At 38.1% G+C, this 72,089-nt stretch overlaps 2 protein-coding genes across 3 annotated transcripts; one reads left to right on the forward strand and one right to left on the reverse strand.

Annotated features, from left to right (window-relative positions):
• Positions 1–20,141: 20,141 nt before the first annotated feature.
• EAF2 (ELL associated factor 2) lies at positions 20,142–34,649 on the reverse strand. Of its 2 annotated transcripts, XM_058195413.1 has the most exons (6): positions 34,446–34,649; positions 31,877–31,971; positions 29,904–30,040; positions 29,003–29,151; positions 23,378–23,641; positions 20,142–20,294 (listed from the first exon to the last, which is right to left on the reverse strand). In XM_058195413.1, the coding sequence occupies exons 1-6, from the start codon at positions 34,546–34,548 to the stop codon at positions 20,248–20,250; spliced, it is 795 nt and encodes a 264-aa protein (XP_058051396.1). In that variant the 5' UTR covers positions 34,549–34,649; the 3' UTR covers positions 20,142–20,247. The 2 variants fall into 2 exon arrangements, with proteins under 2 accessions (XP_058051396.1, XP_058051405.1); XM_058195422.1 differs by lacking the exon at positions 29,904–30,040 and having other exon boundaries at positions 34,446–34,490.
• A 292-nt stretch (positions 34,650–34,941) lies between these two features.
• On the forward strand, positions 34,942–55,560 carry IQCB1 (IQ motif containing B1). Its single transcript, XM_058195401.1, has 14 exons — positions 34,942–35,094; positions 36,984–37,098; positions 39,339–39,501; positions 39,614–39,743; positions 44,549–44,642; positions 44,810–44,909; positions 46,444–46,616; positions 47,215–47,324; positions 47,709–47,818; positions 49,676–49,818; positions 50,526–50,674; positions 51,928–52,053; positions 52,881–53,037; positions 54,965–55,560. The coding sequence occupies exons 2-14, from the start codon at positions 36,987–36,989 to the stop codon at positions 55,189–55,191; spliced, it is 1,794 nt and encodes a 597-aa protein (XP_058051384.1). The 5' UTR covers positions 34,942–35,094; positions 36,984–36,986; the 3' UTR covers positions 55,192–55,560.
• The last annotated feature ends 16,529 nt before the right edge of the window (positions 55,561–72,089 follow it).

Below are 72,089 nucleotides of genomic sequence, written 5' to 3' on the forward strand. Positions count from 1 at the left end.
TATAACACAAATGATTGATATATTGACCATCATTTCAGTTTCTGCCCGTACAATAAGATCAGGAAGGTTGCTTTTCTCCAAATTCCTTCTGTTTAGGAATGTCATCTCCTGGGACAGTGGAGATGGCCTTTCCAACCGCAGTTTTCATCTTCTCTGGAACAGCATTTCTACTGAGATCAAAGCCAGCCTATACTTCTTTCTTTTTTTAAAGCCATTAAAATCTGGCTATTCCAGAGAGTCTTGTAGGTAGACTTCTTTTGCTGTTTATTGCAGGGGGGGAAAAAGATAAGTTCTTGTATTTGTATTTATAACTTTTTTCATTGACTGAAGGAAACTCATGCAATACTGTAAAACCTGATGGTCCAAAGGTTCAGTTAAGCAGTTAATAAGCAATTCTGAAACGTGATTAGAAAAGAAAGCATGCAAATCCTAGTTCCATAAAAGCCCTGATTGCTCTTTGGGCTCAGATGGCATTTCCTCATCTCTCACAGCTCTAAACCTACCAAAGATCACTGTCTTGCAGTCCCCCCACCTCCACTTGTCACAAGAAGCAACTGTCTGGAGCACTTGTGGGTGATCACAAGTCCTCTCCTTGTCCAGAGGGGAATCCTGAAGCACTGATCCATCTACTGGCACTTCGGTGCGGTTGTCGGCTCGCTTCAATTCCCCATTTCTTCCCCAGACGTTAGCTTGTATTTCGCCTCATAATAACTGCAACTTGACAACAAGCTGTGCTTTATATGGGGAGTTGAAACACCCAGGAGTAAAAGTAGATAAGTGAGCATGACAAGATATACTTTGGGTCTGTAGAAGCGAGGCATTTCACTGCAGTCATTGAGATTTTACGTAGCTAACATTCTAACATATCCTTAAGGCAATTCTGCCATCACAAATAAAACACTGTGCCTTTTGTTGCTCAACCAAATCTCTTTATTTTCTCCTCTTTCTCTCTCTCAAGTTAGATAAGAGGGGGAAAAGAGCTGAAGGCTGAGAGAAGAACAAGATTGCAATGATCTAAGCATAGAGAAACAACACGTTCTTTTGATTTATAAAACATAATGTGGTTTGTTTTGTTCTAAATTAATACTTTGGATTAATCTGGCCATGTTCACCATGGTTTTCCATGTGGTACAGAGCCAGGCTATTTTGCTTTATTCAATAAAACATGGTGAATCAAACCACAGTTTAGTATGTGTGATCCCAGTCAAATGTATTGCTTGAATATTAACAAACACACACATTCAACAACGAACTTCTCAGTCACATTCTTTCTCTTCACCCTAAATTGAGTACAGATGTTTTCCTCTCTTAAAAATCATGAGAAATGTGGGCTTAGTAGTTACATGACCCACTTTGATCCAGGGAACTTGTAATTAGTCAGCTAGGCCATGCTGTTTTTTCAGCCTGTGGTGAGTTTTCTGTGTACATGTTGCTATAGAAGAAAATTTCAACCTACATCAGGTTCTGATACAACCTAGCCCTTTTTGAGTATGTGGAGTGTGCCAGAAAGTGGCAACTAACATGGTTGTTAAAGTCAACACTGCCAGCAGTCATTAAAGAGAGCTTTAATTTAATTCTTGAACGACCACATTTGCAGGAACTCTAGATTTTCCATTTACAGACTGTTTCTATTTTTACAACCACTGCAAAAACTGAAGCCAATAATCATTTGTATAGCATCATCATCCAAGCAGACTATAGCCTTCTTCATAAAACTTGACCTCTCTGGCTGGCTATCCCCTTAGAATGAAAAAAAGAAAAACATTGGATACACATACTTCTTCCATACACCAGCCTGGTTGGCCAAGTATCAGATTCAGCTCCTGCCACATCACAAGGCTGGGCAGTGAAGTCCAGCACAAACCCTTCCACAATTTTCAGATGTTTTGGATGGCATCTTCAAGAATTATTAAATTTCCCATCCCAGTGCATTTTTCAACAGAAATAGGAGACTCAGACTTGAAAGACTTCATAGAATAGAGTCAAAAATTTGGACAGGAATATTTCAGCCATCAGATTCAACACCTGAATCCAAATTCCTGAGGTTGATGGCTACCTGATGTTACTTGAATATGTTGGTTAAGGGGACCCCATAATCTTTCTGGGAAATTCTAAGATAGTTCCCGCTTCTAGGATGCTTTTTCCTAACATTCAATTGTTATCTTTCTGTCATTTAAATTCCTTAGTTGTCTCAAACATGCTTTTTTCAAAAGGAGGAAGAAGAAAACATTTTGCTTCTCATCCTAGGAACTTCATCAGTTGTGATGGTGGGGAAAAGGAAGGGTAGGTTTTTGACATGATGGGGTGGTGGTGGTGGAAGGATTGTATTTCTTTGCAGTCGTCTGGTTGTTAGCACTCTTTCTGAAAGCTATTGAGGCCACTTGTGGGTTTATCTGTGCCCTCAGGGCAGGGGTGAAATCCAGCAAGTTCTGAGAAGTTCTGGAGAACCAGTAGTGGAAATTTTGAGTAGTTTGGAGAACCGGCAAATATCACCTCTCGCTGGCCCAAGTGGGGTGGGAATGGAGAATTTGCAGTATCTTTCCCCTGGAGTGGGGTGGGAATAGAGAATTTGCAGTATCCTTCCCCTGCCACGCCCACCAAGCCACACCCACAGAACAGGTAGTAAAAAAAATTGGATTTCACCACTGCCTCAGGGTCACTTGAATCAGGGTGCAATTGGTTGTGGAATCTTCTTAGAACTGCTGCAAAGGCTACATTCAGTGATGAAATCCTCCACAGTTTGCCACTGGTTCGCTGCCCACACATACGCAGTGTGCGCCAAATGTGCGCTGTGCGCGCTCATGCACAGTGCATGCCAAACGCACACTGAACGCACATGCACCAAACGCGCACTTTGTGCAGAAAAAGGAGGCTTAAGAAGGTAATTAGAACAGCGAGGGAGGGGGAACAGCTGTGCCATGTGATTTAGATTCGCTAGAAAGCAGTATTTCCTGCTTTCTAGCAAATATAAATCGCGCGGCACAGCTGATCATTGGAAATACTGATTTGGACGAACCGGTAGCATTTTTTTATTACCAGTTCATCTGAACCGGTAGCTTTTATTACTACAGGTTCACTCGAATCTGTGTGAACCGTTAGCATTTCACCCCTGGCTATATTGTAGACTGGAGATAGATGGTGCCTTATTCCTCCCCCTCTGTTGAGGGATGGCTGTTCAATTCTAACATATATGGATCCTTTTACCCCTCTTTCAAGCCAATGGTCCTCTCTATCCTGGTCCTGGTGACTGAGAACCTCCACAGACATTTAAATCCATTAGCTCAGTAGTTCTCAACCTGTGGGGGGCATAATGTATGTCGCAGGAGGGTCCTCAAAGGCTTGAAGAAATGTTATGATTTAAATCTTGAGTTAAGTCTTGGGAGGTCCATCGCCATGGTCCATGGCTACAAAAGATATTTGAAGGGGGTCCATGGTGAAGAAAAGATCGGGAACCACTGCCTTAGCCTCCCCTTTCTTTAAAAGCAATTCCCATATGTCAAGTAATGGATATCCAAAATAGATTCCGGGCTTCCAAAACTTGATAATTATGGTTTAAATCTTCAAATCCTTCCAAAGATGACCAAGGATACATTTTTCCATTGTTTGTTTCAAAGGAAACTTTGACTGTCTTAGTGTAAGTGGAGTGATTATTGGATCCTTATTGACTGGGAATTCCAGAGCATGCTAAGATGGTGAAGGCAGGGCTTAAGTGGCAACATAACCAGTTCAGCATCATAACCTTTTGCTCTGGTGAGACCAAAAAAGCTTCCTTTTTTGGAAGCTTTTTCTCTAACGTGAGAAGACTTACCACTTGACCTTCTGTAATCTATTCTTATTTAAGCGGACTGCCTTTGGTCCTTTTGCTAAAGTTCAGGGGTAGAATAGAGGCTGAAGTCTTGCTTCATAATTTCTGGATCAGGAGCAACTAATTACTGACAGCAAGTGGTGAAATATATTTATTTCAGTTACTCGCAAAAAGCATGGGCATGAATACTAATGGGAACTCTTATGAACCCACCATGTATATACTTTTGTCTTGAGGGGATGCTTTTCAGATACTGTAGAAGCCTAGGGAACTCTGAAGCTACTGCAGTCAAGATGAAAGGTTCTGATGCAGTCTAACCATTGTTTTTGTCTTCTTGCTTACCTTCACCACTCTATAAATAGATGGAGTGTCTTATTAAAATGTTAACAAGCTTCAGAATACAATTACTTACCCAGGAGGAGCCAGTGTTTCATCATCACCAGCAAGGGAATCAAAGAAAAATACAAGCATTCAGGAGAAACAAAAACCCAAAGCATTTGATAATGTGTTCAACAAAGCTACTGCAGAAAAACAAATATTTAAATGAATAAACGTTTGGTTTTGGGGTTATGTTTTGTTTTTGCTTAAATCCCAGAACAATGGTGACATCCTGTCCAGATGGCCTTTTCTAAACTGAGATTGTTTCGGGTCTAAAAATGCTGTAAACATCTCATTTTCAGAAACGAGAAAGCACACCCTCAGGGCACCCTCACATCATCAAGGCATTCGCCTTTCAAGGTGTCGTTCCTATTTTGCTTGCACAACTGGAACAGAAAGCAAGCAAAATGCTTCATAGGCCTGACAGTTTGGGAAGGAAGATTTGCTTGGTGCATGGGGATCTTATTTTCCTGTAGGGTGTAACAGTGGTGAAATCCAAATTGTTTTACTGCCAGTTCTATGGACATGGCTTGGTGGGCATGGCTTGGTGGGCGTGGCAGGGGAAGGGTACTGCAAAATCTCCATTCCCACCCCACTCCAGGGGAAGGATACTGCAAAATCCCCATTCCCTCCCCACTCCTGGGGGAAGGATATTGCAAAATCTCCATTCCCACCCCACTCTGGGGCCATCCAGAGGTGGTATTTGCCGGTTCTCCAAACTACCCAAAATTTCCGCTACCGGTTCTCCAGAACCTGTCAGAACCTGCTGGATTTCACCCCTGAGATGTACCCTATTTAGAGAATCATGATTGGAGGGGGCCTTTTTCCCCCTAGTAAAACTAGTTCTGAATTAGAACAAACTCCATAGGTGGCTATCCAAACTCTGCCCATGGACTTCCAATGAAGGAAAGCCATCAACACAAAGTGTTTAGTCCCCACCACTGAAAAATATTTACAGTCAAGAAGATTCCTCTAATATTCATCATTTTTCCCTTTATATAGCCTTCTAACCTAACCTTTCGAATAGGATCTGTTTTCCGTATACCTGATATTTCAAGTACTCTCTGAACACTTCTAAAAAATACAATATGCATTTTGGCAGTAGGTTCTGACCAGAGAATTGAATGGAACAATCCTTGACCAGGATACAATTGTTCTATCAATGGAGTAGCCGCTGTCAATGCGCCAATAATGGCTGAGTCATGCAAAACTGAAATTCCTCAGTTTTATTTAAATTTGGTGGTGGTTTATAGTGGAAGGGCTATTTTCATAGTTTTTTTTACATTTTGCCCGTTTCCAAATAGAGGGGAACTTTTATCCCGTTTCCCAATAGTTCTATATCTGAATCAGGGGTGAAATCCAGCAGGTTCTGACAGGTTCTGGAGAACCGGTAGCGGAAATTTTGAGTAGTTCGGAGAATCGGCAAATACCACCTCTGGCTGGCCCCAGAGTGGGGTGGGAATGGAGACCTTGCAGTATCCTTCCCCTTCCATGCCCACCAAGCCACACCCAACAAGCTACACCACACTCACCAAGGCACGCCCACAGAACCCGTAGTAAAACAAATTTGAATTCCACCACTGGATGAAAGATGTGATAAATTTGGATTTTACCACTTATCTGAATGCAGCAATAAAATTAGAAAGGTCTCCAGAGCAGCACAAATAAATTTTCCCCATATTGCTGCAATACCCACCCACCCCATGTGCTTGGATCTCTTTACTATCTTGCAAAACTCATCATCATGCTACTAATGCCACCATAAAGATACCCTTGTTCTGAGAATGCTGAGGAATTTAGTGGCAAATCTATGAGCGGGCCTTCTGCAACTGACTCTAGGATTCATACAGGTTCATGTCAGTCCTGCGACATGTCTCCATTGCTTTTCTGCTGATCAGAATCAGTGATGCGCCAGGGCAGATCCTAGGAGGAATGGAGCCTTGTTTTTTTCTTTTTCCTCCCAGGAGTCTTGTTCAAGAGCACCAGAGGGGAGTGCCCAAGATTTCTTTTGCAGCAGCTTGGACTGGAAACAGCTAATCCTAAAAAACAAGTCTCTCAAAACTCTGGTTAGTAATATTTATTAGGAAGACAGCTCAAGTAGCAGCAGCAGAATTCCAGAAAGCACTATACTTTCAATTGAGAAGCCTACATGTAAGCATTTTAGGTTGGGAAGTTTTTTTTTTCTTTTAACATAAAGAAGAAGATATTTGTCTACTAGGCTTCTTATCAGTGTGAGAACCAGCTTTTGCAGGATGGGAGCAGGTGTGCATGCGTGAGTGTACATCTAGATTCTAGATGTATATGAAAAGACATGTATCCAACAATCAATTTAGCAGCAGAGATTAATTTTTAAATATGACCACAGCATTCTAAAGAGAATTAAGAAAGCCAATCGACACAGTTGTTGCTGGTAAAGAATAAATTTGACATGCTCTGATCCTTTGGTCCGCACCCCCACCCCCCCCAAAGTTGGAGCTTTAAAGATAATAGAAGCTTCCAAACAATAGTTAAAAGCAGGGCCATGAGGAGCAAGTTACAGAAGTGCAATCGAGATGTAAGCAACCTGAATATCTTCTAGGGTGTGCAGCACATTGCAGTAGGCAAGCTCAAGCATGAAGGGCATTTATGAGGTTTCCAGCTCTGTTGTTGATGGGCCAGCAGCCTAAGAGAGCATTTAGCGCCACATTAGCAGACAAACAAACAGGCAATCCTGGACTCCTTGCCTAGGAGACAGTGAGTCCAACCAGGAGAAAAAAGGAAGAAGAAGGCATTCATTGCAAGCCTCATTTGAAAACCACAGGCAGGGCAGCAACAACAGTGTGCGTACAGCTTTTGCCCTAAGATGGCATTGACTAAGACTGCTCTCAGACAACACAAGCATATTCATATCCAAGTCAATTGTTTGTATTAGTCTTTTTCTAACTTCCCCACCAAGCCCGAGCCATGATGTACAGGAAGTGTTTTCACCGCAGCTAGGAGTTCTGTGAAGGTGTCCGCTTGGGAAAGACTGCTTCACATAGTTTCTTGGCAAACTAACAGTTGCTCGGAAGAAAGATGGGATGCCAACACAACAAACACATTTCGAACAGACTGCAGTTAAATATCAGGTTTTATTGATGCACTTGAGAGAATTGGGTTTTAATCCCTGTTCAGTCTTGGACTCAATGTGATAAATCACCGTACAATTCAATGGCTCAAATGTAAAAGGGGGCAATGACCATCTGTAATGCAGGGCGTGGGGTGTCAAGTGCCGGAGAAATCAGGAGATTCAGGCAGCTCAAATGAGTATAAAGATTTATTGCAAGCTTAAGCTCTCTACAAGAATCTGACAATTAGCAGTCAAGGGAAATGAGTGGGAGATAAGAAGGCATTCAAGGTGCGCTGGACTTAGATCTGTTGTGGGCACTCAGTGACTTGTGACTTATCACATCTTTCACCCAATGGTGGAATTCAAATTTTTTTTACTACCGGTTCTGTGGGCATGGCTTGGTGGGAGTGCTGTGGCTTGGTGGCCATGGCTTGGTGGACGTGGCAGGGGAAGGATACTGCAAAATCTCCATTCCCATCCCACTCTGGCGCCAGCCAGCAGTGGTATTTGCTGGTTCTCCGAACTACTCAAAATTTCTGCTACCGGTTCTCCGGAACCTGTCAGAACCTGCTGAATATCACTCCTGCTTTCACCCCTCCCTCAGGCTCATCCCGTGCATCTTCTATGAGGGGGGGTTAACCCCAAAGAATATATGTCATCCATCATTTTGGGCTTCTGGAGGGGAAAAGTGATAATCAATCAATCAATTACAGAAATAAAATTCTGGAACTAAAATTGATATGCTTCTATATTGCATTTGCCACTCATTGGAAATTTGTAGGAGCACAGTGGCTCGCATGGCTAGGACCCTAGATTGGAGGTTAGCAAGACTGTGTTTGGGGCATGAGTGCTGCCATGGAGCAGGGTTGAGCTCCCGTTCTTCACTCCAACTCCTGCCAGGGACATGAAAGGAGCCCCCTATTGGGTATCTTTTGGGCAATGGTGATGTCACTGGCTAATCCTTTCTACCAGAAGCACCTCTGTGCTTCTGACAAAAGTGTGATGGGATTGGATATTCGTCAGTTTGCAAACTCTGAAAATATTTTTTAAACATATTGAAAATACATCAAGACAAAAATAGAACAGGGCAGAACACCAAGAACCTCACAGTTCAACCCTGAACTACAAATATTCTCTTCTATCAGTATGAAAATTTAAAAGGAAAATAAAGAACAATAAGTAGGGATGTCTTCAACAAAATATGCATAATATATGCATAATATATACATGTCAGAGGTGGGTTTCAGCAGGTTCTGACCAGTTCTGGAGAACCAGTAGTGGAAATTTTGAGTAGTTCAGAGAACCAGTAAATACCACCTCTGACTGGCCCCGCCCCCATCTATTCTCTGCCTCCCGAGTCCCAGCTGATCGGGAGGAAATGGGGATTTTGCAGTAACCTTCCCCTGGAGTAGGGAGGGAATGGAGATTTTACAGTATCCTTCCCCTGCCATGCCCACCAAGTTATGCCCACCAAGCCACACCCACAGAACTGGTAGTAAAAAAATTTGAAACCCACCACTGATACATAGGTATATATGCATAATATATAATGCACAAGAAGACATACAATATATGATCCTAAGGAAAAATATAAATATTTTAAACATGCACGTTCAATATTTTTACCCAGAACAACATTTTTAAAGAAGAAGGTGGTCTATAAGGAATAACTTTATTCCTATAGCTAATGATGATCATTCTTCAAAGCTTTTGCTGCTGCATTCATTTTTCAGCCAAAGTCATTTTCCACATTTAAAAATACCACTGATCCAAAGCTGTACATATTTAAAAACAATGGAAAAATAAATTGCTTCAGAATTTCCTTTAATGAGGAACAGCTCAGAAATGCTATAAATAAATAACAACAGGAATTTGAATCAATTTAGAAGCCAGAAGAAAAATAGCATGCCAACAGTAAGAGTTATTTTGAAGACCTTGTGTTGATTACCCAATTTCTGCAAAATCTTTTGACCAAAAAGAATAATCATTTAAAGGCTCTCATCAAAGATGTCAAATTTACTTATTTGCTTACAATGCCCCCAGTAAAACCTAGAAAGGTTACGGTTTATAATATAATATTAAGCTGGGCTACCTACCTATCTTACTGACATGATAAAATAGATTTTAAAAGAATTTTGCTCCATAAAAGTCTAGATAAATAATAACACTTAGCTGATCCGGAGAAGTTAAGGAAGATGGAGTTGGTTGGTAATTGGATGGAGACATCAAAAAATATCAGGATTACATATGGTCACACATGGGGAGAATAAACATTGTGAAGTCTGGCTAATAAGGCAGACTACAAATACATGAGGCCTGAGGTCTTCCTCAAGCTGATGCCCTCCAAGCGGTTAGACAAGATTCTCATCACATCCATCACATGGACCACTGACATGCTAGAAGTTGTAGTCTAAAATAGCTGATGAATAAAATCAGACCCAAAAAGAGTAATGTATTCTCTATGATCCAGGTTGTTAAAAGATAAAGAATAAAGTATTCAGCCAATGGTAGCACTGACTGTTCTTGCTGTTGCATATCAATGTTACCAGTTTGGAGATGGTTATCTGAGTTACCAGTACTACTGGGCAATGTACAAAATTAATGAAACAAAAAATCTTAGCATTATATTTGCTGGGCAATACAATCCTATAAAATAGCATATGAGCTGACTTTAGCTGATTCAAGTAAGCTAAGTAAATTTAAACCTGCTTAACGTTTGGATAGGAGACCCTCAGAAAATCTCCAGCTGTAGACTAAACTGGAAGTGAAAAATAAGATCCCAGAAGGAAAAAAATGAACTAATTCTGTTTTCTTACCTCTAAGAAAACTACACGGAGATGCAAATCACCAAGAACTGAGCTCAGTTAGAAGGAGACACGAGGGGACAAGGACTTTAAATAACATTGATTGCACTTAAATTTCACCTCACCTTCCTATCCTACCAAGTGTTCAAATGCAATAAACACAAAGATTGTTTCAATGTTTGTTCTAGCACTATCACAAATTGAAACCTAAAGATAGTCCAGGATACTTTGAACATTTTTTTTTCTTTTGGTAGCTGCAAGAACACCAAAGTAACTTCTTTCATCTGGCATGCATACCATTATATAGACTGAAAGTGGAGCTGAATTACCTTTTCACGTTCCATCAGATCCTGTAATTGTGCAACTATAAAAGGAAGACTACAACCCAGTTGGAGACGGTTATCTGGATGGGTCAGTCTAACCGTAACTGAGGTCTTTTAAGAAAAAAAGTAAGGGGCGCGCATAAGAGCACCAGCGTGCCTGCCTACCGTTCCCGTCCTAATGTTCCCTTTGATTGTATCCAATTTGTATGGTTATTTCATGCTTATACTTATATATACTGTTGTGTTTGACAAATAAAAATTAAAAAATAAAATAAAAATAAATGTGTGGGGCATTTGTATGAGTTGTACTTCACTTCCACCAGCTGTGTACAAGTAGCTCTATTTGTAGACGCCCCCTTCTTCTTCTCCTCAACCCTTCCCATCCCAAATCCATTTGACTGTTGCTCATCTAGTGGTCTGTGGCCCTGAAAGAAGGACACAGCTGGAAGTGGATTAAATCCAGGCTGAAACTTGCTCAGAAACAGCTTGACTGAAATCAGACAGACACACTGTCTCTGATCTCAGTCTCACCAGGTTCAGTTAGTCCACAATGAGATAAAGTAAGTTCGGATCCACTTCTCTATAATGAAAGCATTTTCAAATTCATGCATTCTGGATGAAGAGCAAAAACAGATTGTGATATGCGGCTTTTAAGAAAAAGAAAAAGAAAAAGAAGGGATCCTATAGCACTAATAAATAAATAAATATTTGCGTCAGTTTTTCTGTAGATATGGTGAACTGTATTATCCCTCATTTTTGGCCAGTGACTCTCTGAAAGTTGAAGAAAGAGATGGAGGGGCTAATTCTGGCTAAAAGAAGATCAAGCCTTAAGAACAGATGCATACCAAGGCAGAATTGAGAAGATAGCAGCAGACAGTAAATGTCACATTTGCAGAGGAGCTGAAGAAACAGTAGACCATCTAAGAAGATCACACAGATTGATTACAAACAACTGGATAACAAAGGAGCAACAAGGGTGCATTGGAATATTACATTCTTAATTAAGAACATCTGCAAGAAATATTACTTACCTGACAGTTAGAACTGGTAGGATCATAAAATAGATAAAGTAGTGGAAAATGAAGAAGCTGAAGTGCTCTGGGACTTTAGAATTCAAATGGACAGACACCTGCTACATAACACCCCAGACCTAATAACTGTTGAAAAGAAAGACAAAAAAGTTTGGATAGTGGATGTGGCAGTACCTGGAGACAGAAGAATAGAAGAGAAACAAGTGGAGAAGAATTCAAAGATCTGCAAATGGAAGTAGAATGAATGCAGCAAAAGAAAGCAAAGATAGTACCAATAATGATAGACGCCTTGGTTAAAATCCCAAAATGTCTGGAGCACCACTTGAACACCCTTAGCATTGACTAAATCACTATCAGTCAATTGCAAAAGTCAGCTTTACTTGGAACAGCTCACCTCCTGCGACAATACCTTGAATACTATTAAACCACAACATCTGCCTATCCCAGATTCTTGACAAGGGCTCGATGGGTGGACAAAAATGCCAAACCCAGTCTAAACATCTGACTATGTGACCAATGATAATAATATTACTATTTATTTATTTATTTTATTTTATTTTGTCAAACATGTACAAGATAGCAGGTATAGTTATAAACATAAACACAAACAAAGGAATTAAGTACAGATAAATGGGGACAATAAAACAGGGATGGTAGGCACGCTAGTGCACTTATGCACACCCCCTTTACAGATCTCTTAGGAGTGGGGTGAGGTCCATGGTAGACAGTTTGAGGTTGAAGCTGTGAGGGTTTGAGGCTGTAACAATGGAGTCAGGTAGAACATTACAGGCATTGACCACTTTGTTGCTAAAGTCGTATTTTCTGCAATTGAGTTTGGAGCAGTTTACCTTGAGTTTGCATCTGTTGTTTGCCTGTGCATTATTCTGGTTGAAGCTGAAGAAGTTGTTAACAGGTAAGACATTGTAGCAGACAATTTTGTCTACTATGCTTAGATCAGAACGTAGGCAGCACAGTTCCAGATTGTCCAAGCCCAGAATTTCAAGCCTGCTGGCATAAGGGATTCTATTGTGAGTAGAGGAGTATGCACTATGGAATATTTTTTTCACCATGGCCTCCATGCAGTGGTGGAATTCAAATGATTTAACAACCGGTTCTCTGCCCTAATGATTTCTTCCAACAACCAGTTCACCAAACTGCTCAGAAAGTTAACAACCAGTTCTCCCGAAGTGTTGCGAACTGGCTGAATCCCACCACTGCCTCCATGTATTTACCCATGGAGTTAAGAAAAGGCATTGTTCCCCAGCCTCACCTAAGACACTTTTAGGAAGGTCATCCAGGCCTTTTTCTGACAAAGTCAGAAAAATGCAGTGCTTGTTGCCAGAAGCTTGTGCAACTGCTTCTAGAAAATTCTGGGAACTGGTAGAACAAGATGCTTGGCAAAGAAAAGTGAAATTGGAGCCTCCAAGAGTAAGCGACATTATTCACGGAATGACCTCTGTGGGGAAGAAGGAGCAGCAGAAAGACAACGCAGCTGGGATGAGAACAAAAGAAAGATGCTAAAATCTTTTCCAAATCCCAAACAAGAGGTTTGAAATCTGGAGCAGGTACAAGTTGGAACATGAAACAGACATTCAAATTAAAGCAAACAAAAAAGGTGGCACACAAATGCATTCATCAGACCTGCCCTACAGATCCCAGTGAGTCAGCTCTGAACTCTCTTAAGACACTTAATTTGTCTGTTGAAAGGAAGGCTTCCCTTAGATTAAACGTCTAGTCCAAGCTTGGTTGGACAGCCTCCCAGTTGTGTATACAATTGGCAGGCTGGATGTAATTATTTCTTCTTAATGAAAGACTTTTTTCTGGGATATGTAACCACGTAAAAGTCAATTGCCACTCCTTGTTAATATTCATTGCGCTACCAAGCTTTTGACTAAGAACTGAAACTCAATTTGTACTTAGTTTGTACTTTCAAGCTGCAGCTGGCGTCCAAAAGCACAAATTTTACAACTAGGAGTGTATCTTTTCCACTAGGCCCCAGTAGACTCCTTTTAGGGCAGTCCTATATTTACCGAGATAACACTTTCAATGCTCCTGTCAGATTGTTATGGGAAAGTGCCCTAAAAGTGCTCTATTAAAACTTATTTGAATAGAGGGACTCCCTTTACACAGTTCCCAGATGGCTCCCTGTGCTAACATTATTGTGTAACTATTCCATTTTCCTCCTTTTTTTTAAGTGGGGGAGAAGCAATGAGAGAACACAGATGGACCATCATAATATTGGATCCTATTATTTACATTTACGAGTGACACCCCCATTCATTATTTCAATGAAGCATGAGAGCTGCAAGGTAAAAGCTTGAGAAAGCCCGTTTTCCTGCAGTCCACATAATAAAAAGAGAAAGCAATACAAGGCAAGGGGGAAACTAAACTAGACCATCCAATGGCTTCAATTCAGATCTGACAATCTGCTCTGACAATCACAGTGGGGATCCTCACTTTCTTTCTGTCAGTGTGTAAGAAATTATGAGCTGGGTTAGCCATAACAAGTCAGCCAATGGGAACTGAGAGCCATGTCAGACAGCTGAGAGCCTGGGCATGGCTTAGCTTCACTAGTCTGCATATATATAATGTTTTTATTGCTTCTGTGATTATATAGATTCTGTGCTTCTGTGATTTCTGGTTCTGGCTTCTTCTGCATGGGTATTGTATACACGCATCATGCTTTATATTATTGTATATAAACAAGTTTCTTCTATAAATTAATCCTGCTGAATTATTTACTTGCGTGCTGGTTGGATGGCTACAAACTCTAACATTTTCTTTGTACTTCCTTTATAACAGGGGACCAGGTTTCAAGGAGCTGAGGGAAAAACCTACTAGCATTGCCAAAAGGGGAAAAAAATCTTTTCCTGTCCCCATCCAAACAGCATCTACGATGGGTCAACATCTTGCAGCAAGCACACACTTCTGTTAAGAACAATTCAAGTCTACTTTTCAGAAGAAGCACATTGTTGGGGTACACCACTAACCCCCCAACCTTTTGGGCCCCAGGGGCCGGTTCTCTGGAGAGATATTTTTCCGTGGACCAGAGGGGAGTGGTTTTGTGTGCTGCCTGCATCCCATGGATGGGCTTGTTTGCGCAGCCCAGTTACTGGCATGCTGCAGACCTGTGCTGGTCCATGGACTAGGAGTTGGGGACCCCTGGGGTATACAATGTAACATTTACCAAGTGCAAGGTTTAGGTTTAACTATTTGGTCTGAATTTGACTAGATTATATGGAAATCATGCATATGTATGGAGACACTGAGAGCAGAGTTGTGGTTAGTTCCATGAAATGGAACTGACAAACAAGTGAACCTTATGTCCCAAAGGTGCTTTTTCAGGAGGCAACTGGACTTCCTTATTTTTTCTTTTGAAGACATTTCACTTCTCATCCAAGAAGCTTCTTCAGCTCTGACAGAACAGGGGGGAATAGAAGAATTTATTTTTCTTTTGAACATATCTTTTCTTTTATGTACACTGAGAGCATATGCACCAAGACAAATTCTTTGGGTGTCCAATCACACTTGGCCAATAAAAAATTCTATTCTATTCTATTTATACTGTCCTGTCAGAGCTGAAGAAGTTTCTTAGATGAGAAGCGAAACGTCAAAAGAAAAAAACAAAAAAGTCCAGTTGAAAAAACACCTTTGGGACAACCATGACCTGGATGACTGAAAATCTCTAGAGACTTTAAGTGAACCTCATATTGCTACATGAAGATCAAATATATTTTATGCAAATTAAAGTCAGGGACCATCCACAAGAGGATTAGTGCAATTGATCTGTTTCTTTGGACACATTGCCAGCGTAATAAACTAAAAGATTTTATTAGCCCTAGCTTCCTTTGTGAAGGTTAACTTTACTTGATTTGTGTGCTTTTGAGCTTTCCATGGAAATGTCAGAGCTTCTAGTGTTGGCAGTTTATAGCTTTTGAAGATCTGCTTTATATTTTTCCTCCTGGGAATTACTGTGTATTTCTGCCTTGATTATAGCAGCTGATTCTAACTCATAAACACCCCTCAATTAAATCTGTAGCATATGTGGTTTCTGCACCCACTAAAATCTATTCCCAGTAGAGTATTTTACCCTTTAGTTCAGGAGATTTGCTCTCAAGCTGGAATCTTTAACCCACCTCTATATTTTAGCTTTCATTATCTATTAGTGAGTTTTCTTTTCTTATTCATAATAACCAAGGAGTAATATATAAAATAAACATCTTCAGTAGGATTGGTATCTCTTTATTGGCACAGCTTTACATGGGAAACGCAACTTTTCAAGCATTGCTGAGCTCATCAGAAACTAAAAAATGGGGACTAGAGCTCAATTTCAAAACTAATTAAAACAATGCAAGACTTCAGTCACTGTGGGCAGGATGCTGATTAACTTAATGCTTAATCTTGCTGAAGTCAATAGAGTGTAAAAGCCAATCGTTGAGCATATTTTCAGAGGAGGAAACCATGAGAATATGTTCAGAAGAAGCAGATGGAAAAGGATAGAATGAAAATTCTGCCTTCATCATCATCATGTTACAGATTCACCGTTTTTCTTTTCAAAACATGTCGATATAAGTAGTCCTCAACGTACAGCCACAATTGAGCCAAACATTTCTGTTGCTAAGCACGACAGTTTTGCCCCATTTTATATGGTCTTTCTTGCCATAAGCGAATCACCGCCATTATTAAGTTAGTATCACAGTTGTTAGATGAATCTGGCTTCCCCATTGACTTTGATGCTCAGAAGGTCACAAAAGGTGATCACATGACCCTGGGACATGGCAACTGTCATAAATATCAACCAGTTACCAAGCATCTGAATTTTGATTATGTGACCATGGGGATGCAGCAATGGTTATAAGTATGAAAAATAATCATTAGTCACTTTTTGCAGTGCCATTGTAACTTCAAACTAAACAAATGGTTGTAAGTCAAGGACTATCTCGACTTACCAGCTGCCGGCGGTTTGCCAGCTGCCAGCAGTTTGGCAGTTCGATTCTCACCAGCTCAAGGTTGACACAGCCTTCCCTCCTTCGAGGTGAGTAAAATGGGGACCCAGATTGTTGGGGGCAATATGCTGACTCTGTAAACCGCTTAGAGAGGGCTGTAAAAGCACTGTGAAGTAGTATATAAGTCTAAGTGCTATTGCTATCTATATTTTTCTTCTGTTAACAACCAAGCTAAACCTTCTTTTCCATGCTATGACTAAATCTATATATTATAAACAAGGCTATCCCTTAAGTTTTTTTTTTATTAAATGAGGCTGGATTTGAAAACACTGTACAAGATATTTAGAAGAAGGAGCAAGCATTACATTTACTACTTCAGACAGTATCTCTTGTCACAACCAATTTAGGATCAGAAATGAGAATGAGACTATGATCTGGACATCATTTCAGTTCAATTTCATAAGGCTGCAGGCAGGCAAAACATTTAGAATTGTAGATTGAGTCACGGCAACTGGACTAATTTTACTAACTTTACCTGGGTGACTGAGAATTTTTTATCAACATTCAAACTGTACATTTTTAGACTCTTGTGCTATTGATACAAAGCAGTACATTCAAAAAAACAAAACTCTCCCTTTGGAAAAGAAGGCAGGAAGGTAGAAAGGAAGACAGAAATATGTTGTTTTAAAATAAACTAATCCTACAATCTATAAAAATAATGTAGGTTTATTATTTTTCTTGATGCACTAACAGCAAGAGCATTTTTTAAAGGCAAAGTACATCAAACTTCCAGCAGCCAACGTTTCCTATATTTTGATTTAATAAAACTCAATATTTGCAACTTGTTGTACATTTAAATTCCAGTTTTGGAAAATCTAATTTTAACAGCATATTTAGGCCTCGAACTCTAATTCAAAAGCCAGGTACAGTTGGTTGGTGTTATCAATGTACAGGCATTAATGAACTGGCCTTTTTATTTATTTATTTATAAGATTTATATGGCTGCCCATTCGCTCCCAGTGACTCTGGATGGCTTACAAACAATAAAAAACCCAACATAAAAGACTAAACAACAGTAACCTCCTGGCAGGTATAGCTTGTGGTGCATGCAAACAGTTAAAAACTAAGCAGACTTCCTGTTAACTCAATTGCTCTGAAGATAGCGCTGGAGTAAAATCCTAGCAATCTTTGGCCATTTCATAGCGGGAGAGCCACATAACCCTGAAGACCAGAAGTTCATCCCCCGATTTAAAACAACCAATTCTGACTTCTTTTAAAACAAACATATACTGTGAAGTACTCTGTTATTCAAAAACATGACGGAGTGAATTACAGAACAAGATTATCTACTAACAAGAAGGTTACCTTGAGTTGGCCTAGGGCAGGAGTCAAAATATTAAGCATGTTATTAGCATGCATCAAAGCAAAAGTTAATGTTTTTCTAATGGGTAACAATTATTATCTTGTAGCTTTCAGGAACCTGGCTGAGCTATTCTGGTCTTTAAACAACTACCTTTCCTATAAAAATAGTACATCCAATAGCTTTGTGTTATGCCTCCTACTAGACAAAGCTGCATTTAGCTTATTATAAGGACGGCATGCTCCCATTTTTATCAGCTTGATATAGTTAAGCAATCCTGCGTAGTTCAAGTAACCTATGTTAATCCTGTTAAATGCAAAAAAATCTAAAAAGCAAAAAAGGACTGAAATTAACAAGTTTTTTCATTTTCCTTTATGCATAAGGAAATTTGTTTCCACAATTTATGCTTCATCCACTTTTGACACTCCTAATAGTTAATTGGATTCAAAGATGGGTTACAACAGGAGACCTCAACCAACTCTTGTATTCATGACATCCACTGCTGTATTCAGTATAACTTCAGGGTTACGTCCATATCCATGGACTATGGTGTGCTTAAATGTATCTAACAGTCTCCTTTAGAAACAATACTAAGAGAGAACAAGTACAAAATCCTTGTTCTTTTTGGTTGCAGAATCTACTTCAAATTTCCTTCAAGGACTAGCAAAATTTAACTGCCATGCCTGCAGCCGGTCCATGGAGGATGAATAGGAAGGTTCTTTACATATTTCATGCAATCGTGCAACATTACATGTTGCCTCCATCTGTTGTCTCAATCTGCATTGACAGAGGTATGTGGTATGCTGATAAATGGCCTGTATTTTCTGCCCCTGCACCTGGCTTCAGGTTACAGGACCAATTGTTAACCAATTCAAATCCTTCTTGTCAGTAAAAAGATGGTGAACAGGACACCAATATCCAACTAAGACAATGTCAGCTCAAGACTGAGAAATCTAGGGTTTTTCATTAAGTGAGAACAAATATGTAAATGGGCACTCTATGGAGGGACTGATAGAATGCAATATTTAAGACTCATATAATTTCCTAAAATAAAAATATAGCTACTGTGTGTTGTGTTATGTATATTATATTTATTGCATAGTATAGTGTTGTTGTGTTACATTATCTTATAATATTATGTTATATTATATTATATATTGTATTATACAGGTAGTCCTTGGCTTACAACAGTTCATTTAGTGACTATTCAAAGTTACAATGGCACTGAAAAAAGTGACTTAGGATTTAGTTTTTCATATTTATGACTGTTGCAGCATCCCCATGGTCAGTGGTGGTTGTTACTGATTCGCCCCAGTTCGGGCGAACCGGTAGAGGCAGTGACGGGAGGCTCCACTTAGCCACCTGGTGTCATCAAAAACGCTCTGCGCATGAGCAGAAGCACCGTGCACTCACAAAGCGAGCAAGCACATCCGCACGCTCCCAATAACAAACCGGTAGTGAAGATAATTGAAACCCATTACTGTTCACGGTCATGTGATTTACATTCGGATGCTGGTCAACTTTCTCACATTTATGACTGTTGCATGTCCTGGGGTCATGTGATCCCCTTTTGCAACATTCTGACAATCAAAGTCAATGGGAAAGCCAGATTTACTTAACAACCATATTACTAACTTAAGAATTGCAGTGCTTCACTTAACAAACATGGTGAGAAAAGTCATAAAATGAAGCAAAACTCACTTAACAAATTTTTCACTTAACAGCGTAAATTTTGGGCTCAATTGTGGTCATAAGTTGAGGACTACCTATATATTAGATTATATATTTTATTGTAATATTATATCTAATATTACATTACATTATATTAACTACATCTATAAAGCAACTGATAATTTATCAAGCTATTTTTGCTAGACTTGTCAAATAGGGAAAAATTTCCTTAGGGAAATTTTTATTTTATTTTTTGCTTCCAAGGATTTTTTTTATTTGGTCTCTCCCTATCCCTTTGAAAAGTCATTTGTGTGATTATGATCTCACATGGCTGCAAATTGCATATGAATGAAATAGACACATGGCTAGAGAAGATCAAATCACCTGGGGAATTCTCATGTGAAATGACACCTGGTGCCACCTCCCTCCTCAAACTATGCAAACTATACCCAGAAGTGCTCACCTAACAACAACAAAAAAGTAGCTTCTATGCAGCTGAAGGGAAATAAAAATTCAACAGATCAACATTACAGAAGCTATTTTAGTTCTGAACAAGGGGTAGAACTGAGAACTTCCTCAAATTTCCAGTTCTTTCTTTTGTGGTGCCAAACAACTCCCAACATGCTGTGCCTTGGCACTAAGAAAGTATTTTGAATCTAAGAATATATTTATATTCCCACAGCCAGTCCTTGACCACACTTGTCACATCATGTCATAAAAATTAAGTCAACTTCATTATCAAAGTTCACAACATGGTTCTAATTTTATTATTTAGTGCAAAATAAATGTCTTTTCATCTTCAGCAAGGAAAATAACGCATTTTCAAAACTTCAAAGCATCTTCAATCATCGCTGTCACTTCCAGAATCACTTAACTGGAGATCATTCCCTAAAACCAAAACAGCAAGTTACACCATAGTAAAGAAGCGTTAGCAATCAAACCCAACATCACAAGCTGAATCTGGACTATGCTTTTCACTCTATATGTTGCTTTTCTTTTTACAAATAAAGGCACAGGGCTTCTAATCACTAATTGTGATCTCTAATTGTGTCTTTTAATCCTAACACATAGGATCCACCAGGCTTTCAATAGCTTTCAACATTACTCCACCTTGTTAACTTGTCAATTAAAATAAAGGCCAGCTTTTAGAATAGAATAGAATAAAATAGGATTTTTATTGGCCAAGTGTGATTGGACACACAAGGAATTTGTTTTGGTGCATATGCTCTCAGTGTACATAAAAGGAAAGATACCTTTTTGAGAGGGAAAGTATCTAATTACAACTGATAGCAATTTAGCCTTCACAAAAAGTATGAGGAATGGAACTACAGTATCACATGTAATAGAATGGACAATTGCATTAATAATTTATAAATAACTGTCCTTGTCATAGCGCTGTTTGGTGGGTGGCAATATTAGTAAAATACTAATTAGGAGAAGCAATTTAGAGGTTCTTTTCTTATATGTGGGTCAGTTGAGAAAGAAAGGGTAGCTGGCCAGAAATATAGGTGTACTTAATAATGAGCAAGATTACAAACTAAAAGAGAAAACTTATGAAAATATATAGTAATATTTGAGGAGAAAGGTTCAGAAAATCATATATATTCCAGATAATTTACAGCTTTTATGCAACTTTATAAATTTAGATCAGATTCAGATATCCACCTTCTGACACTGTACAATTCTGTCCTAACAAGGTAACCAGAAGCAGAATTAATTGTATTCAGTGTGGTTTAATGTTTAAACTTTAAAATAGTAACATTTTAGATATCTTTAAAGACACTACCATTTTTATCATAAGTGTAGACATGAGAAGTATAATTTGCAAATAATATGTTCCACCCAAGGACATAAATGAAATTTCATGCAATTCTATTTATTTCAATACAAAGAAGAAGAAAAAAGAATTCTTTCTAGAAAGATTTCAATAGCAAGTTGTGACATAAAATCAATAAGATTGAAGGGTCATCAGTTCTGTATATTGGCTATGAATACTTGAGCCAGAAGCAATTTGAAACATGTTTTTTTTTACTTAAAATTTGCCCCATATACATTAAGGACACATTTAATACATTTCTTTGCCCTAGAAGCAAAATATAAACTATGCTTTAAATAAAAGAAGCATTTAAGTATAGAAATGTGGGGTAATTAATGCTAAAAATTAACTGTTTCTTTCAAATTTCTCATATTATGTTTAATTATATAATATTTATGTAGAAAGTTAAAGAATAGTAAGCTGGCTTACTATTCCACAAAAGGCAATACTGCATATAAGTTATCAACAATTCTACTTCATCAACCTTTTGGTGTTAACAGAGCCCAAACAAAATGCCAAATGATACAATTATTTTGTTCAAATTTCTAGCCATTCAATCATTCTCTCATGCTCTCCCAGTTATTCATCATAGCATTAAGCATGTTCTGTCCTCTTAGGCTGTTTTCTCACCTATTTGGGATGTAAAGTAAACATATAGTGCTTATCCTACCTAAATCAAAACCTTGCTGTTTCTCACTGGGTTTTCTGTCAATTCCATCACTAAAAGCTTTTAAAAATAGTTTTTCAGGTGATCCAGGAAATGACCATATATAAGAAGAGAAGAGAAGAGAAGAGAAGAGAAGAGAAGAGAAGAGAAGAGAAGAGAAGAGAAGAGAAGAGAAGAGAAGAGAGAATTTTTTATTGCCCAAGTATGATTGGACACACAAGGAATTTGTCTTGGTGCATATGCTCTCGATGTACATAAAAGAAAAGATATGTTCGTCCAGAATCATATACAACACTTAATGCTGGTTTAACTTTTGCTTTATTATATTTTTTGCCTTATCAAATTCATATTGAGGGTCCATTTGGTCAAGTGGTTAAGGCACCAGCCTAGAAAGTGGGAAACCATGAGTTTTAGTCCCGCCTTAGTTATGAAAGCCAGTTGGGTGACCTTGGGCCAATCATCCTCTATCAGCCCAATTTACCTCACAAGTAGTTGAGGAAAATATATTCCAGTAAACTGAACTAAACTTGTTGATAGAGTGAAATGTTTTAAGGCAGCCAGTTTTCTTTTCAAAATTTAATTTTGTCAATGTTCAAAGTATCAAGATTTTCTTATTATTAAAAAAGTCTCAAGGACATAGTAAAATTAAATGAATTGTCAGGAAAATAAATAACTCTTTATTAGTATCAATTGTTATATAATCCAAGACGTATGTATAGAGAACACTGGCAATAGTGTAACTGAATAAAAATACAATACACAGATACACACAGATTAGCACAAGCTAAACAAATGATTGGTTGCATCATTTTTGGCTGGCTTTGACAGCTAAGCTACAATTTATGTTCCCAATGGTCCTGATTATATATGATATCCCAGAATCAAGCAGGAAAAATTCTTTGCTCTATTTTTGGATCAGGAAAATGCAGTAGGAGTCTACCATTTACCTATGATGTGTCAATCAATGTGCTTGTATTTTAATTAAAATCTTCCATTTTGGGAACTGTATATAAAAAAACAATTGCCCTATAATTCTAAAATCATTTATACTTCCTATCTATCTAGTTGCTTTGCTTTAGGTTGTGATAAAGGCTGATAAGGTAAAAGAAAAAAAATGTCATGTCTTATATACAAATCAGTTCTTAGCAAAGCAGCCCTGGAAATAAAATAAACATAAACATAAACATAAACTGCAGTGAAATGTGAACTATACTGCAGACATCATTTCTGAAATTTATGAATGCTTCTAGACAAAAAAAATTAAAACCCCAAGTCCTGAAACCAGTCATAGGTGATATTATCTGTGCTGAATTGTTTTTACCCATAGTCTTTCATTTGGCATAATGAGAGGTCAATGTAACTTCTATCCCACCTTCTAATCCAAACTGCTGTTGTGTAACTTAAATCTGTGCCTGGAAAGTTGTAACTAACAGCATGTGGTTTCCTCATGTCCAAGTCTATCATAGCATGCTTTGTTTCATTACTTACTCAGTGTATTCATCAAACGGCCGCTGCTCTCTTGACTTCTGCGATATCCAATATCCACATCTGGGAATGCCTGTTGGGCTACTGTCATCATGGGATGTGGTGGCTGCAGTTGTGGCATTGACAAGGGAAGCGATAACTTTGATCCTTCTTCTTCTGAATCACTAGAGCTGTTTTCACTACTTGATGAAGCGGATGAACTCTTTGATTCCGATGAACTATCAGAGCTGCTCATTTGCTCTATGACTTTAGCTTCTGCTTTTAGCTCTGAAAAACATGATGTAAAAAAGGAAACAAAGAAAATGTAAGACAAAGGCACACGTAATCACAAAGATCTGTGTGATGGGAGATCATTAATTATATGGTACAGAGGGATGCCGTGGCTCAGTGGCTAAGTCGCTGAGCTTGTCGATCAAAAGGTTGGCAGTTCAGCAATTCAGAATCTCTAATGCCGCATAACAGGGTGAGCTCCCGTTTCTTGTCCCAGCTTTTGCCAACCTAGCAGTTCAAAAGCACGTAAAAAATGCAAGTAGAAAAATAGGGACCACCTTTGGTGGGAAGGTAACAGCATTCCGTGCACCTTTGGCGTTTAGCCATGCCAGCCACATGACACAGAGATGTCTTCGGACAGCACTGGCTCTTCGGCTTTGAAACAGAGATGAGCACTGCCCCCTAGAGTAGGGAACAACTAGCACATATGTGCGAGGGGAACCTTTACCTTTACCTTTACAGAGGTTAGAATTGGATCAGATACTCCCAAAGCTGAAATCTCTACTCAAAAAAAATAGATAAAAAGAGAAAATACAAGTTCTGAAAAAGGAAGAAAAACTCCAAATATATAAGGAGGCTTTCTGAAGCAGAGCTCAATATGTTTTATGTTTTTCCTTAAGGAGACTTGTCAATAATTAATTTCAATTCTGGCCTCTGCACAAAACTGATACTGATTATTCACAAATGCTGTTGGAAAAAACCCTGGCAAAGGGTCCCCAAACCTCTCTTTATTTGAGCAATCTTGAATATTGATGTAAAGCCCTGAGGAGCCAATACAAAATATGTATGAATAAACCTGCTTCATCATTGTTTTTTAAAGTGATAGCAGCAGAAACAACATGGCAAAACGTCCCATCCCTCTATAGCTCATTAGGCAATAATTATTAGAGTTTAATCAAATGACTGTAACAATTACAGCTGCTGTTCTTAGTAGATCTACCTCAGTGGTGGGATTCAAATTTTTTTACTACCGGTTCTGTGGGCGTGGCTTGGTGGGTGTAGCAGGGAAAGGATACTGTAAACTCTCCATTCCCACCCCACTTCAGGAGAAGGTTACTGCAAAACCCTCATTTCCTCCCGATCAGGTGGGACTCGGGAGGCAGAGAATAGATGGGGAGGGGCCAGTCAGAGGTGGTATTTACCAGTTCTCTGAACTATTCAAAATTTCCCGCTACCGGTTCTCCAGAACTGGTCAGAACCTGCTGAATACTAACTCTGATCTACCTGCACTGGGAAGGGCCAAACTGACTGGGAAAAATAAATCCTGTCGATCATGTTCACTGTAGATCAACTTTTAACAAGATGGCACAATAGCAAACAAAACCCTATTCTAGGTTAGCAATATTCTGAGCAGGCTTCATAGATCAAATTGATTCAATCTTATTAAGGATGAAGCAAAGTAAGGATTGATTGAATCACAGGTTCCAAAGGTTATGAGAATGCACTTATACCATAATTTGTTAATAGCATATTTACTTTGCTTTTCACTTTGGCATATCAGACAACAGAATCATAATATTCAATAAAATAATAAAATAGCAATATATAAAACAAAATAAAAGCATAGAACAGTATCAGCTTAAAAGCAGGTATGTCAACATTTAAATGACTTATGTCCTCCGTATGTCACAGAAACTAATCTGTAGGCTTTAAAGAAATGTTATTACTTTTTCTTTAAATGCTTCTTTTACTTTTTTTTAAAAATTTTTACTTATTAAATATATATACTGCTTGCTATAAAAGTCGCTGTGGGCAGTTTACAATAGAATAAAATCAAAATTATAAAAACATTACAATTAACCAGGATTAGATAAAGACTAAAAATCAGACGCACAAACAAGTACAGAGGTAGAATCTCCTGTTACTCCACCAACCACTTCCAGCATGGTACAACCTATCAGAGCCCCATTCGAACCCATAGAGCCAAGTTTTAAGGCCCCTCTGGCGTCAAGGTCAGGGGCCACAGCAGAAAAGGCTCTTCTTCCAGACACCGCCAGCCAAAATATGTTGACAGATGGGGACCGATTGGATTTTTTATTCCAATCAAAACTGCGCTGATTATTTCAATAATTATATTTGCATTTTGGAATTCAAAAAGTACTACTTCTGTATCAAAATCCAGCAAGTTGAGATCTTCAGAAGTTCCCCCATAGAGGCCAGCAGTTCTATGCAACTCTTATTCCGGCTACAGCTAATGTTTGAAATACTATTTGCCATGCAATAATTTCAGTCTTGAGCCAAAGCCAGACTAAACTCTAATGAATGCAAAGCAACAGCAGTATTATACTGTATGGGATTTGCAGATAAACTTCAGGCCAATCTCACTCAGATTCTAGGCAGACTATGTTAAGCCTCCCTTCACAACAATGGCTGGTTTAAATCCCCATCCTGACTTTAGGATTTCAAGGAAACTACAACATCACAATTATTCCTTTAATACTAAAGAGTAAAAGTGGTTGAAGAAGGATCAGAGACATTCATTTTTTTCTCTATGACAATGTATGTCTGTCTGTCTGTCTGTCTGTCTGTCTGTCTGTCTGTCTGTCTATCTATCTATCTATCTATCTATCTATCTATCTATCTATCTATCTATCTATCTATCTATCTATCACAATCTCACCAAAGATCAGCACCAAACAATTCAGCATTAGCAGCAAAAGATCTTGAATTTTACATGTGTGCACAGCCTTTTACTTAGTTTAGGCAGTTTCTGTCAGGTTGCCTTCCAGATTATTTTTTAATTCATTAAAGAATACTTTTTTGCTATCTGATTTTATTAAACGGAGTCCATTTCACTTATGCCCTGACCAGAACCAGCCATCCACGGTAACGCAAAACAAATCTCTTGCCATTTCTATCCACCACACCCCACTTCTGGAAGATCCTTCCCTGCTGGGTAATTGTCAGATTGGCAGGATGCTGGGCAACCTCTTTGGAACTGTGTGACTCAGGAAAAAAGCATTCTTAAACAAAGCATTCAACCTTAGAAAAGAAACTCTCAATTTTAATGTAATCTTAAACACCCTCCCCTGCAGCAAGTGGGTACTTTTTTAAAGCAGCTATTGAGGAAACTAAATGACAAGATTTTCCAGTCAGAGTTGAGTCACAAAAGAAACACCTGCCTGTATGCTTTCCCCCACTCCCCTGGGTATTCAAGGACTTTGCCTGAGAAGAATGCCCTGGCCCTCGGTACAACAAGCTTTTATTTTTTTAACATTAATTTACCACCCAACCAAGTTCTTCCTAGTCATTTGCCATGGTTTTTAGCTGGAAGCTTATTCTATCTTACTTTACATAGTATGTAAAGTAAGTATGACATTCCTACTATTACTAACGGAAGGAAGGGAAAAAAATGGCTTGACTTCCAAGCCATTCAAAGGAGCAAAATTCATATTCAGTATGATCCAAATTTTGTTGAAAAGCAGCATCCACAGAAAATGGTACCCGAGATCTAGACAACCGCATGGTATCTATGCAAAATCTTAGTGAAAATAAAACGATAATCTAATAGAAGGGAAAAACTTTCAGTGGGATTGGTTCGCCACACAAAAGAGACATGCTGTTGGCCCCATCAATTGGGCAATTTGGGCACATTACATTATGGGTGTCGGCACTCATGCTTTTGGCATATGAAGAGAAAAAGGATAGCCATCACTGACTTAGCCCATTGTTTTTCTATGGTGGATGCTGAAGAGTGAAATTTCTTATGCACAGTAAACGTGGAAATCAAATAGGCAATGGTAAATTCCATGGCTTTCATTATTTCTGGTCCACTATATCACTCTGCTAGATTTGCAAAATGTCTTTCTATGCACTTAAAAAAACAAGCTGTCTCATGGATACTACAGGGAGTATCCTCTGAAATCTAAAAGTGTTGTGCCTGCCAAATCTTTGCTCATTAAAGGGATTGGCAAAGTAGAAACAAACCTCAATTCTGAGGTTTATTCACAATAATATATTCTATATAGTGCAGCACCTGGATGCCCTGGGCAGATCCTGAAAAGCTAGACAGGATCAGACCTGGTTAGCTCCTGGATACTCCATAGGAAATCTTGGGACTGTTCACTAGACTGAGAAATAAAAAAATATATATTTAAAAAATCATGGGAAACAATTTTTGTAAGTCTGCCAGGAAAACTATATGAATAAACTATGTCACGGGTGTCAAACTCACTGCATCATGTTGCCACCACTTGCACCACATGACATTTTTCTCTTTGCGGAGCTGGGATGGGCGTGGCCTGCACATAATGCATCCGGCCCGCTGGCCGCCAGTTTGATACCCCTGAACTATGTAATCTTATGTAATACCTGAGTTTAAGTCAAAGAAATCATTTCCATTTTTAAATTATTTGATCAAGACAAGAATAATTTAAAAGGCAATACATCTGGATTCTAGTATTTCAATGCAGGTAGTCCTCTATTTACGACCACAATTTACGTTGCTAAATGAGAAATTTAAGTGAGTTTTGCCCCATTTTACAACTTTTGTGTTTTTACGACTTCACATTTGTTAAGTGAAGCACTGCAGTTATGGTTAGTAATATCGTTGTTAAGTGAATCTGGCTTTCCCATTGACTTTGCTTGTCAGAAGTTGACAAAAAATGATCACATGACCCCAGGATGCTACAGCCATCATAAATATGAACCAGCTGTCAAGCATCTGAATGTAAATCACATGACCATGGGATGCTGCAATGGTCATCATAATTGTGAAAAATGGTCATGTCACTTTTTCAGTGCCTTCAAATGGTCACTAAATGAAATAAGTCAAGGACTACCTGTATATGGGTATGAGATATAGATATATAGAGATATAGATAGATAGATAGATAGATAGATAGATAGATAGATAGATAGATAGATAGATAGATAGATAGATACAGATAGATATAGATATATAGATAATATATATAAAACCTCAGAAATATATATATATATTTATATATATAAAACCTCAGATATATATATATATATATATATATATATATATATATATATATATATATATATATATATATATATATATATATATATATAAAACCTCAGAAAACAGATCTATAGATATATATATAGTTATATAACACCTTTCTCTACATACAAGTAAACCTAACAAGACAGCAAATTAAATTGAAAGATAGGTTAAAAACCTTCCCATGTTATATATTATTCTGCATACAGGCAGAATCCGTTGTGACTACATAATCATATGAATCCCAGCTGAATCGGAAGCTACCACCCCACCCCAACTAACTTACCTTCTCAAGAACAATTTAAGCAAAGAATTTCAGTCTCCAAGTCTTCGAGTTACAGAGTCACTTCAAAATCAATGTCTCAAGGTATATAGCTATAATTTACCTCTTTCAATATCATCCATAGGAGAAGGTGGAGACACCTTTTCTTTTGGTGGTGAAGATTTGTGGTTGTTTGGCATCTTATTGGTGTGTTTCATTAGCTGCTGCTGGTGGTGCTCAATACGAGACTGCACCTTGCTGCTGCCTTCACCTCTGCATCAGATCATCAAAAAAATACATATAAACATTGAAAAACATGTAATAGTTTGTTTTTCCAACACTTTTTAAAGAATATACAAAATACACAAACTTCTGAGACACAGATAAATATAATGTCTGCTACCCAGGATAGAGTTGTTACAGCCTAGTTTCATGTTTCATGAACATGTGCTAAAGTTTTTATTAAAAGAAACAAGTCTAAACTTGCTCATTCTACAGGAAAATAGTTAAATTTGTTCCAGTACTCAATATTAAAGAGATAGAGTATGCTCAGAAATGGGGTTAAAGAAAACAAATAGGAGTTGTCCAAAGACAGAAGAGAATGAAAAAAAAAGATTCCCATTTCTCATTGAAATCTTCCAAAATAAATATCTTACATTTCAATAGCCAGTATACAAGTGATATGAACATGCAGTAGAGTACAAGAAAAAGAAAATTAGAAGAGCTTTGAATCTCCATGCTCTCTCCTCTGTTTGGCATACAGTAAAGGATATCTGAAAGCTGCTGCTACAGCTTTCAGTTTCAATTAATCATAGTTTAAATTTACATTTAAATTTACATCTGAATCATAAGCTACGGTTGAAATTAAAATCCAAGCAGAAGTGACAGTTTTTACATTGCACTTCCTGCTTATGCTGAAAAATGGGGAAGGGAACACATATGAGGCCAAAGCTTATCAGAAATTTTATCCCAAAGCAACTACCACATTTTAAGAAGGAACAACTTAGCTATTTTTTTCTACCCACCTGGTTTTCTTCACTGTGATATTGCTACTAAGTTTCTCTAGTCTACATTCGCCAGTGTCATGGTTAATTATTAAGATGCATTCTTTTTGATATGGCTTCTTGGAACCCTTGAAAACTGTTACTGGTGGAGTAGAGCCCTATTTTAAATCAGAAAAAAATTACTAGTATCACTACAGGGGGTTTTTCTCTCTCTTCGGGCAGAGCTCTGTATTTTATAATAAAAAGCGCTCACATTTCACACATAGCCTCAAGAGTCTCTATTTCATTGTAAAAATGAAAAAGGGAAGCCTAATTTAGGATTCACGTTTCATAATGAAATTACAATTTTCAGGTTTTTCACGGAACACTGAATTCAGTCCAGCCCATTTAATTCCGGGCCTTTGTTTATTATATAACCACAAAGATATTCATTCCATCTGCTTAATTAACATCCCTCCCCAGTTATGAAAAAGCAAATGTATGTTTCCATCAGCAACTGCAAGCCATTACTGTCATGAATTATTCCCTTTCCTTTTTTTTAAACTGTTGAATTTTCTATCAAAATTATAGTGCAACAAACAACTTTTGAAAATACTAGTTTGCTTCAAGATTACATACTGCAATTTTACAGTTCTGTTCTATCATAGAAGAGTAACTATGGGTGTTTTCTAACTTACTGTTTAAGTATTTTGATAGTATTTTGAAATCTTAACAGAACTGAAGATGAACCTCCCTCATCAAAGGGACTATTATAAATTCTCAGGAAATCAATCTCAGTCTGCTTCATATGTCACAAATAAACACAAATCATATCATGTTGTGAGGGGTCCTTGGTGCTTTCTGAGCTTGCTTGTTTTCTTGCAGACAGTTCATTACCCAAAATAGGTAACATCATCAGTACCAAACGCCCTGAGCTACAAATATTCTCATTTATCATGTCATGTTGTGCCTGCTACCTGGTCTTCCCCACCTGGCCAAACAAACCAGGAAACTCCACACTTAACAAGGAGAAATGTAAGTAATATTTGTTCTTGACTTATGAAGAGGAACAAGCTAGGAGAATTAGGTAACACATGCTTGCCTGCTTTTTGAGAAGTTCTGACTGGTAGGGAACAAGACTGGGAGTAATTGCACAATTTGCCACTACACCTTTCCTTAATTTGACTGTCTAAAAGTTGAAGGTTTCTGGCTTATCAAAAAAACAAAAAAAAAAACAGTAAAATTTGCTTAGCACATCTGAGCAATGGAGTCAGACTAAAAAAAATAAGGAAAATAAAGGAAAAGGTATTATTTTTAGCTAAAGAATCAGAGGAAAGATCCATTAGAAACTGAGAAGTAAACAATTAAAAGAAAAAAACATATTACAAAAATACAGAATAAATTTTTCAATAAAAGATAACCTGCCTATGTTTGACATTAGCAAAAGCTGTAAACCATGGGGGAGCTTTTCTAATCAGAAACGAAAAGGCATATACATTAAAAAGTTGAGTTTTTAAAGACATCAATATAGATTCTGCATCTCAGGATCAGATTCAGAAATAGAAATTTGGTGAAAATAGAAAGAACCTTTGCAATCAAAATAACCAGAAATTAGATATTCCTTTAATGTGGACAAGAGACTGGACAATGATTTATGTATTTATTTTGTATTAGCATTTATTTACATTCTTATATATCTACTTCAGCTCTGTTATCCTGTTGTCATTAATCACTTTTGTGCAGTTATTACAAAGATACTTCTAAACTGGTAGAATGCAAGAATCACATGCAGCCAGTATCTGCTGCAGAACACAGATCCTCGTAGTAAACATATAAAATACAAATTTTAAGACTGCAGCTTCCGTTATGCTACAGTTCAGTAGCATCTTGAAAGTTATCAATCCCCTAATATAATAGCCCATCTGCACAGTCTACCTTGATAATTACATTTTTCATGCACTTACATAAACACTTAAGATATAGCTATTCCCTTTTAAGGAATACAAAAATATTACCTCAATATTTGGCAACATTACTGTTACCTGTTCACCTTTACCAACTTCAAGGTCTCCTTCACAAGATGTATCAATTGATGCAGGTTTGAAGTCATCTGAATAAAATCATAAATATTTTTGATTTCATAAATATTGATCAACTTACAAGATAAATAGAAAAGTTACATTATTCAATAGAAATCTTTTCTACCAGTAGCTTATCTGTCTTGTTTAGTCTTATTCTAATCCACTACTTATTATAAATTAATAATTACCGTAAGTTCGTATACCACTCAATTCCTAGTGCCTGGGCTGTTTACCAATGGCTAAAAAAAATAAAACAAAAAAAGCCCAACATAGAACAAAATAGAAGATGGCAGAGATAACAAACCTTCATGGCAACAATGAAAAAGAAGAAAAGGGGGTTCAATCATGCTCAACAAAGGCCTGGGCAAACAGCCAGGTCTTTAGGGCCCTTTGAAACTTGAGGTGTGTGTGTGTATCTATGCATTCAAACCTCAGGGAGAACTTCACTCCAGAGGGCAGGCACTGCTACAGAGGAGGTACTATTTTTTTGGATTTCTAAGCAGCACTCTTTTACAAAAACATGTCACTCTATTTTAAACAGATCTCCATTTCTAACGTTCAACAGAAAATAAAGAACTAACATTCGGAAAGAAAAAAAGAAAAAAAGAAATATTTCAAGTTTCAAACCCAAATAATGCCTCAGCATTCCTACACCCAAATAACATAGGAGTTACAATTTTGGTAATACGTATTCCTATCCAGTGGAATTAATCACTGCTCTAATCCAAACTATAGCTCTCCAAAGGTATATTGATTAGGGTACTATCCAATACATATACAGGGCTTTAAATTATGGAAAGGCAATCTCAAGACATTAGATGTCATGTTTATCTTTTGCTAAGTAATATTGTGCGCACCTTAATGAGCTGAAGAAATATTTTACTCTATTTCATATTTGTATTTTATAAGATTAAAAAGTTACAAACCTACTTTGTTTACTTCCAGGATGTTGTTGCATTTTTTTTATCTAAACATGTCAAATGTGCCCTTGATCCTGTTAACTTGTCCTGTTAATTATTGACACTGCAGAGTGCTTAAGCTTTAAATAAATGTATCCCCAGCTTTCAAATTGCAAGCCCTTAACCTTACAAGCTAAAAGCTTAGCAGATCTATTCTAAAGTAAATATAAATCTTTAGGTTACAATTCTGTAACAATGACAGTTACCATAAATATAACAGGATCCACTGCCAAATACACTTGCCCTATATTGTACAAAATACGCTGTGACACCCCAAAATACATACAAGCATTCTAAAAACTGGATCTTTTCCATCTATACTATGAATAGAAAAATAAGATTTGGGTAGTGATAACTGTTTATATTCCTCTCTTAGCTGAATTTGAAATGTTTAAAAGCACATAGCGAAAGTAGAGCACTTATATAAACAAAACAATTTTTAAGAATCCAATTCAAAATACAGTTCTACATCCCAGATATTTATACCTGAAATATGCTCCCACCTATAAAAGCTCACCTAGCCAGGAACTATTATTCAACACTTGTCTTCTATGACAGATAGGGAGGCGGTTGGGCAACTTCTGGAAATCCAGCTTATTTCTCAAAGCTTTCTCACCCACCTCCCGCAGGCCACACCACAATCTCTCCAATTTAAGTTTCCCTGCCAATCACCTCCCAGTCCACTTCACCAGGTTCCCCTTACCTTAACAGTTTTTCAAAATGTTCTTCCCTTAAAAAAAAGCAGAGGGCCTCTTAAACCGACTAAGCAGAAAAGTCACAGAACAAAACTGATACATACGTTTAATCCCCTTATGACATGGGAGCTTTCCTACCACTCCTACTTTAGTCGATACCTGAACCAAGGAGAGATCGCTCTGCTTTTATAATTACACCCCTTGAACCTGGCTCTTTCCCCTTGATTCTCCTGCAGGAAAAGCAGCCTGGGTCTGAGTTTTGCTTCACCATCTAAAACAAATCCACACCCTCAACCTGTGTGTGTGTGTGTATATAAATCCACACCCTCAACATATAAAATATTAATATATGTTATATGTGTGTATGTGTGTGTGTATAACACACACACACACATATACTCTGTGTATTGGTTGAGGGCGGGGGTTTGTATGTACTGTATACACTATACACACACACACACACACACACACACATACATATACTACTGTTCTCCGTCGAAAGACTCCCCACTTCTAAAACGTCCGCAGGGGTACAATTTAGGCTTTCGGGCTAAAAACCACCAGGGTTAACAACGGGTTCTGAAAAATGCGATTCCCTTGGCACAGATTTTGAGTCTCAGTCCCCGAAGTTTACACACACACACACACCCCATACAGCCTTCTTTTGTCGGTCTCTTGCCTTACGGGTTGACTTTAACAGTTCCCACTGTTAAAGAGGTTCCCACTGCTCCTAAGCCGGAGCTCACTCGCGGAGCCTTCCCAGCAAGCCTCAACTTTTCCTCCGCCGCCGCCGCCCCTTTTCCCCGCCTGCTTCCCCCCACCCAGTTAAAGCTCCCGCTTCGGACTCACAGCGCAAGGTGTGGAAGGCGCAGCGCGGCTGCTTCTCGAAACTCTCGCCCAGCAACAGGACGCGCTCCTTGCTGTCGAAGAGAGCCCGGGCCGAGCCGTTCATCCCGAGAGCCCGAGAGCTTCCCGCTTCCTTCCTCTCTCGCTCGCCTCCTCTCTCCAACAGCTGCTTCCACTGCCCTGGTACATCTCTCGCGCTTGCCAGTGGGGGAAAGGGGGCGGGGCTGCCTAGCTAGGCCACGCCCTGTGTCAGACTACCGCTCGTTCCTCACTGGACGAGGAGCTCCGAGCGCCGCCTTCCTTTCCTTTAGAAGCGGAGAAGGATCAGGGAGCCTAGAGAGAGGTGACGCGAAGAGAAAGGGCCTCCCTTTCCTATTGGCTGCGACCGTCTGGGGAGGTCACGCCCACTGCCGGCCAGCGGCCGTCAGATAAAGCCGTCCCCCCGCGTCGCTGCGCCTCAGGGTTCTAAGGAGGAAAGACGTGTTATGCTAATGAGATCTGAGGGGAACAGGCCCGCCAATGGGAGGTGGCGAACGGGAATCTCTCTCGCCGAAGTGTGGAGAGCGCCGATTCTATTGGCTGGAAGCGCTCGTGATCTCACAACCGTTGGCATAACAGCGCCATAAACGTTTCCGGTCAGGAGAAGAGACGGGTGAGAGAGTTGATGCCGAAGTTCAATGAGTGGGGTTTTTTTGTTTTTTTTTGGAGGTGGGGGGAAAGTTGAGCGGCCACGTCGTGCCCGCAGTGAGCACTTTATGACGCGGACAGTTACTGAAATGATGCTGGGAGGGAGGGAAATAACGTGAACTGGCTTTTGCAAAGCTGACACGGGGTTACTAATTTCTTCATTTTCATCTTCATTTTCTTCATTTATGCCTCGCTTACTTTTATAAAGTGGCTTTAAAAAAAACCCCAATCTCTCCCACAGTTAAGCCCCAGTCCCGGTGATCTATGATTTTGTCAGCAGCTCGAGGGTGATTTAGCATTAGCTCTTTTGATTGGTTTTTTTTTTCCCCCTCCACTACTTATATAATTCTGGGAGTTTGGGTTGTCTTCCCTAACTATGTATTCACCAAAATTTAGCCTGTTCGGCTCCTTTTGAGATCCCACAGCGCTGGCTAAGTACTGCCATATCCTTACATCCTTGAGATGACTTCCAGTCGATTGCCTTCTTTGCCCCACTTTATCTCACAGTCTTGTACAGGTAGTCCTTGATTTACAACCTTTCATTTAGTGACGGTTCAAAGTTACAGTGGCACTGAAGAAAGTGACTTAACAACTGTTTTTCACACAAGGGTTATAGCCTTCCCCATCCTCCTGTGAGCAGAACTGGATGCTTGGCAACTGGCATGTATTTATGACAGTTGAAGTGTCCTGGGGTCATGGGATTGCCTTGTGCACCTTCTGATGACCAAAGGCAATGGGGAAGCCAGATTTACTTTAAAAATTGTGAAAAATTGTTACTAACTTAACAACTGCAGGGATTCACTTAACAACTATGGCAAGAAACATCTTAAAATGGGACAAAATTCACTTAACTTACTTATATTCAAATACATTTCAATCACTTAACTCTCTCGTTTGCAACAGAAATTTTGGCCTCAATTGTCATAAGTCAAAGACTACCTGTACAGCAGTGGGGTCTAAATCCTCCCCCTCCCTCAATGTTTTAAAAGGTAAAGGTTCCCCTCGCACATACATGCTAGTTGTTGCCGACTCTAGGGGGCGGTGCTCATTGTATGACTGCATGAGAAGCTTAAACTAGCCTAAACTAAACTAAACTAGCCATATGAGCTAATTTCAAACTAAAATATAATTGGCAAATTGTGGTCCAGGACTAGTATGTTGTAGGGCTATAGGTTATTCAATGAGGATACTGAAGTTGGGAAGACTGAGGCAAATATCTAAGATAATAAAGCGCCCTGTGTTGAGAAGTTTATTTTCAACAAGGAAAGATAGAAATACAGTTTGTATTAGAAGTAATGTGTTTTATTACACCAGTTTTAAGAACATAAAAGCTTTGTTGGATCACACCCAGGGCTTGTCTAGTTCAATGTTTATCAGATGTCATCCAAGATGTCACAAGTATCAATTGTAAAAGCATTAATCCTCTTCCCCTTTTTCTTCTTGCAGTTAGTAATTAAAGTTTGTTGTTGTTCAGGAGGTAGTGAACAGCTTTCAAAACTAGTACCCATTGATATACGCTCATCTACAAGTTTGCCCAACGCAGTTTTAAATCTAAATGAATGCCTGTGTCTATTGCTCCTATGTTCATAATTAAATTATGTGTTGGTAAAAAAATATCCTATTGTCAGTCTTACATCTCCCAAATTCAAAGAAAAATGTATTTTAGTAGAAACAGTAAAGTGTATGAATTGGATATTAAAATTAGCTTCTATTAAAATATCTTCCATGGAAATCTGATGTGGATTTTATTAGATGAAATCTATTTATTACATCTTGCTTAAACTATTGCTTGCCATGAAATGTCACTTACTGAAGATCATTATCTTGGGTGACTTTTTTCCTTTCTTTCTGTAGTTAATGTTACGTGAAATGAAGCCACTTCCTGTGGATTCTAGAATATTGTCTCTGACTGCTCAGATTACTGAAAGTCCTGATCAGGATATTCCTGTGTTGCTGCTGAAGTTAAAAGGTAAATATAGATCTTAGGTGTAGCACCATAAGGTAAAACTAAAGCCTGCTCTTGTGCCAAACCTGCTATGCTATGATTGAACAAGAAGTTCAATATTCTGTTACTGTAGGGGATCTTTCCATTGGGGTTATTGGAAAGGACATTTGTACATACAGAATGGAGATTCTAGTATTACAGAGAAGAAAGACTTGATCATTATGGGAATTACAAGGTTCTTGTGAATCTTAATAAAATTGCTGTAAGGAGTGAATGTACTATTGGACATGTTCAAGTTCTTACTTGTAAAATATTTTTAAATAAGTTAGACTGATATAAAGATATATGGATACATAAACCTCTTAATTTTCTTCTCCCTCGCCCCATTGTTCTAAATTATTCTGATTTTAATATGTGTTTTTAATTTACATGATCAATCTTGATGTTTTGTGTAATAGTTATGCATGAAATGAGATGTTGGAAGGCAAATAAGGAAAAGGGAAATAATGCTTGAGGCACTAAGATTGGAACCAAGGGGAAAAATCATTCATATATTTCTAAATTGATAGAATGGGCTCATTTTATGCTTCATATGACATCTTGACCCATTAATTAATCATGGGATGAGAATTAGAATGTGTTTCTGTATCTTTTTTTATTATTATTATTATTATTTATTTGATTTTTATACCGCCCTTCTCCCGAAGGACTCAGGGCGGTGTACAGGCAAAAATAAAACAGATAATACAATATACAATTTAAAAAGCAGATTAAAAAACTTATTTTAAAATTAGCCTGATAGGTTAAAATATACAAGACTAAAAAAACCCTAAAAAAACTAAATCTTTAAATCTAACAAAGAATTGTATGATACGAATTATGTAAAAAGAGAGCCAATTATGAAGGGCACATAATACAAATTATATGGAGAGCCAGGAGATAGTGAAAAGTTAGGAATTTGGTTGCATGCTTTCTGACTAACAATTTTTATAAAAAGTCATGCTTGATCAAATCCATGCATCTGATAAAGGCAAGCTACAGCTCATGAAAGCTAACATCTTTTGATAGATGTTTTACTCAGAAAAAGTATACCAGACTTATAATAAGAACTAGTATTGATCTGTTAGCAAGTCAGATGCATGTTGGCTCAATACAATGAGCCATAATAAACTGGTCAGCCATATTTTAGCTGTGGCTGTGCTATGCAAACTCACCATAAATGGTGAATTTATAGTTCAGAGTATCGCACAAGTCTAGAAAATCAGGTTTGGTAAATTATGGTTATTTTAATCATGGTAAGCATATTATGCAAATACTCTGAACAAAATGAGACAGAGAATAAACCACAGTATCATTTCAGTTGGAGAAACTATCAGTTGCTAGAGGGCTGCTTTCCAGTAAAGGAAGTTACAGCAAAAGTTGCTTCATTTCAGCTGTGCAGAATAAGGAAGTCTTACTTTCTGATTACCAGAATTCCAACTCAAAATTAGTCTGTATGATGGGCACTGTGCACATACTGTATGTTCAAAGCATTTTCTCATTGAGTAAACAATATTTATTTATTTACATTTCTACTGCCTCTTGATTCATTTTATACCACCAGTTTTTTGTCTGCCTTCATTTTCTCTTTCTCTTTAAAATAACTTTTCATAATATATTTTCTCTCTAAAATAAAAAATAACCTTTTTAATGTGAATTGCATAGCTTGTTTTTTATATTTTATCTAATAACTTGTTGCCTGTACTTTAGTAACTGACTAGACAATCCATGACCTGTTGGATCATTGTTTCAGAGATATTTCCTTACCAGATTTCTTAATATATTCAACAATTGCAAAGTTTCTGATATTTTTTAAAATTCAGAGATGTATCTGCCTTGAAAATAATCCTTTGAACCTATATAGCACAGTAAAACAGCAGCTGACCACTGGAAATGTTTTATGACATTTTGTGTGATGTCGTAACCTGCTTTATGATATTGTTCGTGTCATAAAATATTTTATAACATTTGCCAAATTTCAATTCTATGTGCGTTATGAGTCTCAGATTTTGGGTGCATTCTATTAGTTATCCCATGTGGTTTTTCCCTATAGTGCATCTTTTCACCCAGTTAAATGTTACAGAAATCAGAGCTTTAGTAGTATACAGATAGATGTTCCAAAATATTGTGTTTTTGCTATGCTGCCTTCTGACCTATCTTGCAGCCCTCTGTATTTGTTATTTATAGAGGGATCCAAACCTAAGCAGTTCAATTTCTTTTCTTAGAAATTTTAACGAGTGCATCCCCAGGAAGTAATGAATCAAAGAAAATTAAACAAGACTTATACTATTATGATCTAGTCCAGTACTGTCTACTAGTCCTTAAGCAAGATTATACAAAAGTGCCTGGAGGATGGACTACTGCTGCCCAGATAGCAGATATATTAAGGTAAAAATACTGCACAGTTACACAGCTGTATTCCTGCTCTAATAACTCTGTATTAGCCCGTGGCTATACTATTTGCAACTTACAGAGGGGATTTTTTTCTTTTCCTTCTCAGTCAGTGTTGTGTAGGTCTTGAGGTGAAAACAGAACGTCAGGAGTTTTACAGTAAACTGCTTCCTTCTGCAATAGACAGCCTCCTTTTTTTGGGAAGGCGTTTGCAAGCACAATTTGTTCGGGCAATCAAGGTATTTGAGCCATTTTGTAATATCTTGACATACTAATACAGGCAGTCCTCGACTTTCAACAGTTTATTTAGTGACAGTTCAAAGTTACAACGGCACTAAAAAAAATGACTTATGACAGTTTTTCACACGACTGTTGAAGCATTCCCATGGTCATGTGATCAAAATTCAGATGCTTGGCAACTGGTTCATATTCATGACTGTTGCAGTGTCCTGGAGTTATATGATCAGTTTTGCAAACTTCTGACAAAGTCAGTGGGAAAATCAGATTCACAACAATTGTATTACAGTGATGCACTTAACTGTAGCAATAAAGATCATAAAATGGGACAAAATTCACTTAATAAATATCTCCCTTAGCAACAGAAATTTTGGACTCAATGGTGGTCAGAAGTCGAGGACTACCTGCATAGAAAAATGTTGATATGGGCAGGGGAGGGTTCCCACCTCTTCTAATACCTGGCCTAAGTAACGCTTACCAAGACATAATTTCTATGCTAGACTGTTACCAAAGCAGTACATTGTCCTTTTTTGATAATGCATGATAATACTATGCTTGACATTATGGACAAGGAAATTGTTGAACTTAAGTTACTATGAAAATACATCCACATATATCGTCATTAATCGTTTATTTAGAATAATAGAGCAAAGAACGTGGAATTGTGGCAAATATTAGACCTGCCTCTGGCTGTAGACTGATGCAACAGTAATCATTGACTTATTATTATTATTATTAATCAAACTTATATACCGCACCATCTCCCGTAGGACTCAGGGCGGTTCACAGGCATATTAAAACAATATAATAAATAAACATTAAAACCCAGTTAAAACTAAATATTATCATGGCCTGATCACTAAAACAGTAAAAACCAATAAAAACCCCATTAAAATTTGCTAAAACATTTTATCTTAGGCTAGTCCAGCGCGCTGAAATAATAGAGTCTTCAGTTCACGTCTGAAGGTCCGGAGGTCGGGTAGTTGTCGTAATCCTGGAGGAAGCTCGTTCCACAGGGCTGGTGCCGCCACAGAGAAGGCCCTCCCCCTGGGGGCCGCCAACCTACATTGTTTGGTCGACGGCACCCTGAGGAGGCCCACTCTGTGGGAGCGCACAGGTCGTTGGGAGGCAATCGGCAGAAGGCGGTCTCGAAGGTATCCCGGTCCTAAGCCATGGAGCGCTTTAAAGGTGGTAACCAAGACCTTGAATTGCACCCGAAAGACTACCGGTAGCCAGTGTAGGCCGCGCAGGATAGGTGTTATATGGGAGCAACGCGGTGCTCCCTCTATCACCCGCGCGGCCGCATTCTGGACTAACTGGAGCCTCCGGGTGCTCTTCAAGGGGAGCCCCATGTAGAGAGCATTGCAATAGTCCAGGCGGGAAGTGACGAGGGCGTGAGTGACTGTGCGTAAGGCGTCCCGGTCAAGGAAGGGGCACAACTGGCGAATCAGGTGGACCTGATAAAATGCTCCCCTGGCGACGGCTGTCAGATGATTCTCTAAGGACAGCCGATCGTCCAGGAGGACGCCTAAGTTGCGCACTCCCTCCCTGGGGGTCATTACTTCCTCCCCCACAGTCAGCGATGGTGTAAGCTGACTGTACCGGGACGCCGGTACCCACAGCCACTCTGTCTTGGAAGGGTTGAGTCGGAGCCTGTTCCTCCCCATCCAGACCCTCACGGCCTCAAGACACCGGCCCATCACCTCAACGGCTTCATTGGGGTGGTTCGGGGTGGAAATGTACAGCTGCGTATCATCAGCGTACAGATGATAATCCACCCCGAAACCACGGATAACCTCGCCCAGCGGCTTCATGTAGATGTTGAACAGGAGAGGCGAGAGAACAGACTCCTGAGGCACCCCACAAGTGAGGCGCCTCGGGGCCGATCTCTGCCCCCCTGCCAACACCGTCTGCGAACGGTCAGAGAGATAGAAGGAGAACCACTGATAAACGGTGCCTCCCACCCCCAATCCCTCCAACCATCGCAGCAGGATACCATGGTCGATGGTATCAAAAGCCGCCGAGAGATCTAAAAGAACCAGGACAGAGGAACAACCCCTGTCCCGGGCTCTCCAGAGGTCATCCACCAACACGACCAAAGCCGTCTCGGTGCTGTAACCGGGCCCGAAACCGGACTGGAACGGGTCCAGATAGACAGATTCCTCCAGGTGCTGAGGAAGCTGATATGCCACCACACTCTCAACAACCTTCGCTAAGAAACGAAGGTTGGAGACTGGACGATAGTTCGCTAAAACAGCCGGGTCCAGGGAGGGCTTCTTAAGGAGGGGCCTCACCACCGCCTCTTTCAAAGCGGCGGGGAAAACACCCTCCAACAAAGAAGCGTTGGTAACTTCCTGGAGCCAGCCTCGTGTAACCTCCCGAGTGGCCAGCACCATCCAGGAGGGACACGGATCCAATAAACATGTGGTGGAGTTCAACCTACCCAACAACCTGTCCATGTCCTCAGGAGTCACAGGATCAAACTCAGCCCAGATAACATTCTCAAGACTCGTCTCCGCCATCCCACCTGAATCTATCCAATCAGTGTCCAAGCCGTCCCGAATCTGAGCGATTTTATCAGACAGATACTGAACAAAATCCTCAGCACATCCCTGTAAGGGGTCCTCCCGAGACTCCTGCCTGAGCAGGGAGCGGGTCACCCTAAACAGGGTGGCTGGGTGATTATCTGCCGATGCGATGAGTGCGGAGAAATAGTTATGTTTCGCCGCCCTGATCGCCACTAGGTAGGTCTGAATATATGACCTCACTAGTGTTCGGTCTGGTTCGGAGCGGCTGGACCTCCAGGCGCTCTCTAGGCTTCTTTTCCGGCGCTTCATCTCTCTCAGCTCCTCGTTATACCAAGGAGCTGGTCGAGTTCGTCGCCGGGTCAGAAGCCGCAAAGGCACGACGCGGTCTAAGGTGCCAGCGGCCGCCTCATCCCAGGCGGCCGCCAGCTCCTCAGCCGAGCCGTGGGCTAACTCCCTCGGGAATGGCCCAAGCTCCGTCAGAAACCTCTCAGGGTCCATCAGGCGCCTGGGACGGAACCATTGAACCGGTTCAGTCTCCCTGCGGTGAGGTGCAGCGGTCCGAAAGTCTAGCTGAAGGAGTAGATGATCAGACCATGACAAGGGTTGAGATATTAATTCCCCTAACTCCAGATCATTTAGCCACTGTCCCGAGACGAAAATCAAGTCCAGTGTGTTACCCCCGACATAGGTGGGGACCGCAACTACCTGGGTCAGGTCCAAGGCCGTCATGGAAGCCATGAACTCCCGAGCTGCCATTGACGAATCGCCCGCCGACGGCAAGTTGAAATCCCCCATGACCATAAGCCTGGGGGTCTCAACCGCCGTCCCGGCTATCATCTCCAGCAGCTCGGGCAGGGCTGCTGTCACGTAGCAAGGAGCCAGGTACGTGATCAGCAAGCCCACCTGCACCCCCCGGCCCCACCTCACGAAGAGGGTTTCACAACCGTCTATCTGCGGGACAGCGACCTCCCTCGGAGCCAGACTCTCGTTAATAACAACCGCTACTCCCCCACCCCTACCCTGGGCCCTCGGCTGATGAAACGCACGGAAACCCGGCGGGCACATCTCAGTGAGGGGAAACCCCCCCCTCCGTGCCCAGCCAGTTCTCCGTAATGCCCATTAGGTCCGCTCCCCCCTCTTGAATAAGATCGAATATGAGGGGGGCCTTATTCATGACGGACCTGGCATTATATAACATCAACCGAAGGTCCAGGTTCCGGGGGATATAACCACTCGGGACCTGAGTGAAGCCTAGGGGCCCGGAGTGCGGTATCGCTTTCAAACAGCGAGAACGCACTTCCCGAACCTGATACGAGCCCCTGCTTCCGCCATACCTGCCCCTCCCTTGAACCGTGCAGATGGAAGTGCCCATACATGGTCGAGCCTTAACCTCCTCTAAGACCTCCAATTTACAAACCTCCAGATCGTGAACCGTAGAAGGGACTAGCCTAATCCCCTGTGGGCATGCCCCCCCATGACAATGCAGATATACTGCTGTTGTCTCTTTATGTATTATTTTTCCTTTTGCAATGTATTTGTACTTACATTTTCAAGCAATGAGAGTAATTGATACATAATACGGTAAATTCTAACAATTGTATTTATCCATTTATTTGCATGTTTCTGATAAAACGAACAGAATCTAATAAAACAGCATTTGCTTTGCAGTATTTTTAATACCTGAAAAATGGAGATTTCACAACATCCTCACACTACCTCAAATTTATGGCTATACAGATGTGTAGTTTCTAATTCCAAAACACAGTAAAAGTATTCCAGTTGATTTAGCATTAGCATTTCTTCCTCCCTTAACACTTAACCAAATGTGTTATTTTAATATCCTATATCAGCTTTCAACCTAATTTGAACTACATCTCTCATCAGTATTATTCCTCATAGGAATCATGAAAGTTGAGTGTCCAAAGCATATTGAAGGTCACAACTTCAGTAAAAGTACACAACATTCCATGTTTTTAAGATCATTGTGATATGCAGTACACCTTTGTGTATTAGTTATTGCTAAGAGACATGCTGGTTCCTGCAAAGAAATAGGTTATACTTACTTGGAGCAGTTTCAGAATAAGAAGGAAAGAAATTATTTTCTTATTGTGCCTGTACCGTCACTTTAGTAGCCCCCAGTCCTGCTTCCCTCCTCCCTTTCTCAGTTTTAGAAGTATATTATCTTTTCAGCAAATATAGCTTGACGGTATAATCAACTTTTAATTTATGTGTTTCAAGAATTTTAATTAGTTTTTCTGGTTTTTTCTGTTTTCTTTAAGGATGAAAAAAGGAATGAATTTCTACATTGTTTCAGGACAGTGACTAATGCCATCGGTTGGTTGTGTAGAGGTCACATCCATCTAGTAGAAAATGGTAAGGGAAGAAAAGCCTGGCAATTCACTGGGTATGAATGTTATTATGGTTTCTGATTCACCTGTGATCTGCATTGGGTTGCTGTTAGCTTCCACTCTCCTCCCCTGAAATAAAATTAAGCATAGATTGAACTTCTGTTTGAAATGGATTTCCTGTTTTTGCACTAGTGCTTCAAAATAAACACTTCCAGCAATTGCTGACAACTGATGATGCTGAAACTACAACCGAGACTCTGTCACTCATGCAGAATGTTTTAAGGACCAATAGGTAATTATATACTAAAGCAGGGGTGAAATGCTCCCGGTTCAGACTGGATCAGGCGATCCGGTAGCGATGGGGGCGGGTAGTTCGGAGAACCGGTAGCAAAAATCCCTGCCCCCTCCCCCCACTCATGACCACCCAATCGCCTAGTCCCCACTTGCCTACTTGTTGCTTCTTTCGGGCTTGCTAAGCCTTGCTTCAGCTGCTGCAATCAGTTGCATTAGCTAGCAACTGAATCTGCCTGCCTGCAATCCATCTCATTGGTGAGCAACTCAATCTGCCTGCCTTCAATTGGGTAAGTAACTGTGGGGGAGAGCTTTAAAAAAATAGTTAATTGGGATTTTTTAAAGGAGTTTTATTTTATTTTTTTTAGATAGCAATTTAAAGTTAAGGAAGTTTTAAGTTTAGCTGCTTTTATCTAAAAATATAAATTAAATAAAATAATTAAAATATTTGTGCAGCTTTCTGAGATTTGGTGTGTTTCCGTAGTGTTTCACTCTATCTACACAAAATCTCACAAAGCTGTATGTGGTATTTTGTGCATGTGTGTGAGTTGTGTTGTGTTGTGTGTGTATAAAGTGTGAAAGTTGGTTTTTGAGCTTTTTGTGGCTGTGTGAGGTTCCTGCTTGTTGCAGGGGCCATTTTGGGTGAGGTGCAGCTGCTTTTACTTTGTGTGTGAGTCAGTTGTGTTGTGTGTATGTGTAAAGTGTGAAAGCTGGTTTTGGTACCTCATTGTTTTGTGTACTTTGTTTATTATTTTTACTATGTATTGTTATTGGCCATACACACCAATTAAGCCACGCCCACAGAAAAAGTAGGGAAAATTTTTAGATTTCACCCCTGTACTAAAGTGTATCTTTTAACATTAAAAACAATTAGATTGAAATTCATCCTAAAATATGAATATTTAGGTTAATTAGCTTTTCATCTTCATAATTCCACATTCTTCATTCTAAAACTAGAGATATAAGATTGCAGCTATAGTTTAAAGCTAGCGTCCACCACCATCACCCTTTTTTTTTAAAACTAGTGGACATGTTTGGCATGTTGGACACAGATGGAGGCTTTCACAAAATGAATGCTGAGAGAGTTACTTCCCTATAAATGAAATGATTATTGCAGGGATGTAGCCGGATATAGAGCACCAGTTGGAAAAAAAAAATAGTGCCTGCCAATGCTGTCCTTGAGAGACTCCTATTATTTTTTTCTCAGTAGCTCTTGGGAGCCAGTGTAGAACATTGCCAACTGAAGCATCAGGCATCTTCAGCTACCTATTATTTCTGTGTTCACAGGATGCTCATGGGACTCATTTGCAACATGCCACCTTCTCGTTTATTACATTTTTTAAATTGTAAAAGGCAGCCTGACATGCATCAAATAAATGGATATTGGAGTCCCCTGACTTTTGAGCTCGTGGAGCCTCATTCAAAGGATTTAGTGTATTTTTATATTACAATATGGTTGGGCTTCGTCTAATCCTGCCCCATTTCTCATCCACTATATTTATTCCAATATGATTTCCTCTTTCTGGTTTATTCAGTAAAGCATTAGTTCAAATAACTGAAGAAGCCCTACACTTCCTTCTGGATGAACTTATTTACAAGATTTCCTCTACCACCAACCCTGCCAGAGGAAATGCAACTGTTAAACTGTTACTTTTGATCACAGAATCTGATGCCCAACTTGTTATCACAGTGAATGCTCGCTACAAAGGTTTGTCAAACTAAATGGATTTTGAAAAATATTCTAGAATAATACATTTTGGCATTGAACATTCCTTGAATTAACTGTAATCCAAACAGTTTGTTACATGTTTTGCTTCTCCAATTTTAGCACTCATGTTATTGATTGTAAAATGTATTAATTGGGCACTGTTTTGAAACAGTGAATATTATGAGTGAAGTCTTGTAAAGGAAACTAGCATTATCTATAGTAAAACAGGTATAATTGAAGGACATAATATGTATATATGTCTTATATTGCCAAAACCATATACTAGGAAAAGCAGTGGAATTATTTATTTATTCAGTCAGTCAGTCATTTATTATGAAGGTATATTCTGTCTTTTACCTTTATTCAATGCAGGAAGTTTTATTACTACGTCCTGTACAATGAATCCATTAATTATTTAAGCTTTTCTTTGGCTCTTTCACTACTTCTTGCCACTGGTGTACATGTAGTATGGAACATTCTAACTGTTACCTTAGTATCTGTGCCATTAGTAATTTATAATTGACATCTGTAGGGTGAATAAACAAATACGTTTTCTTATCAAGTAGCGTATTTATCTTAGCACATCTCATTTATTAAGGGCTACATACTCTTCTAAGCAAGCAATGGACTGGCAAAGGATTTGACAAGAATCTCAATCAATTGCTGGATTTGCTGGATGCAGAAAACTCCAGTTCTTATGATCCACAGGTACGACACATGTATACTGTGTGTTTTGTAGAAAGAATTCTGTGTATGGTGGAAGTAGCTCATGTTAGATCTTACCAGTGTATTCATATGTGTTTCATAACTTCTAATCTGGTCACATAATTGGAATGTGGCTATGTGAAGGAGAACTATTATAGAAGCATTCTAAAATAGTACGCTTAATTCTTCATAGGGAGTTTGCCATATTTCCAACCCTGGATCAGATCTCCTTCTAATTAGATTATAAACCAGCCTTGGTTTGAATGTAGACTAGAAAATTGTCAACTCAAATAAAGCTCATAGAGAATGTACATTCTTAACATCTACAACCGTTTAAGTACCACACGCAGTAGTTGAAAAATAAATAAGTTAATTTGTTGATTTCAGAGAATGCATCAAGCAGCATGCTTAATCCAAGCATCTTGGAGAGGATATCAGACGCGAAAAAGGCTAAGGCAGCTTCCGAAAGCTATAACTATCTTGCAAAGGAAATTTAGGTAAAACTATGGGGTTTTTTAAGTGAAAAGAATATTGTATTGTTAAAATGGCTTGGAAAGTAAAGCTGCAATATAAGGATTTTCCAGACCACCCATCTGGCCAGGGACATCAGCATAGGTATGTATTTGCTGAATAAAATATCCATGTGTATGTTTTTTTTTAATCTGGAAATATCCGGAGGCTTTGGAGGAATAAGTTTATACCGGTATGTAAAGTCACAGTAGGCATAATTTCTCTGTGTTGCTCTTCTAAGAAGAAACTTGCTTCTGTAGAATTAGATTAGAGTGAAGGAATTAGATTAGAATTTCTTCACTCCCTTCTGTATTCATGCATTGTCTGAGACTTACACATTTTTTCCTATTTCTTATTTATTTATTACATTTATATGGTGCCCATTTTATCTAGAGGCAACTTTTGTTAATACTACTGTGATTAATTCCTTTCTTTGCATTCAGTATTTGCAGATATTCTGATAAAGATATGGTGCTGAATTGGAATTATTTTATGGCTTTATATCCCAATTATTTTTATTTGTTACTTTTTTTTATTGTGGTTGGACTATGCTATAACCATACCCTGATTTATTTATAAAAATACAAAAAGTTCTTAATTGGTACTTGTTTGAGGAATCCACTAGAGGGCAGATTTCATTCATGGATTTTCAACCTTGCAGATTATTTTCAAAATGAAAAATCCATGCTTCATTGCTAGACTACACTATATAAGGTATACATTATATTGCCTGATCCCACCATGCATGCATAAATATTTTGTGTACATGTATGTGCATTTTAGTCACTCTTGACTCCAGGGGACTGCCTAAACTAATCCCTGCAGTTTTCTTGGTAATATTTTCAAGAGTGATTTGCTCTTGCAATTTTCCTGGGCCAAGATAGAGAGGGACTGGCTCAAAATCAATGATCTGGCCCTAGGTAGAATTAGAACTCACGGTGTCCTAGTTTCTTGCCTGGTACTTTAGCCACTATTCCAAAATGACACTCTCATATACATAAGTGTGTGTGTGTGTGTGTGTGTGTGTGTGTGTGTGTAATAAAAGAATGCTCTATGTGATTCTTCTCAAAAGTGCTTAATTGCCATTGCTGAAAACAGCTGAAATAGATCTTGCTTTTAGATTCAACTAAGTAAACTAAGGTTTACTATCACATACTAGCATACCTCATTAAGTTCTGTAAAATAATATGGGACCAGAGGAAGACACGGCCCATGTCTTCAAAATGGAAGGGCAAGGAGGGCAGGAGTCTAGGCAATCACTGATGAGTTTATTTTTGATATTCAGAATTTAGAATAAACTGGGGCCTGAAAAAAAACCCATAAGAATTACCTAGAGATTGCAATCAAGAACTTTGATTAATTAAACAAAGTTAATCAAGAACCGTTCCTTTCAAAATAGCCCAGACCTCCCCAAATAAAAAAGATTCCCAAAAATATGGCTTTGTCCACTCTGGGAACTTGTTTTGGCTATCTTGTGAAGCAAATCTATTTCCTTTTTTCCTCCATCAGGCAATTAAGAGTGAATGTCAGTAATACACTAAGAAATAAATAATATTGCAACAGACTGGTTTTGAAGGGGCTGAATTGTCCTTAACCACTTAAAGGAGTTTAATCAGAGCTGAATGGCCACTTCTCAGGAACACTATAGTAATAGGAAGGAAGCTGGACTTCATGACGTTTGAAGTCCCTTAACTCTTTCTATCTACAAATGGCTAGCCAACTTTGGTTTGTGGAAGAACAAATGGCAGAAATTCTCATGAATTGGCCCTAAATGGTGCTAAAACTGGAAACAGTTTAAATGTTGAAAACAGCATTTTCAGTGGGTTTTTTTTAATTGTTTATAGAGCTAAAAGAGAACAGGAGTTGCAAAGTTTAAGAAGACAGAGAGAAGAAGAGCACCTCCGTCAACAACTGCAGCTTCAGAAACAAAGAGCCATGAGGCTGTTTCATGAACGGCAGCTGACACTATTGGAAATTGTCCATGCAGGTATAGTTATTACAGAACTATTTGAAAAACTATTATGGGATAGGTATCTCCTTTTCTTTAATTTGGGGTGTTCTTTTTGTCTTTGCTTTATTACCCAAGGTGACATTATTGATGCTCTAAAGGACTTTTATAATTTATGATGGATCTATTATCCAAGGAATAGGGCAAAATTTGTTGTAATTTGTATCTAGTAAAAAGTTGACTAACAAAGGCATAATTCAGGATAGCTACATTAAAATGTATATGAATCATACAGTACATGTTGTATTTGGTATAAGATCCTATCTATATAATGCACAAATAGAGGGTGGGGCTAACACAACAATGTATTATCAGATATTTAGGTATTATAAATGAAATTACTTTAAATCTGTAATAATCATGTTATAATATTTCCCTTCCTGTAATATTAAAACTTAGACTTCAGTTGTGGGTGGAGTATAAATTTGGGGGCTACATCAATTCTGTAATGTCATATTGTGCATATCCATGAGATAGCAGATAAACTTGCTTTGCTTAGATACTTACGGTCTACAAAATGATCGTGCAAGTAACTATAGTGGCTTTCTGTTTTTTAAAAAATGTTTTACTCTAACCCTGTATGGTTTCTCTTCTGCATCTTTCATCTAGCTGGAATGAAATTCAAATCTCGCTGCTTGTGTGAATTCTGATTTTCTAATAATGAATATACGCTCTTTATCTCCCAGGTCAAATAGATAAGCATATGCATGAAATGAAAGAGAAAGCAGCCCTAACCATCCAAAGATACTGGAGAGCATTTAAAGCAAGGAGAAATTTTCATCAGCAAAAAAGAAATCTCAAGGAATATAAAGCAGCTGTCCTCATTCAGAGAGCGGTCAGTGTACAAACCAACTGTTGGCATGATACAAAACATTTTGCATCAGTATATTAAAATTAAAATTCAAGTCCTCCAATGCATCTTCTAACTTAAATTTGTAAATTAAAATGTTCATGGAACACTGCTATCTAAAAAACCTAAGCATTAAAAGCAATGTTTTAGAAAGTCTGGTCTGCAAGACTTAAATTGGAATAGTATTTCAATGGCAGATTTAAAACTATTCTTGTTTTTATAATCTTGCTACCAGTTAGTCAAATTATTCCTTACTTCAATGATGGTCTACACTACCGTAAGCTGCTTGAACCAGGCTGTCAGTGTTGTTCTAGCATTATCTGCCTGAAAAAAGGTTCAAGAGAAAGAAAAAAACTGTGATTTTGTCACAACTTTTAGCAGCAAAAAATGCTGCTGCAGAAACTAATTAGAGAAAAAAATACTGAGGTACATTGATTCTTGATATTGTTTACCAAGGATATTTTTTTTAATGGACTTATGGACTTCCTACATAGTGTGTTGGCCAAAGAAAACCCTAAATTTAGAATTTCTTCTTCAACCCAGTAATAAGTAGCAATTCTAAATCTAATCTCTGTAATTTCTTCATGGTTCAAATAAGTCCCTACTTGATGTCTTTTTTAAAACATGTGAAGGCTCAACTTTAGCTGCATCTGCAGCTGTAATGTTTTCCCACCAGTTCAATTTCAGACCTTATTAAAGTGAGTTGTAAAGAATGAATGTCATTCATGGAGGATTAGGGCTCATGCCCAGCATTACAGGATCCATCTCCTTTCCCATGCGTGAAGAGGATATGGAGAAAACTGCTAGGTCCAGGATATGGCAGTTGCTTTAGGAAAATACACTAAAAATGTTCTGACATACGTAGCTGTTTAAATGTGATCCATTAGGATTGGTCTTGCATTGAAAATAGTGTTGATGTAACATTTCTTTTTCTAAAATGTCCATGCTCACTAAAAAGGTATTCCATGAACCTGACCTATGTAAATATTAAGAGTCTGTAGAGCAGTGGTCCGCGAGAACATTTTGGTGGTCCGCAGAAAAATTATTTGCATTTTTTATATTTCACTAAGTACTATTTATCTTTTTTAAAAATTCATATTAGTGGTCCTAGGGATTTAAAATTATGAATTTAATTCATAATTCATAATTTTGTGGTCCCTGAGGTCCAAAAGATTGGTGACCCCTGCTGTAGAGAGTTGATATTAATTAATATTTTATTAATATTTTGTTTCAATAAGGTGCTTAAATTCTTGGAGAAGAAAAGAAGAAAGGCACATTCTCTCTGGAAACAGCCTGAATCTCTTTCGGATGAACAGAGGATATTGTTGCAGCAAAAGGTGGAAAGTTATATCAAACTGCACCCAGTAAGTCATCATTACATCCCTATCCCCTGGATGGTCTCAAAAGTGCTTTTTTGTTTAAAAGGCAACTGGGCTGTTTTTTCCTTGAGGAAGAAGAAGAAAATGTTTTGCTTCTCATCCAAGAAGCTTTGAGCCTTTGAAGCATCCCACAGTCATATGACTACATTTTACAATGGTTTTGCTGAAAATTGGCATTTACTTCTGGTTTCCGCACCCATAGTAGACCATTGATTCACTTAAGGGCCACAGATTCACTTGATGACCACTGTGATTTGCTTAATGACTTTTACAAAAAAACTTGGTAAAATCAGGTTGGTCATGTGATTGACCCATTTTACAACTATGAAGAGTTACTACCATGATAGGCAGGTTTCATTACAGTCATAACTTGAGGACTACCTGTAGTAGCTTTACAGCATTGTCTTCAAATCTTGAAAAGTTATAATCCATGTACATATTTTCTTTAATTCTATTCCCTTTACCTAATAAAGCATGCCAATAATCTGTAAATTTTTATAGCTATATAAGTTGAAACTATGCCATGGATAACCTGCTTTGCTTTTATTTGATATGGGAAATATAAAATATTGAATAGGGTTGTTTGGGTCTTTTCTTTAATCTAATAAAAGGAAGTTGCTTCTTCCTGAATCTTAATTAAGAAACTAAATTAATTCAGTGATGGATCAATGGCTTGAGAGAGAAAACATAGAAAGAAGCACAGTGATTAGATTTACCAGTTCCCAACGAATGTAAATGTTATGCTGCAGACCCTTACAAAGGTTTGAAGCTGATAACCGTTAATGGTGACAGAGACTGTAATTTTTCTCCAGGCTTCTGCAATGTCAGAAGAAATGAGTAGAGAACTTCATCATCAAGCCCAGGAAAAACTAGCCCACTATATGCTGAGAAAAAGAAAAGATCAGAAAGCAAAACAACATCGAGAGGCTTTGCTAGCCCAAGTTCACACAGATGTGGATCAATTGTTAAGTATGTGTCTATCTTATTTTGGTCTTGCATTGATTGTCTTCCTAGGTTAGCTCTGATGTGAATGCTGATTAATATCATACCTGAATTATCCAAGTAGATACTACTACTTCACCCAGCTTGAATTTTTTTCAGAGATCATCATTTCTGTGTAAATTAGGAATTCACATAGTCTCTTGATGTTTAAGTATTATGGTTCTAAAATTCTATTTTTCACATTGACCATTATCCAAACCCTACCCATGCATTTGGAGGTACTGAAAGAATTACTATGAATATTTTGGCAAATATAACATATGCTTTCAGTTTGTAGTTTGAGGTGTTCTAATGTTTTCACACACACACACATAGTATGATCTTAGCACTCTTATTCCTGAAAAGACTAGAGGACCCATATATACATCACATATCTTTCATTTATTTAGCAGAGTGGTAGTTCCATTCTGGCAAACACAGAATGTCCCTGTGATTATCTGGCTGATAGACAGAACAGCAGCAGGGGCAGTGCATCACCTTGGGATATGCTGCACTTGATGGCCCTGAAAGCCAGCTGGACTTCGGGCCAGTCACTGTTGTTGTAGAAAATAGGAGGAGGAAGGTGTGTTGGATATGTTTACCTCCTTGAGTTATTTGTAAAACAATAAAAGCGGGATATAAATAATAAAATACACAAATGTATGTATGTGCATACATATATATATATGGAGGAGAGAGAGAGAGAGAGAGAGGGAGAGAGAGAGAGAGAGAGGGAGGGAACTGGAAAAGGAAAGATTATCAAGAAGCTGCTTCCAATCTTCTTGACATCAACATTTATAGATATATTTTACCCCCTCTCTCTCCCAGGTTATATCACAATTTTGTTCCTTTCCTAAGCTATGCTTTCTAAGTTCAAACCAATAAATTACAAGTTGTTTTCTTTTTTTAGCAAGAAGTCCACAAGGGCTTTCCAGTCATTAATAAATGTAGTTATTGATATTTCTCTAATCAAACAAATTAATTTTGCCATTTCTGCTAATTCAGTATGTCTAATACTTTCCACAATATTCTTCAGAAACAACACGAGATGCTTTTTGTGTTAGAAAATTCAAGTGATACTTTCCCAATGAGAATAATTAATGGTCAGTTTTGGCCTGTTATTATATTACCTGTCAACACATGCTCTCTATTATTAGTCCCATCCTTGACTATTGCTTCCATGTAGAAGTTTTAGCCTGTTGTTTAGTTCTTCAGGAGTGAATAGACTTGCCTTTTAAAATGTCAGTTATAGTTTTGCTTCTATCATTTTTAGTCTTCCCTAAGTTTGATCTCTACTTCCAAACCATATATTTATAACATGGCATATTTTCATCTAAGATAAGACATAATAAATAATTGGGGCAGGTGGAGAGCTTAGGTACTTTTTTATTATTTTCTACCACAAAATAAATAGTAAAATGTACTATACTTTTAAAGGATTTGCTGCTAAAATTCAATTGGGCTCTAAAATCTGAAAAATTAGTTTCAGGTTAAATATAGTTTGTTCTAATCTTTTAAAGCAATCCAATTTGTGATCATAAATTAATCTTATGATAGCAAATTACATATGTTAGAGATAAACTCTTATACATTCAACCTTATTTATATACAACCTTACTTCAAACTGCCAAGAAAAACCATTATGATTTTTATTTATTTTGATCTGGACAACCACTAATTTCTCATCCCTATATGCTTCCCTCTGTTATCTTTGGTTTCTTTCCTTTCACAAGTGATATGTACTATGCACTTTACTTGTTAGAACTTGCTTCTATGTACTTTAGCTGCATTGCTCCTATATGTATTTCCTATTACATCGTTGTAGGATGCTACTTTGAAAACAAGATGATAAAAACTGCAAATGTAGAGAAGGTTAACCAAGTCTTTTAAAGAATGACATGTGTTTTTGTCATAGATGCTCCAAGTCTCTCAGAATGTACCATGAAGGATGTGAATATCTTTATGAGCAGATCAGTTCCTGTGGTAGCTAAAGCCAAACAATCCCATAATACAATATTAAAATATATGCAGTGGCCCTGGTGGAAGAAACTTGAAGAAGACTTCTTTAAAGAAGAGGTTGATTCAGTGGATCTTACAACTGCTGAACTGGAGACTTTGTTCATTGGTGGAAGCAGAGCATGATTATTATAGAACATATTCTAACGAAGTATTTGTGCACTTTTTCTCCCATGATTTTCCCCCAAAATTTATTAACTATTATCTCCTGAATTCATAATAAAATTCTGCATTCCAGAGATTGAACTCTGTGTAGAAAGTTTGAATCTGACTGTTCAGGTAATTTCAGATGATTTATCGAAGTGTATTGTATACAGTTTTATACACTAAGAATTGTATTATTTTGACTTTTTAAAATGACATTTAAAACTGGATGCTGTAGATTTAGAACTATGTGTACACAGAATAAACAGAGGGAGATCTCAAATTATCATAGATGTATGCATATGTGTTTGGGAATAGCTTTTCTTGTGAATAAACACCCTGTGTTCATAATACAGACTCTTTCTGCCTATTTAAATGTTAAGACAGCATCTGAATTTGAATATAAGCCTTTTGGCTGTGTGCGCTTTACCACATGTGCTTGGTGATTTCTCAACTCCTGTCATAGACACAGAAAAGCTCTATTCTTTTAAAAGACAAAAACAGAATTCCAGACTTGTGAAGCAAGAGGTTTCCGTATCTAAGCTGGGAAAATAGAGTGTACTGAATCTCCCCAGCAGGATTCAGATTATTTTAAATCCTTTGTTACAGAAATCAATACCTTAATTGCTCTAGTTAGACATTGCATTGTTTTAACTTCTTCTGCCTGATTTAAAAGCCTTGTTCTCTACCCTCCTTTATTTCTGCACACTTAGGAATTCATTTCAGACTGAATTCAAGATTCATTTAACAAATGAACAGATGACAAATTTTCAAAACCATCTCTTTCCTAATATCTCTAATTATAGTCAACTGGGACCATATTGTGTTTGCTCAGAGTATTTAATGTGTTTTTGTAGATCAAATTTCTATATCTTTTGAGTTATTAAAATAAACATCTTTTTTTAACTTCGTTGTGATTTATCTCCCAAAAGGAGAGGGAAAGATTGGAGCCAATAGTCACACTCACTTGTATTACAAGATGTATTATAGAAATTATTTAACATTTTTCCATGTTGTTTCTTATTTACCAGAAAAGGCAGTGCAGGTTGTAGAGTCTCTTGTCATTCTCATAAGACTGAGTTTAGGGGGAGGACATCAAAAGAGACACTGCCTGGAAAATAGGTGGTGACACAGAAACTTCTAAATTTGACAGGATATTTAGGTTAGTGTTAAGAGGTGTAAAAATTATTGCTTGCTACTGAAAAATGGGGATACACTTTCTTCTGCAGCTATTAGAAGATATTTTGCAGTTTGTTAGATTCCTTGACTTGTGCCAAAGGCTACAGAAGTCATCTCAAGAACTTGATGAAATCCATCTATCTGCCTGAGCTCAGGACATGAGAAGTACAAGCTGAGATGGAATTTAAGAGAATAGAATAGAAGAAAGAGGAGAATTAAAATAATGGAGCTATAAGAAAAATTAAAAGTTAAACTGGAGAAGAATTAAGCATGCCAATTAGGCAGAAACAAACTGAAGTGTAGAGTATTCTCTGCAACCAGTCCAACACTCCCAGAAGTGTCAGTAGAAAAGTTTTGAGAATACAGGGAAAGTAGGGATGTAGGCCACTTCTAGAGTATTTTGAAGATTCATGCCTAAAAAGTCGGAGAAAACAGTGTACACATTTTTTTGCGACTAAGTTTTGTTTTTGTTTTTTGCATTTATGACTGTCCTATGAAGTGGTTTGGCTGCTGTAAAAAAGTTGCACTCTTCAAGACTGGTGAAATCCTAGATAGGACTGGCATCAGAAAGTATAAAACAAAGTTCTGGACATTGTAATGGAATTGCCCATTTGCCTACAAAGTTATAAGAGTATAAAACACCCTATGCAAGTATATGGGAGCCAATATAGTCAAGGTCATTAAGTCATTAAGATTTAAACAGCTCATCACCTATCTATCTGACCAGATTTATGATGAAGTCATTCTAATGGGACTTAAGATAAGGGATGATTCAGAAGCTGGCAAATCTCTTGGTGATGTGAAAACAGGACAATGCAACCATCCTAAGATATTTGTAAGGTTGGAGGAAATCTAACCAGTCAGGATTAACACAGAGGCTACACCACACCTGCCACTAGAATATCGTACCAAAGCACTATTTCAGTTCAAATAGTCTCTGGTCTAAAACTGTAATAATAAATTGTTGTTGAACTGCCAAAGCACTATGTGATCCACTGCCACCAGTAGAGGGCAAAAACATCCAAAACCTTCCAATTTGTAAAAGTGGGACATATCAACAGGGACCACGAAAGCCCAAGTAAACTAAGCTGAACTTGAAAGCTATGAACCAAACAAAAAACCCCTTTCCAATCAAGTCTTCTCTAAATTCAGTTATAGATGCTACTCCACTCATGAGGGGAGTTCATGTGATAGAGGATTAGTATCCAATAGTGGCCTAAAGAGAGTGGAGCCATGATCTCTACTATACTGCATACTCATCACTTGTCAAAAACCAATACTCAGTCAAGTTCTTAGTTGAGTTTTAATGCTGTTTGCAAGAGAAAAACTGACACACCACTTGTAAAAGTACATTTTCAGTGTAAAGAATGGATTAATTTAATAGGTTGAATTCAATATTTAATTTCTGGATTGGAACTCGGTAGGATTCTGACAATAATGAGACTTTGAATTACTGTATAGACATAGATTTTGGACTTCAGTTCCACCATAAAAGATGCTTGAACAGGCCAAAATCAAAAGATTGCAGTCTCATACTAAACACAAATACTCATCAAGAGAGAGGGAGTAGATTTTATCTGCAGAAAACCAGGATAGTAACCACCCTTAATTTTAATTATATGAAGCTTACTTCCAGTTATTATGTAATATACATCACCTATTTGTTTTCTGTTGATTTTAGTCCAATGTTTGCTGCCAGGGTCAAGGTGGGTGGTTACATAAATCAGTATAATATATAAATAATAAAGCACACAATTTTGTATTCCAGAAACAGTAGATCATTGTGATTAATTAAAATAACACATCAACTTACTTTAACTGCTGCTTATATTTTAGGACATGTAAAAAAAATTTGAGAGTTGACTGAAAGAAGGTTTATAGCAGATTGACTCTTCACTCTCTGGTGCTATAAACTAGTGCAGTGCTATAAACCAGGCTGCTTTTTTCCTTTTGATACTCTACCCATAATCTCCTTTGTTTTATATACTATACTGAGCTTCAGTACTATGTATTCTAATATTCAATATTGTCCTCATAGCAAAAGTTCTTTTTCATAAGAACTTTTCTAAGGTGTCCTACTTACGCCATTTTTTTCAAAAGAAAGAGCCTCTTTGTCAAATGGTGCTGTGTTAAATAAAGGCAAATGATAGAACTATCTTATCAACAATTATTACCACTGAAGTAGATTATGACTCCCTTTTGACAATGCCCAGTTGGATAATGGAAATTCCATTTTTAATCCCCCTTTCAGTGCTTAATTAAAGATCCCATAATGTCAGTAGAGGTCTCCTTATATGACCTATTTTTCATCAACATAAACTTGATTTGCTATTCTCCAGTGCTAGAAAGACCATTTAATCTGTGAAGAACCACATTGTGTAATTAATAATTTTCTGTTCTCAGCAACTATATGATCCATACAACCATAACTGCATTAAGTTTGTTCCAGCCAAACCCAATGCAAATTGAAGTAATGGTTCTTAGTATAAAGATGGGCTATTGAAAAATTATATTTCCCTTACATTTTGAATTAGGTTGTTATAAATAATCTCCAAGCTAGGTACACATGATGATATCCAGGTATACTTGTAATTTGGCAAAAAAAAATGGTTAAAGTGCTTCTATATTACCCATCATCCTATCACAAGGTTATCATTGCTTCATATTTCTATTAAACACTATTAACCCATCAATCCCTGTGGCAGTCCTGTTTCAGCCAAAATCCTTTTCCTTTCAAGACCAAACTCCTTGCTCTTTATTCTATACCAGTTTGTATCCAATTTTTCTCCATTTGTTGTTCTTTTTAAAAATGTATTGGTGCAATATCATGAAATTAATTGATTTATATTTGCATTTCACTGTTTAATTCTATTGAACATTTAAGCAAGGTGATACAAAGTCTTTTCGCTGCAATTTATTGCAGAATGCAAATCCTACAGAGCATAATTTGATGATACAGGAAGAGCAGTTATAAGAGAGGGAAATAAATCAGTGCTGTGCATTTATTGAATCATTAGCAGCTTCAGATTCTGGCCAAGCAATTTCTTCTCCTTTGAACAAAGTGCTCAATAAATATTGTCTACAGGAAACTTGGTATAAAAAAATAACAAGTCAGTTATTTAGAATTCTGAGAATGATAAAACCTAAAGGAAACATACTGAGTGCACACTCAAAATACCTAGTATTCCATTTCTTGCTGATACTTGAGAGACAAAAAAAAAGCCATAATTCAGGAGATGCAATGGCTAAAATAAAAGAAAAACAATGCCCTGGATTTTTAATGGGCCATAACTGTATAATCATGACATCAGAAAGAAATAATGCAATAATCTTTAGCAATGCATTTGTCTTTAATTCAGTGAGGTTCTTAGGTTCATTAACTTTTCTTGGAACATTAGGCAGAAATTGATGTTTCTAAAATGCAAGTAATAAAGGAAGTATAGAATTTAAAATACAAGATATGAATTTAAAAAGGCATGGGAGAACAGGACTGCACCTTACCTCAGATATTTTCTAGTATTGGACCCTGAGACGGTTACGGAGACTAAAATGTGTAAGAAGCTACTATATTCAAATCTCTTGTGTTGTGAATCACATTCACCTAACCTCCCCTTTATTAGATCCAACCAGAATTTTATCCTATGGCTTCGGATTCTCAGACTATTTTTTTTCTCAAGAGAATTTCAATTTAATTCTGATCACATGCATAGAACTCTGCCTCCAGGGACAAATAAAAAAGTTTGCCCTACAGGGTCAAGCATTAAGCTCTTCCACGGTTTGTTTAGGCACTGTAATATTTCTTCGGCAGATGCCACAGTACTGTAGCAACTCTGATCTGGAGCTGCTATTAATGAAATGATGAAGACACACAGAGACATTGAGGTGATAGAAGTGTAATACTCCTCCATAAATTCTATGAAGCCTCACTTATGGCTATCTGAACAACTACAGCTATATTGGTATTTTCATCAGGATACTTATTGTGTGCATTAAATACCTTGTATGGTACATTCTGTAAGACATGCTGGAGCTTAGGTAAAAAGTGAGCAAAAATGGCAGATACCAGCCTGGACAGCATTGAATTTTTCATCAATACAGAATAGCATTGTCTTAAAAATTGACATGTAGACTCTAAATACAAGATAATGCACATTCTAATAAATAAATACTAATATATTATAATGTAATAATAAATAAATGTTCTCTTAGGAATCCTTCAATCCTGGTTCAGCTTAGCTCATCAAGGCTAAACCTGGTTAGTATTTGAAAGCAAGACCACAGGAAATATCAGGACTATAGGCAAGCCTGGAACAAATAACCTGCCAAAAGGGAACTTGGGCATCCTTGGGTTTTTGTTTTTTTTTTAAATCAAGATGTCAAGTATGACTGCAATCCAGTCCTACTTTCTTTTAATATGCCATACGTATTGCATGTCCATTTGGTTACACTGTCACACCTACCCACTGAAGATTCTGAGCCTCCTCAACCTCTCCATATCCCACAACCCTCACTTCTCAGTTCCCACTCTCTGGAATATAAACTGGGAAGAGATGCTTAAGCTTTCTTTATTTTGGCAATTACTTTGCTCAATCATCAGACTCTGCAATTATTATCATGTAGGAGACAGAAGAAATACATTCAAAATACTGCCCCTTCCCTGCTTTCATTTTGATAAATGCTTTTTTAGGAATTCATAGGCAAAGAGTATGCAATTCAGCCTGCTGAAATCCTATGCTTCAAGTGCTTCACCAATGCAAATGCTTTATTTTCAGTCTGAGCTACTAAGCCAATTACACAAGAATCTCATTAAAGCACTAAAGCAAGGCCAAGTTTTCCTAAGATCAAAGATCAAGACCATCTTCATCTTTTCTACTGGATACTAGATGTGCTACAATTTTTTTTGGAACAAAAAAAGATAGACTTGCTTTAACCAAATTGCTTATAGGGGCATTTTAGTGAAACAGCAAGTATTCACTGTTTTATCAACTGATACAATTTGTCATCCATGCACACCCTCACACTGGAAGCACTGCTGAGTTATTTTTGTTGCAATCAAAGTGGTGGGCTGTCCCAAAGGATACAAATGAGCCCTCTGCACACAGTGGTTCAAGCAACAAAATAGTCATAGAACACATCTGGAACATTAACATCATAAAGTATAAGAAGGAAAAAGATTCTTTGTATCACTGGTTCCATAATTTAAATAAATTGTTCAGGAGGCTAAAGGACTAAGAAGAATTAGGCACTGAAAGCAATGATATTAAGATATCTCAATAGGTTCATCAAGCTGACATGTTTCACAACTATCTTTGGCTACTGTATGAATAAGAATAATGCTTAGAATAAATATTTTCCTTAGAAAACAAACAGGAGTAGGTATATTTGATCTTTTCACATGTGATGGAAAAAAACTACTTTATTCATACAATTCTTTTTTTTTAATGAAATAAGTTTATTGTTTTATGATAAGAACTACAGAGTAGATGGCTCATGATAAATCCAAATGAAGATCCTTTGACTGAAAGCAGATAATGATTGCAGAAAAACATGAGGCACTGAAATGAAAAATAGATAATAAAGACTGCTGAGGTAAAAAAAATATGGTTTCAGTTGATTTAATCACCCTAATGATCACATCTAATTGAAGATTCCTTAGGAATCTGAATCCTACAGGCATGTCTTCAAAAAAAAAAGACTACATTAAGGGCTAGCTGAATGTCTGATACTTTTAGGATTTAAGTGGCTGTGAAATGAGTGGTTACTACCATTTTAGCCTGAATAGGCAATCAATTCTAGCAAGATATACCAAAGGGGTTAGAATGACACACAGAACAACAGACAGTATTTGGGGCAGCAGAACTTATAAATATGAAATGGTATGGAAATAAATTAGGGATTGTGAAAATTGATTTTGTATTATTTTGCATATTGCTTCCATTTTAACATATACTATATTCTGTGTGTGTTTTTTCTAGTTTTCTATTTTCAAGATTTATGCATCATATATATTGGGCTGACAATAGGATGGGACACGCATCTAAACAAAAATATTTTCTTAGTAGTAGCAGAGGAGTAATTAAGGCTGGCCAATATTAGCTTGGAAGATAACATCATTTGTTTTTAAGTATAATTTTCATTCAAGAGGGCAAAGATAGAATTTCAGATATAACCTGATGACCCCAAATTTAATGAGTATAGAGTGACCTTGGGGGGGGGGGTGGAACAGAAGAATCCCATTTACTTCAGATGACAATGCCCCAAATCACCTTGACTTTCCAGTCTTAACACTTAGAGAATTTTAAGTGTAGCCTCCAGCATACTACATGGAGTTTTGTTTGGAAAACCTGAGCCAGTGAGCAAATAGTGGTGTGTAAGCATATTGAAGATCTTTGTTTCTTGGACAAAATTCTTGCAGGAACCTATAATAGTTTTTTAATGCTAAACTCTGTGCAATGGTTTAATCAACTAATTACATATCAAGTTTTTAACTGGACTTTCAGATCTGCTTGAGTAAGACCCTCAACTTTTCTTCATTATCTTAAATAATAACTTCCAACTAGGTAATTCTTAAGTGAGAAAGAGGAAATGGTAGTGATAAAGAAACCATGTTTTGTATGAGATAATTTTGCACCTTTTTTTGGTATGGCTGATCATGCAGGACTGCTGAAATAGCTGTGCAAATCTATAAGAATCTATATCTGATCTTGAACAGTTCTGCTCATTTTCAAGTGTGATAATTCTAGGTGACAGGATAGATATTTTGCAAATTGCCATTTTGTCTTTCTACCAGTATAATGCACATAGGACGCCACTAGATGAGAAGACAAACAGTCAGAGTCATCAATTAACTGATGACATACAGCTCTGACTCTCATTTTTTAACTGGGCTGGTATTTTCAGTATTTTCTCACTTCTAGATATTGGATTGAATTTGGCTGATAAAGGTTAACCATCTGACATTTCAACCAGACAAGATTGAAATAATTATGACTGGTATGTCCTGTGATTGAAGTGCAGAGAAATGCCTGTAAACTGATGAGTTTAGATCTTCACTGATGGTCTTCACTCAACTCTGATTCCTTGGGTTCTTCTAAATCTATATACCACTCTTGTATCTGTAATCTTTACCAGGTGAAATGGTACTTCACAGGGCAAAACTTTTTCAACCACCCCAAATGGCCTAATTTACAGTTACAGGACTCAATATTCCTGTGGGAGTGAAATTTTGGAAAGTTCATGCCATTTCAAAACATGCATTAAAGGATAAAACGTTTTCAACCAAGGTACCTCGGATTAATTTACAAAAGGCTGGGATTCATTACTCCTGTGGGAGTAAAATTTTTTGAAAGTTCTTGCTATTTCAGTGAACACTGTGGTGCTGTTTAACACTGCCACCATGCCGCCAGTCATATGGTCCTCATTTACAATGTTTCCTTCCTATAAATCAATGAGGAAGCCTGGGAAGCTTGCAGGAAGAAAGTCAATAGGGATCATCACGTGACATGGCTGATAGCAGGAACATGGTAGCAGGTCTGGGACTTGCATTCTCTGATATTTGAAAGGACGACCCAACAGCATATCAGTTGTCTCGTTAAGCATTAAACATGGATATTCATCCCAGTGTTATGGCTACGAGTGCTTTTTGCTACAGGTCATCTTGGTCCTTCACATTTAGTAGGGCTGGACTTTTTGGATTCCAGAAGACAACACAATGTTGTAAAGTAAGAGGGACAATGTCACATATGAAGGAAAAACTAGGATTTTCTTTCCCACCCCTACTGGGAGAGCATGCTTGAGTTTATTATTGTTTTGCAAACTATTTAAAGATTTTGAATCTATTCTATATCTGAATGTGCTTCCTTCTTAAAAATGGCAGAAATTTGTGTCGCTGCGTTTTAGGAATTATTATTATACTGGAACTTGGGCTCTGATTGGAAAAAAAATGTGTCCAGAGGCAACATGTGGGGCTCTTAGGCCTCAAGTGTCCATTCTTATGATACATATTTAGCATCAGTATATTTATTACTAAGTATATTTACTGAGTATATTTATTACTTACTCAAATGCTTTAGCTTGAGTTTCTAATTTAGCTAGAAATATTTTGAAACGACTAAGCACCTTATTATTTGTGCATCTTCTCCACTGATTAAATTAAGGCAATACTTGTTTCCTCACATAATTAAATTAAAGGGAATTTCCCAAGACTATGAAGAGGATCGTTTAATCGAGAAAATTAGAACTCCTGAGCAAGGAATATAGCCCAATCTGAAGTGTTAACTTCCTCCTACTTTTTAATTTTTTTAAAAAAAGCTCCAACTTGTTTCCTCAGAGAAAGTTGCTTCAGTCCCTTATTTTTATCCTTTGATTTCATCCAATTTCCAGTCTATTTTGAGAGTCCAAATGCAATAATTTTACACTGGAGAATAAATCTAATCCCTATTCCTATTCCAGTATTGGCACTCTTATTTTTAATTCCTTTCATAATTATCCTCAATATGTCATCTATATATATTTTACATGACACGTTGAATTTCACTGAGTTGTGTCCCCCGAGGTTCCTTTCCCAGGTATCTTTTCTCTAGCTCAAACCTCACCACGTCTATAAACAAGGTGCAAGGTAATTTCCCACTCACAATGGACAGCCAGCCAGGCCGCCTTTGCATTTTATGCGACCTGCTCTATGAGATCCCCTTATTCCTCAGCCTCGCCCTCGCTCCGCGCGGAGCTCAGCAAGCGCATCCCTCACGTCTGCCTCGCCCATGCCGCTCTGCTTGGAAGGCATCGGGCTGTCAGGCCCCGCCTCCTCGACGCTTTTACATGTAAGGCTCCCGCTGCCCAATCAGTTCGCCCCCTGCCTCTCTCGTGCACCTCTCGCCGGGGGTTGCTGTGGTGACGGACTAAAGCAGAGGCTTTCCGCCAGTTCGTGAGTGGGGAGGAGGAGGGTTGATTTATGCACCGTGCAACGCAAGGTGCTGCAGCGGGCTAAAGTCGGAGCCGGAGCCAGAGCCGGAGCCGTGCACAACAAAGGTACCCAGCCAAACGCTCCAGGTAACAAACGCGAGGCTGGCAAGAAAGCAGACCAACCGAAGCCGTTTTTTGAGAGGAAATTCAAGGCGAGAAAGGGGCGGAGGCTGATATGTCAGACTAGAGGAGGGGATAGTTTGTGGGTTGAATTTCTAGCTCCGTGGCGTGGCATGTGGGGTCCTCCTCTCCCTTTACTCGCCGCGACGGTTGTCTACACCGAACGTGGAGCTTCTTGTTTCTCCATTGTGTGCATTGCACGCAATCGATAAAGCGCATCCCGGCAATTACGGCTGGGTTTTTTTCCCCCCTCCACCTTGTCGCGTGTTTCGCGTGTGCATGTGGACTGCTAGAGATGGCATAAAGTTGGGTCTGAGTTTCACCTGGAAAAAAAGGGAGAACGAGGAAGCTGATCCGGTAGAGGCGTAGCGCTGCAGGACGGAGAAAGAACGGGGAGAAACTTCTCCCCTGGGCTTGGATTTTGTGGAGTGGTTTGCATAATTGACTCTTCCAGGCGGGGATATGGTGTGTTTTTTTACACTATACATAGTGTAAAAAACTCGTTCAAAACCCCTTCCCTATTGGGGGGGGGGATTAGGCTTTTTGGCGTTCTGGCTTTCCGTAGTGGTGTAGGGGGGATGGTGTGTTCTGGAAAGGGACTCACACAATCATTTAGAATAAAAGACCATCTGACAACCGAAGCTCACACCTTCTAATTGTCATCTGTAAATCTCCCGATGCATTTTCAACTTCGGTTATTTAGCTGGATGATTCTGTTTCACGATGCTAAGGATTTTATGAATGATCTGAGCAAGAGCAACGTCACCTTGCATAGATCAGACCAGGCTCAGTTTAGGAGTGACTTTACTATTCCTTCTAAAAATGTTTCTTTCTCCTGTACAAATAAAAACACCCTCTCCCTTTGATTTCTTTTTTAGTAACTATCACAAAGCACCATATATGTGAGTGCTTTTTTTTTCTCAAATTCTCATTCCAATGTAGCAGGTGTTTTAAGATGTAAAAGAGACGATTTCTGCAAATTGAAAAAAAAATGCTTTGCTAGGAAAGCTGGGAAGAAGAGATTTTCAGCCAAACCTGCTTATATTGACCTAAGCCTGCAAGGCTATAGCAGAGGCTTTGCTACAAAAGCAAATGGCTGCATAGAGTGAATTGGAGAGAGCTGCAAAAGGTTAGTGGGCAGGCAGTGCCTTCTCTCTTTTGGATGCTTTTCAGCTCTTTTCCTGTTGAAATAGCAAATAGAGAGCATTTCATAATGATGATAATAGTAATAATTTATTGGATCATTTTGATTTTATTTTCTCCTGTTTACTACTAACCTACCAAGCAACTAGCTCAGACTGCATCTCTTTCATTCTGTACTGTCACATTGCAGAGGCAAGGCAGGGGTTCCAAAATGGATTAATTCATTTTCTGACTGTGTTTGATGCTCAACAGACTGTTTCTGTAGTCTAGAGACTCACTATGTTTTTTTTCTACAGTTATTGTCTTCTTCCTAGTCATACTTTCTGGTACCACTCCTAGGCTGATGAATGCATAGATTATATACTGTAGTGTAGATCAAAACCGAGAGCTGAAATGACTACGTATGGACAATAGATAGTCTTTTCCTTTGAGACAATTTACGAGCCTGTGTTTGCTCTCTTCATGTGCTCACATTAGAATCAACAATATATCCTTCTTTTAATTTTGCTTATCTCCGCCTTATAAAGATTGAAAGAAAATATATAGTGCTTCACAATCAGTCACTAAAACTGTTGTAGCTCAGCATTACAATCCAGATTATCTGAATACTAAGTATGAATAAAGTGGGGGGTGGGGGGCAATTTGCATTTATGGATGGTATTTTCCATATGGGATAACTGATTTTGTACTCTAATGGCTGGAGTTTATAAAGGCAAGAAAACAAGCTGAATGAATTCATCTTTGATTCAGGATGTCTTACTTTTCAAAATATTGTCCCCATTCCCAATATATGCCATACGTCTTTTCGTGACTGTGGTAGAATGTGGATGTAATAAATAAATTATACTTCATTACATTTATAACCCACCCATTATTTTAACAATTAATTTTCTACATGTGGATTAATGACAAGTATGTATTGGCAAGGTCACCCATACGAAGGCTAGAATCTAGAAATAGAACTATTTCATTAAATTATGGAAATATATCAAATATAAACAAAATTCCAAGGTGATTTCATAATGACCAACCAAAGTCAGAAGTACAGCTTAATATAATAACATTGTAGAAACCTAATTTTTAATTTAATATTCCTATGGGGTTTGGGGTTTTTTGGAATGATAGAAGAAATTGTGAGTGTCATGTTTCCATAAGGATAAAGTCTGGATGAAAACACCTCTATTCAAGTATCATATCATAATTGGTCTTGTGAGGTTTACTTACTCTTACCCTTGCCATCTAAACTGTTGCATATATAACATATAGGATGGGCTTAAATGAGATTCCCTTGTATGGTTGGAATAAAAGAGGGTTGATCTGACATATTAAAATAATGTACAAGATTTATAGTGATGATAATATTCTGCATCATTTTCCTCTATTAATATTTCTAGGTGTGAAATTAGATGTAGGTTCTAGGTCATGAATTAGACATGTAATTCATGGCACCATAGGTCTGTAGGAAACTTATTTCAGCATTTTAATTACATTTTTGTCTACCACAGTACTCAATGTCATTCCTGGGAGAGGACCATAATTCAGCAACAGAGCACATATAGAATAGCTTTTCCCAATCAAGTGTTCTCCAGATGTGCTGGATGTAGTCTTTGCCACTACCTCTGGGGAAATTAAATCTAAAACAATCTCAAAGTCTGTTACAAAAGATCCCAAGTTATGATTCTTCGTATTTAAATGAGTTAAAAATAAACATTTGGCAGGTGCTGGATATAGCACAAACAACTAGATATTTCAGGCAACCTGCCTTATATCTTCGTAGATTGGGAAGCTGTGACACTCAGAAGTTGTTGAATTATAACTAAGCATCTTCATCATTAAAAGTGCTTTGAAGGAGTGGAGTTCCAGCAAATTCCTCACAACTGATTAAAAATATTGTCCCATCATCAAATAAATATAAATACTTATCAAATTAGTTTCTACAGGTGGAAAATGGAGGTTTATTTAGGTATTTTTTATCCTGCTTTTATTACTTTGTAAGGAACTTAAGATAGTGAACATACATAATATCCCTTCCTCCTGCTATTTTCCCTACAATAATAATTCTGTGAGGTAGATCACTTACAGCTTTTGTGTACGATGAGAACTTATGCACCGAAGACAAATTCCTTGTGTCCAATTACACTTGGTCAATAAAGAATTCTAAAGAATTCTATTCTCTTCTAGATTGGGTTGAGAGAGACTGGCTTGCTAAAGTCACTCAGCCACTTTCAGGTCAAAGATAGAAATAGAACTCACAGTCTCCTAATTTCTATGCCAGCAAAACTATTACCTGAGACTGGCTCTGGGTCCTAACAACTGGCTCATTACAATTGGACTATGTTAACTTGAGCAGCAAAATGTCTTGGACAACCCTGGTTAATGGAATCAGATTATGAGAAGGCTTTGTATGGAATATGACTAGTTGAAATACATGATATTTTATTAAGAGTACTGACAATATGGCTTAATATAAGGAAGTTTCTATTTTTACTGACACATGAGAGATTATAGTCAAGAAGGCATCCTTGGTGGCTCCTGATTTTCACCATGTCTAACTTGAAAACCTTCACAAAGAACATTTGGGCCACGCTCACTGAAATTGCAAACATATCCAGAAGGACACAGTGGCAAACGTTTTCCATATTTTTGTCACAAGAACAAAGTGGATTGCCTATGAAGTTAGTAGGAACTTCAGGGAATCTCTTCCTTTACATAAATTTATGTATTCCTAAGAATGGAAATGCAGATTTGCAGGTGTTCATGCTGCAAATCTAAACCCAGCCATCCTTCTGGTATCTGTGTGTTTGCTGCATTGTTGCGACACCCCTCTCCCTCTAGACAGTAGATGAGGAGAATGTTAGCATGGGAAATTTCAAGCTCTTATCTGATTTTTATGTACATAAATTGTGACCCATTCTTCAGGCAAACTGCTGATCTGAGATTTTCTTCTGGATGCACCCATACACATTGTATGCAATATTGTATATCATATCCTGTGTTGCGTACAAAGCTGAAGCTTTTATTTAAATATAAGCTGATGTAAACACACATTTGTATGCTGTCTAAATTGTCCTGTTCTAATTATACACTGTCTGGTGTAGGGCTTTTAAGGGTCAGTAGGTTTACTACAGTGGTTTGCTGGCAAGGACATCTCACAAATGGAAATAAGAATAGTATAATATAGTTCGATGTGGAAGCAATTACTCAAGAAAGATTGTGAGCTTCCTATTGCTCATTGTGTTACAAAGGAGTTAGACAACCAGCTGTTCGGAGGTGTTTTAATTTGGATTCCTGCAAAGAGCAGCAGCTTGGACTCACTGGTCTTTACTGCCCTTTCCAATTTCATGGTACCATGATTCTATTCTACGTACTAGGGTCATATGCTGAGTTAGCATATATGGTGCATTTAAGAAAACTATACTCCAAAGCAGAATTATTTTTAAAAAATTGTTAAAAGGCTGCCAGATTGGAATTGTAAATAACTGGTCAACCATTAGATGGAAGCAAAGATATATATGTGTAATTGCTACTAAAATCAACTGTTACTCAAATATCTATGGAGATTCTCAGACTCCACACCCATTTGCACTACTTAGGTGACCCTGATGACACAGATAAACCTCCAGGTGGCCTTAGAAATGCAAATGACCAGCTGTCTGCAAGGAATATAAACCCCCACTATCCAATCAGAGTGAAAGAAGCTTCTTGGATGAGAAGTGAAACATCTTTAAAGTAAAACAAGAAAGTCCAGTTGCCTCTTCAAAAAGCACCTTTCTTACTCAAATTGACTAAAGATTGATTATAAAAAATTAATCCAAATTAATCCATCTAACAATTAAAATGCAGCAAATGAATTCCTTTAATTGAAGGATGTAATCTAATCTGTAGGAAATATTACAAGGTAAAAAGATCTTTCTGAAGCTCAAGTCATGATAATTTTGTGGTCACATCCATATAGTTCTCATGGGAAGAGTACAGAAATGGTTTGGTAGTTTTGCAGTTGTTGAGGATTCAGGATTAAAAAAAAAATCCGCTCCAGGACACAAAAGCTACAAGTGCAAATTTGTCTGCAGTTTCCTATCTTACATCCACTTAATGATGGACCAGATGGATTACATCCCAGGGTTCTGAAGGAACTGGCAGACGAAATCTCAGAACCACTGAACTATATCTTTCAAAGATCCTGGAGCACAGGGAAACTGCCAGAGGACTGGAAAAGAGCTGATGTAGTTCCCATCTTCAAAAAAGGGGAAAAAACAGATCCAGGAAACTACAGACCTATCAGCCTAATCTCAATGCCAGGGAAGATTCTGGAAAAGATAATCAAGCAACGAATCACCGAACACCTAGAAGCAAACAAAGTAATAACCAAAAGCCAACATGGGTTTGTCAAAAACAGATCATGCCAGACTAATCTTATTGCATTCTTTGACAAAGTAACCAAATTAGTGGACCAGAGGAATGCTATGGATATAATTTACTTGGACTTCAGTAAAGCATTTGATAAAGTAGACCATAACCTACTACTAGATAAAGTAGAAAAATGTGGGTTAGACAGCACCACCACCAGATGGATTCGTAACTGGCTGACCAACCGCACTCAACGTGTAGTCCTCAACAGAACTACATCCACATGGAGGGAAGTATGCAGTGGAGCACCCCAAGGCTCTGTTTTAGGCCCAGTACTCTTCAACATCTTCATCAATGACTTGGACGAGGGGGATAGATAGATAGTCATCAAATTTGCAGATGACACCAAACTGGCAGGAATAGCCAACACTCCAGAAGATAGGCTCAAGATACAGAAAGATCTTGACAGACTAGAACATTGGGCACTATCTAACAAAATGAAATTCAACAGTGAAAAAAGTAAGGTTCTACATTTAGGCCAAAAAAACAAAATGCACAGGTACTGTATATGTGGTACCTTGCTCAATAGTAGTAACTGTGAGAGGGATCTTGAAGTCCTAGTGGACAACCATTTAAATATGAGCCAGCAGTGTGCAGCAGCTGCCAAATAAGCCAACACAGTTCTGGGCTGCATAAACAGACAGATAGAATCAAGATCACATGAAGTATTAATACCACTTTATAATGCCTTGGTAAGGCCACACTTGGAATATTGCATTCAGTTTTGGTCGCCACGATGTAAAAAAGATGTTGAGACTCTAGAAAGAGTGCAGAGAAGAGCAACAAAGATGATTAGGGGACTGGAGGCTAAAACATGAAGAACGGTTGCAGGAACTGGGTATGTCTAGTTTAACAAAAAGAAGGACTAGGGGAGACATGATAGCTGTGTTCCAATATCTCAGGGGTTGCCACAAAGAAGAGGGAGCCAAACTATTCTCAAAGCACCTGAGGGTAGAACAAGAAGCAATGGATGGAAACTGATCAAGGAAAGAAGCAACTTAGAACTAAGGAGAAATTTCCTGACAGTTAGAACAATTAATCAGTGGAACAAATTGCCTGCAGAAGTTGTA

Source organism: Ahaetulla prasina, chromosome 1 (genome assembly GCF_028640845.1).
Source record: "Ahaetulla prasina isolate Xishuangbanna chromosome 1, ASM2864084v1, whole genome shotgun sequence".
NCBI lineage: Eukaryota > Metazoa > Chordata > Lepidosauria > Squamata > Colubridae > Ahaetulla > Ahaetulla prasina.

What these genes read in the sequence shown, in the direction of transcription:
- EAF2 (XM_058195413.1), bottom strand. Translation starts at nt 34,548, where the DNA reads ATGAACGGCTCGGCCCGGGCTCTCTTCGACAGCAAGGAGCGCGTCCTG. An exon ending in TAATGTTGCCAAATATTGAG is followed by an intron (nt 30,041 to 31,876) that starts GTAATATTTTTG and finishes GATTTAAAATAG; the next exon opens with GGCTCTACTCCACCAGTAAC. An exon ending in TATGGATGATATTGAAAGAG is followed by an intron (nt 23,642 to 29,002) that starts GTAAATTATAGC and finishes CATGTTTTTCAG; the next exon opens with AGCTAAAAGCAGAAGCTAAA.
- IQCB1 (XM_058195401.1), top strand. Translation starts at nt 36,987, where the DNA reads ATGTTACGTGAAATGAAGCCACTTCCTGTGGATTCTAGAATATTGTCT. An exon ending in GTTGCTGCTGAAGTTAAAAG is followed by an intron (nt 37,099 to 39,338) that starts GTAAATATAGAT and finishes TTCTTTTCTTAG; the next exon opens with AAATTTTAACGAGTGCATCC. An exon ending in CTGTCCTCATTCAGAGAGCG is followed by an intron (nt 50,675 to 51,927) that starts GTCAGTGTACAA and finishes TGTTTCAATAAG; the next exon opens with GTGCTTAAATTCTTGGAGAA.